A 72,089-nucleotide genomic window follows, 5' to 3' on the forward strand; every position below is an offset into this window, starting at 1 on the left:
GAAGTTCGATTTTGTAAAAGCAATATGATGTACACACATTGTTTATCAAATAATTACAAACACAGTAGCATTTAGATTTAGATTAAGATTTGTTCATATTAGTTTACATTCTGGTAGTAGAAGGAACCGTCACTATTCTGAAGATTCAGCGAGAAGATTTAGTAGAGGATTCGACCCAGGAGTCTGACAAACTCTAATCGAGGTTCAAGGAAAGGATTGACAACCCGTTCACTTGAAAGTCGACGAAAGCTTCCATGCTTCTTTTTCTCTGTAAACTTGTATCAAATTCATACTTCATCTAATAAAGTTTATTCAATTCAATAGATTTTTATGTAGCATTTATGTAATTGATCCGAAGTGAGTTCTGGTGTTTTCATTAAAACGTAGTTGAATTCAAAATCTTTACAAGGAAACTTTGTTGAACACTTAGACAAATTAATTCTTGGATTAAAGTATTAATTTGGTTAAGGAAGCAATCTAAACCCGATTAGGAGGACTGTCTGCGTTCAAAGCCTATCAATTGAAGGAGTTTACGTTATTACATTTATATAATTTATACAAAGTTTAAAGTTGTTTTCTTTGCTTAATGCAAACGAATACATTTATTCCCTTTTCTAAAGCACTAAACGTTTCTGTCTTGTAAATTCATACTCAAAACAGAATTGATTTCTAACATTCTACATACTCTAATCTAATTCTTATTCTATCAATTTCAAAACCAAATCCAATTAAACGATTTTCCATATTATAAACCTTGAAAGTAAATCAAACCGATTTAAAATAAGTTTTCGTAAAAAAAGCATTCCCTATGGGATCGATATCTTTTTATTACTACAAGCGAAGCCGTGCACTTGCGGAAATCGCTCACCTTTTATCTTACTATGTTTGTACCCTTTGATACAGTCTTTGAATCCTAGGCTAGTTGTATCCCGTGACAATATTCTTCGCCTTTAATAATATCTTAGCTCTTATTTTGTTCTATGATTATTTGTTTAATCTTTGTCTTACGCTTTATTCAATTGGTTTAACTCATTCAAAAGCCCCAAAATCTAGTAGGCACATATTGCGAGCTGAATCTGACCTAGTTAGAGCCTAGGAGATTGACAACCTCTTAGTTGATTAAGCCCAAATTGTTGAGCCTTAGACCTAGTTTCGGCCTTACAAGGGAATCACGCACTAGGGACTTCAGGAGGGTAAGTAGGGTTAATCGCCTTGAATACAAGTGACTTAGATTAGGTGTTTAATCAATTGACCTAATAATCTATCTTCATTATTATCGTTCATACCATGTTCCTTCGGGTAATTGCATTAGTGAAAGATCACCTAGGAGTAGTTTAACTTAATTAGGAGTAGAATAACTTAATTAGGAGTAGAATAACGTAATTAGAATTAGATAACTTAGCTAGGAGTAGCATAATTCAACTAGGAGTAGATTAACTTAAACAAAACCAACTCAAAACCCACACAGCCTATAGATAACACCTGAGACCAAGTAGCTCGATACTTATAGTAAATAAATCCTGGGGATTCGATACCTGGACTTTCTAGATTTTATTACTTGATGACGACAGGGTCCACTTATCCCTTAGTGAGCATTCTTAACGGAGGCGCATCAGCGCGCGCCCAATCCGCAGTTGGGCGTCCGCCCAACCTCGGGATCCGTGCCTATAAAAGGCACGGATCCCCATGCATTTGAGGAGGATTTTTGGGGAGCTTCTCTTTCTAAAAAAATTATTTTAGAGAGAGAGAGTAAATTTTTGGGGAAAAACATTTTTTTTCCTAAAAATTGAAAATTTCCAAAAAGTTAAATATTTTATAAAAACACCAAAAATTACAACTCGTGGAATCAACCGACTTCGACTGTCAATACCGATCTTGAGATATTATCTAAGGACTAGACTCGTTTAATTTATTTATTTTGTTTATTTATTTTATTTTTAGTTTTGTTTATTTATTTATTTTATCACATTTATTTATTTTCCCGTATTTATTTAATTCCCGTCTCGTATTAAATAAACGTTTTGGTTTTAAATAAAAACCTCGGTTTAAAGTCCCAACACGAACCGTGACCCGATTTAAGGGTAGTTCGAGATTAAAACGTTGTAAATATAGAATTTAAAAAGCTTTTTAAATTAACGTTTTGAAATAAAACATCGTTTTGGGAGGCTCCGCTATAGACTATGACCCGATTTGGGTAGTTCGGGGACCAAAATAATTGAATAGAGTAGATCTAAAGTTTTTTTGATAAATCCGGGAACTGTTGAGGGCTGTTTCTGTAATTCACCCTTTTCTGTCACTGAAAGCTGTTTAGCGACAGATTTTCCGTCGCTAAAGCTTCTGGAACTTTAAAAAGCCCATTTTTGAACATTTTTCTTAACCTTTTGGCATTTGTTTTTGTATATACCTGTATGTAGCTATGTAATATATTTATTAAAATCATTTTTGGGATATATGGGTAATAATTATGTATTATATATTTATCTATTTCTCATTTAAACTTCATTTATATTAATCTATTTTTTGTAAAATCATATGTATATATATATATATATATATATATATATACTTGGATCATTTTGCTAAGTAGCAAGGATGAAACATTTGAGATGTTTACCACATTGATTAAAAAGCTTGAAATTGACAAAGACCTAAGAGTAGCTCATATTAGAAGCGACAATGGTGGAGAATTCAAAAACCAACAGTTTGATGAATTCTGTGAAACCAGTGGTATTGACCACAATTTCTCTGCTCCTAGAACACCTCAACAGAATGGGGTTGTTGAAAGAAAGAACAGAACAATTGTCGAAATTGCTAGAACCATGCTGAGTGAAAATAGGCTTCTAAAGTATTTCTGGGGTGAAGTTGTCCACACAGCGTGTTATATTCTCAATAGGGCTTTAGTTAGACCTATTCTTAAGAAAACTCCATATGAACTTTGGAAAGGACGAAAGCCCAACATTGGCTACTTTCGTGCCTTTGGGTGTAAGTGTTTTATACTCAATACAAAGGATAACCTTGCAAAATTTGATGCTAAAGCTGACGAAGCGATCTTTTTAGGGTACTCAACAAACAGTAAAGCATATAGAGTATATAATAAACGAACTCAAATAGTAGAAGAGTCTGTCCATATTGAGTTCGATGAAGCTGACCCTGCAGGGAAGTCAACCCAGCTCGAAGAAGAAGAACTGAGCTCAGCTTCCGCTGACCAAAATGGTGCTCCTGAGTCATCAATACAGGGGCTGACCAAAGGTAAACAAGAAGTTGAAATTACCTTTACTGACCAATCTACTCCTGCAGAAACTGTAGAAACACATGTTCCAAATAACTCAGCATTGCCCAAGGAAATAAGAATTCCAAGAGGACATTCAGAAAAATCCATTCTTGATGCTGCTGAAAACAAGGTAATGACAAGAGATCAGCTTCGGAAATACCTAAGCAATGTGGCTTTTGTATCAGTACATGAACCAAAGAACTTTGCTGATGCTGAGCACGATGAATATTGGATCAATGCTATGCAAGAAGAGCTTGACCAATTCACAAGAAATGAGGTATGGGATTTAGTACCTAAGCCTAGAAATCAAAAGTCCATAGGAACTAAGTGGGCCTTTAGAAACAAATTAGATGAGCATGGAAATGTAGTCAGAAACAAGGCTAGACTTGTAGCTCAAGGCTATAGTCAGCAAGAGGGTATTGACTACGGTGAAACTTTTGCACCAGTTGCTAGACTAGAAGCTATACGTATATTATGTGCCTATGCTAGTTTTATGAACTTTAAATTATATCAAATGGATGTTAAAAGTGCATTTTTTTATGGCTTTATAAACGAAGAGGTATATGTTAACCAACCTCCTGGGTTTGAAGATCCAAAATTCCCAAACCACGTTTATAAACTCAAGAAGGCCCTGTATGGCCTGAAGCAAGCTCCAAGAGCTTGGTATGAGAGGTTGACCAACTTCCTGCTGACCAGGAACTATGTCAGAGGAAAAGCTGACACAACCTTGTGTTGGTCCCTGGTAATTAGTTCCAAGGGGGGGGTTAGGAACTAATATAACTTTTTCGCGTTTTAATTAAGCTGACTGGAAGTTATTTTGAGAGTTTATTAACTCAGCTTTTGGTCAACTTGGTGAGATATATTTCAAGACAGCTTTAGTCAGATGTTGACTAAAGTTGTTTTCTTGTGAGTTAAGAATTGACACTATTGGAGGTCAGCTTCTAACTCAGCACCACTTATTTACTCAAGGTCAGCTTAGGCAATTTATATGCTGAGTAAATATAGCAAACAACACATACAATATAAGAGAGAGAGTTCAGAGATTACTCAGTATCACTTATCCTGGTTCGGCCTCTCTGCCTACGTCCAGTCCCCAGAGTCCTCCGGGCTTTTTGAATCCAATACTGAGCTCTTTAAAGGTAGAGCACAAACCGATTACAAGGCAGTTAAATATGCAAGAGTACCTTCCTCTATTCGTCTACTCAACTCCTACTAAGTGCTACAACCCAGCACCTAGATTTCTCTACCACTGAAATGCTTACAACCAAGCACTCAGCTTAACACTCTCAATATTCCTATTGATCACAAACTTGTTCTTTTTATGCTAAAGAACACTTTAGATGATTATACAACAATCAATCTAGCATTTACACAGAGAATGAAAAGTTGGTGTAAGATCTTTTTGTATTTGAGTGCTTTCAAGATTTTCTCTCTTTGTATTTTTCTCTTGATGCTTCAGTGATGAACCAAGGTTCTTCATTGTCCTTTTATAGAAGGAAATTACAGATTTGGATCTTGAATTGTTGTTATCGTTAACACCAAAACGGCTCTTTTGGGGAACAATTTCTGGCCAGCTTCAGACTGCTCCGCCATTCCCTTTCTCTGTTTTCTTCAGGCGTCAGATTTGTCTTCTTGCGTCTGGCTTGTCTGTTTGTGCCAGTTGTCTTTTACCAATAATCCAATGACCCATGACTCTTGGAATTAGTCTTTTATGTGTCTTCGAGGTTCTAATTATTGGTGCAGAAGATTTGCAGACTTTGTCTTTTAGTGAACAGATCCTTCATGATGTCCTGACAGTCATTCAGCTTTCTTCGTAATCTTCGGATGTTCAACTTCTAAGCTGAGTTCATTCTTGGTCAGCTCTGCTCTGTGTAACCGCTTCTGAAGAAATCTTTAACTTTAGTCAGCTTCGTTTTGCTTCTAAGTTCTACTCCACTCCGCTTACATTCTGTCATGCTGAGTTCCGTTCTACTCAGCTTTGCTTGTGCTGACTTTTGTCCTGTCTTTACTCTATATATATTTTTGCACTCAATATTGAACAAACACATTAGTACAATTAAATCAAAGCATTTAAATTTAATTGCCTCTTAATCATGGATGATTTTGTCAAATCAAAATCTTGTGGAAAGGTGTTTCAACACCTTGTTCATTAAGAAAAAGGGGAAACATACCCTACTTGCACAAATATATGTAGATGATATAATATTTGGTGCTACTGACGAATCCTTGTGTAAAGAGTTTAACAAACAGATGCAAACTGAGTTCGAGATGTCCATGATGGGTGAACTCAACTTCTTCCTTGGACTTCAAATTAAGCAAGGTAAGAATGAGATCTTCATAAGTCAGTCCAAGTACACCAAAGAGATGTTAAAGAAATTCGATATGAAAGATTGCAAACCCATATCAACCCCTATGGGTACTGATACTGTCCTATGCAAAGATGAGAAAAGTAAGTCAATAGATAGTAAACTTTATCGAGGTATGATAGGCTCCTTACTTTATCTCATGGCTAGTAGACCTGATATACAGTACTCAGTATGTTATTGTGCAAGATATCAAGCTGACCCCAGGGAATCTCACTTAATTGCTGTAAAAAGAATTTTTAGATATTTGCAGAGCTCAGTTGATGCAGGTTTATGGTATCCAACCTCAAATGACTTCACACTCATTGGATATACTGATGTTGATTATGGACGAGATAAACTAGAACGTAAAAGTACTTCAGGAGGATGTCATTTCCTTGGAAGCTGTCTAGTATCTTGGTTCAGTAAGAAACAGTCATCAGTTGCCTTGTCTACAACTGAAGCTGAGTACGTAGCTGCTGGAAGCTGTGTTGCCCAAGTTCTATGGATTAAGCAACAGCTTGAGGATTATGGAGTAAAAACAGAAACAATAGAGATCAAGTGTGACAACAAGAGTGCCATTGATCTATCCAAGAATCCAATCCAACACAGCAGGATGAAGCATGTCAGCATAAGGCATCATTTCATCAAAGATCACGTACTAAAGGGAGAAATCAAGCTGACCTATGTACCAACAGATGAACAGCTTGCAGATATCTTCACCAAGCCATTGGCTCGTGAACAATTCAACATACTAAGGGGAGCTATCGGTATGTCTAATCCTCTTCAATAACTCTATGTGAAAAATTGAATGTTGAGTGATTGCCATGCTGAGTGAATCCAAAATTAGTAACTACTACTTACTGGGCTTGAAATGTAGAAGATCACTCTACGCTAAGTAGATATACATGCTGAGTGATTATCCTATGCTAAGTTACTAAGAGATAAGAAACTCATCTACGTAGAACTAGGAACTCAGTATCCCAAACGCTTCACATTCTAGCAAAACTGAGTTAAAAGGCCACCTGCACCATTTAATGCAAACACATGTAATAAAAAGGGCACCTGGGATAACGTAAGCAATAAAGGCAAAGCCCATGCGCCGAACGCGTCATAAGTGACAGAATCTCTGTCGATTGAATATCCCAAGGAAAAACGGCTAGTCCAATGAATAGGATCGAATTAAATCTCTATAAATAAGTGGAAGATTTCCCATCTTACCTAGCAACCTTACTCAACCTGCCAGAAAAAGGGAAAGAGTTTAGGACAACCAAAGAAACGCTTGACCATGTCAAAGGATTCTGCAAACCAGAGAATCACAAAGGAGAGATACCCAGCACCTGTATGGGGCAAAATCAGAAGATGGCTCATTACATATTGACCAACTTCATCTTCCCAAAACTCAACTCAGTATCGTCGGCCTCCAACTTCGAGCAGTGCTTCATATGGCACATGCTAACCTACAACCCACTCAATATGTCGGTATTTCTAGTCAGTGCATTTCAACGAGGAGGTAAGAAACTCAGACTGGGCTCCCTAATCACTAAAATCCTCGAAGATCAGAAAATAGAAACAATCAATGAAACTCAGAGTTTGGGAAATGAAATTACAGCGACTCTGCTGTTTGGGTTAAGATTCAACCAGCCTTTGAAGGGGACTGAAGATATTGAGGAAGATGAAGAAGAAAATGATGCTGAACATGAAGTGGAACCAAAGAAAGGAAAGAAAGTTGTTGATGAGTCTGTTGCGCTAGCAAAGACAAAGAAGAAGAGAAAAGCACTTGAAACGTGCTCAAAGGATATTGATGTTGTCCCAAGGAAGATACGAGGTGTATCTAAAGGGAAGAAAGTTGATACTGACCAAACACCTAGGTCAGCAAAGAAACGAAAAGGGCAAGATGAGCCCGAAGAGGAGAGTGAAGAAACTCCAGAACAACCTCTGCAGAAGAAAAGAAGAAGCTCTGCATTGAAAATTGTTGAAGCTGACCCCCTCGACTGGGTTGTCCCTCCAAAGTCGCACTTCGTCAAAAGTCTCGGGATTGATCTTGAGCAAACCCCTATTGAGCAAGAAGAGGAAGAACAGATAAATGATGACGCTCAGCCTGATATTGAGGAAGAAGAGCATGCTGAGCAAACACAGACTAAGGATAATGCTGAGCAAGAAGAGAATACAAATATGGCACTTCAAACAGTGGATGTTGAGCTCACCGAACATGACATTGCAGAAGATGAGATCAATGCTGAGCTTAGAGACAACTCCTCTTCCGACTCAAGTGAGGATATTCAAGCTGACCTTTCACCTCCTAAAGCCAAGACACTCAAAAGGCTAAAGAAGAAAGCTTACAAAGCACCTGTCATCGATCTGTTAGGAGACTCTCCGCTTTGGGACCTAATTATCGATCTGTCTGACATCCAGTTCAGATACTTTTCTAATGATACTGAGTCTCCTCCTATAGAACCTGCGGAAAATCAAGCCTCTGCTACTCATACTGAGGAACAAGCCAAGACTCTGGAAAATCCAAATACTGCCGAGCAAGAGCTCGAAGTCCAAGATGCTCAAGATGGGGAGCAAACTATGGAACAACCTACTCAACTTCCACATCATATTGAGCAGGTCAACATCTTTGTAAGTCCTTCACCGCAAACTCGGAATACACAAGATGTTGAGCACCCAGTTCCTCGTACTGAGCTACCACAAGGCCCAACCATTATACAACCCAACCAATCTGATAAGCATCCAACTCCACAACCATCAAGTTCAACTTCAATTCCTGCCTCTGAGTCAAATCCTGCTGGCACATTGGCCTATCTGAGTGCTACTGAGTCTGGGCGCAGAATCATTGCCTCTGCTCAGTCTCTTCTTCAGGATTTGAATCCTATTCATACAGATGCTGCTAGGTCTGCAAATCTTGAGTCCTCCCAAATTACATCCATCACTCCACTTCTGAACGAAATTCGGAGCCTCAAAGATCTCATCAGTGTTATGACCATGGTCCAGACACAGCAACCCAAGTAAGACCAGATTACCAAGATAACTGAACTATTGCTCATGATGGTCAACCACATGAATGCACTTGAAGGAAAAGTCCAGAGTCTATCTGACGTAAATCCAGGGTATGCTACTTCTACTGAGCTCAAAGACTATTTTGCTAAGCTGACCACAGACCTAGCCAACATTGGATCTACGGGTCATCCTGAGTATGCCACTTCTGCTGAGTTGAACCAACACTTCTCAAAGTTGACCTCTGATCTGAACTACACACGTGAATTGATTTCCTCCACTTCTCAGTGTACCATTGATCAACTGAGTGAAGCTGTGCGTCTACTCAATGTCAATAAGGAAAAGATGGATGTTGACCCCATCAATACTGATGCACTTCTGACCTTTTCACAAGCCATCCTTAAATTAGTCCATGATCAACGCAAATTCTTTGACTCAGCTGTGCTCAAAATGTACCACCAATCCTATGCTCAACTCACTGAGTCCGTCTCCTAGATTAGCAAATCTCATGAGTTTCTCATCAGCATACTAAGTAGCTCCCTACGGGTTCCTAGATCCATTCAAGATGATGGTGTTCCTGTTATAGATGGCCTAAGAGAGAGTACCAAGAGGTTGAAGCGTTATTCCAACGCTTTGTCTGCTGCTGCTAGAAATGATACTTTCATTCCTCCTCCTCCCGATGATGGCAAAACGGGGGAGAAAAGACAAGATGGAACTCAGCATGCAGGTGGTGCATCAGGCAGCAAAGACAAAGGAAAAGACAAGTGTCAAGCTGAGCATCAAGCTCAAGCCACCTTAAAGAAGAAAAAGTAGCTTCAAGAATCTTCAGGAATTAGCATGTATTTTGTGCTTGATATGTTGTTTTGCTTTTTGTGCTTGCTATTTTGTATGCTTAATAGGTTAAGCTATGATAAGTACCATTCTCTTTGAATTATCTAAATACCATGCCTAATGTTATGTACTAAAAGCTGATCGATCAAAATTGAACAAACAAGTAAAAGTAAACATACTCAGTATATGTTAAACATCAAAACAATTTGTGTATCAAACTGAGTATTTAACCATTTCTGAAAACTGACCTAGACTCATCTAAATTAGAATTGAACTAAGTCAATGCAAGCAATGTCTTAAGTATATTCGATTAAATCTTGGAAGGTTTAGAATTAAGTTAGGACAATAGATGCAACCCTTACGGGGGAGAAATTTCAGAAATATAAAAAATAAATCAATCATGGGGAATTTCAAAACTGAGTTCCATAACTATGTATTTTGCCAACATCAAAATGGGGGAGTTTGTTGAAACACCTTTCCACAAGATTTTGATTTGACAAAATCATCCATAATTAAGAGACAATTAAATTTAAGTGCTTTAATTTAATTGTACTAATCCGTTTGTTCAATATTGAGTATAAACTTAAATACAAAAAGATACAGAAAGTAAGACAGGACGAAGCCAGCATGAAATCAAAGAACAAAATGAGTAGAATTGAACTCAGTATCAAAGAATAGAAGCCTGAAGTTCAACCAAGCTAAGTAGGAATGGAACTCAGCATCAGAAGTCCTCTCACTAGTTGTCGTGCAAAACAAAACTGACTAAAAGAGAACTCAGCATAGAAGTTGACAACAAACAAAGACAACGAATAACAACGAATAAAGTAGAAGCTGAGCAAATCTTTAGGACAGCATGAGAGATCTGTTCACTAGAAGACAAGTTTTGCAAACCTTCTGCACCAATAATTGAATCCTCGGAATTACGCAGAAGACACATTCCGAGATACATGGGCCAACAGATTATTGCTAAAAGACAACTGCCACAAAAAGACAACGACTGCAGGAAGAAGACAAGCCTGACGTCTGAAGAAATCAGAGGATAGGATTGGCCTGCAAAACCTGAAGCTGACCAGACGTTGTCTCCTAAAAGAGCCGTTTTGGACTTAACGGCTAAATCATTTCAAATGATCCTCCTCCAGGTCTTCATCTATATAAAGACAATCAAACTCCTTGGATCATTACCGAAGTACAGAAAGAAAAATACAAGAGAGAAAAATACAAGTTCAAAGCACTCAAAAACAATAAAGAGATCTTACACCCATTCTCTATTCCTGTGTAAATGTTAGATCGATTGTTTGTAATCATCTAAAGTGTTCTTCTTCATTTGAAAAAGAACAACTTGTATCAATCGTGATATTGAGAGTGTTGTGCTGAGTGTTTGGTTGTAAACATTCAGTGGTAGAAAAATCTAAGTACTGGGTTGTGGTGCTTAGTAGGAGTTGAGTAGAAGAATAGAGGACGGTACTCTTGCATATTCAACTACCTTGTAAACGGTTTGTGCTCTACCTTTAAAGAGCTCAGTATTGGATTCCAAAAGCCCGGAGGACTCTGGGGACTGGACGTAGGCAGAGAGGCCGAACCAGGATAAGTCGTACTGAGTAATTTCTAACTCTCTCAATATATATATATATATATGCATGTGTTGTCTATTGAATTTACTCAGCTTATAAATCATTTAAACTGATACTGAGTGAATCAGAGTGCTGAGTTGGAAGCTGACCACAAAAAGTGTCAATTCCCAACTCACGAGTAAAACAGCCTTAGTCAACATCTGACCAAAGCCGTCTTAGATTAAGATCGGCCGTGCTGACCAAAAGTTGAGTTAACAAACTCATCAAAATTATCAAGTCAGTATAATTAAATTCGCGAAAAAAATTATATTAGTTCCTAACCCCCCCTTGGAACTAATCACACGGGACCAACAGTCGTCAAGACAGCGCCAATGATCCGTTGACTAGAAGACAAAATTCGACACAGGTCTGCAACAATTCAGAAGCCTCGGAAATCCACCTAGAGACCTTTTCAAGATGCATGGATCATCTAGCATTTGGCAAGAAGACAAAACTGGCGCTAGAAGACGAACTTGGCGAAAGAAGATGAAACTGGTAAGCCTGACGCCTGCTAAAATCAGACGACAGGATTGGCCTGCGATTCTGGAAGCTGACCAATGAATGACGATAGAAGGCCGTTACTCCTAACGGATATGTCGAAATTCAAATGATTTGAAGCTTCAGAATTCACTATAAAAGGACAAGTTCATCACTTGGATCCTCACGACACATACAAGCAAATACAGACAGAAACGCAAATCTTCACAAGAGTGAAAATCCAAAATAGAAGCTGTCTAAAAAGAAAGCAAGCTCTTACACCAAATTTCCAATCATTGTGTAAAAGTCTAGAGTGAATTTGTATTCATCTAAAGTGTTCTTCATTTAGAGAGAACAATCTTGTATCAATTGTAAAGGTTAGAAGAGTGAAGCTGAGTACTCGGTTTTAGTACTCAGCGGTAAAGAAAATCTTAGTGTTCGGTTATATCGCTCAGTAGGATTGAGTAGACGAATAGAGGATGGTACTCTTGCATACTCAATTGCTTTGTAAACGGTTTGTGCTCTACCTTTAAAGAGCTCAGTAGTGGATTGAAAAAGCCCGGAAGGATTCTGGGGACTGGACGTATGTGGTGAGACCGAACCAGGATAAGTCTGCTGAGTAATATCTAACCCTTTCTCTTGATATATATGTATGTGTTTCTTTCTTAAATTACTCAGTATATAATTTGTATAAGCCGACGCTGAGTAATCAGAGTGTTGAGTTGGAAGCTGACCTAAAGTGTTATCTCTCAATTCACAATTGAAACAGCTCTAGTCAGTGTCTGATTAAAGCTGTCTCACACTTCACTCAGCCTTGCTGACCTAAAGCTGAGTTAAATTATCAAACATTTAATTAAGTCAGCATTATTAAGCGAAAAAGTTATATTAGTTCCTAACCCCCCCCCTTGGAACTAATCATATTAAGTTACACAGGACCAATATTAGTTTGTCGGTTTATTCCCCCTTATGTAATGGGAAATAGACCAAAACTGCCAGAAAACTGATTAAAACTGCTTGAAAACCGTCAAAGGTCACTGGTCGGTGACCAAGGTACCTGATCGGGGACTCGGTAGCCGATCGAAGACCTACGTAGGAGACAAATATTTTTAAATCTCATAGAAGATAAATTTGAAAATATTTTGATAATAATAAAGTAAAACAAGCTAAACAACTCAGAAAACGGGGTCCAAGTCTTAGCTCGTATCTCGCACAACACGTTGTGTGAAGCCCACCTACACAAACTGTTAGCTAGAGTGTAATATAGACCCATCACTAGAGCCGAAAAAAGTCCATACTCATAGCTGGGTCCCGTGGCTTATGAGCCATATCGGACTGCCGAGCTGCTCTAGGCGGGGCGTCATGCTCTAGGAGTTTGTCAATCTCTTTTATGCAGCTGGTTGCAGTTCTTCATTGAATATCCCGGGGGCTTGTGGTATTTGCAATATTGTTCCTTATCAGTTTGGGGCCTGGATCCCCTTTCTAGTGGGAGCTGTATAATTGTCCGACCTTATGTGATGGTTGGGGAGCTCTGCGTTCAGGATATTGTACTTCTCTTGCTGAGGATCGGTCTGGTTTACTCACGTGATTTTCCTCCTTTCATGGTTGAGAGAACATTGATGCTTTATCCCTCTTGCTTCTTCTCTCTCTAGGTTCTGCGGGTTGTTTACCTTTTTTCCTCACACTTAGAATTAGCCTTGGCCTTGTCCTTCTCAGATTCTTCATATCCTGGCAGTTGGTCACAGTTGTCATATCGAACGAATGTTTGTGCCATGGATATGAGCTCTTCGAAAGACCTTGGTAGCTTTTGAAAAACACTTCTACTTGAGGAGCTCGCATGAGGTACCTTTTTTCCAAAGCATCGTGCACAACCTCCAAGTTGAGGCTCTTGACCTGAGAGGCCAGATGATAGAATCTTGAGAGGAAGTTTCTAAATGGTTCTGTGGGCCTTTGTTAGAGGCCATTAAGATTTGAACTGATTTTTTTTTATTTTGGCTGCCGCTGCGAATCTAGATAGGAAGAGATCCTTCAATAGATCGAAGGAATCAATCGACTCGGGTGCGAGGCCAAGATAACACTCTCGAGCGTTGCCTGAGAGGGTTGTGGGGAAAACTTTGCACATTATATCCTCATTTTTTAATTAGAGATTGACCGTGCTTATGAAGGAAGCCACATGGTCATTAGGGTCTTCAGTGCCTGAGTAAAAGGCTAGTCGGGGAGTCTTCCAATCTCTCGGGAAGCGAGTGTCAATGGTTCGATGAACTAGGAGTGTTTTGTTAGAGGTGACGTTCCCTCCCATCACTCTGCCCAAGGCGCGCTTGTTGAGGAATAGTTGGATTTTGGATTCCAACTAGTCTTCGACCTCCTAAGGTGCTAAAGTCAGAGCTGCTGGGTTGCCCGAAGTTGTAGTCTGAAGATAAGGGGGATCGATGGAGGTCTTGTGTAGGGCTAGTGGGCGTGATAAGGAAGGTTCCCCTACGCTAAAGGAGATTGTGTGTGGAACTCGCTCTCCTGTTGCAGTCTGATTTTTGAGGAAATCTCAAATCTTTGCATTCTCCTCCTGCAGCCTTGTTGTTACTTGATTATCTTTATTTGTGTTGTGGTTTGGACAACATGGGTTGTCTGGAAACTGCAGATCTTGACCAGTTGTGCGGTAATGCTGGCTTCCTCTTCTTTGAGCTCTACCTTCACGAACAGAGGGGTTAGGTTTAGTGGCTCCACCACAGGGCTCCATGCGGGCTCCTCTCGACTAGGATTAGAGGTCCTAGTATAAGTCATGAGCATCTCCTCAATGGGGGGGTCAGTGCTTGCTGGTCAGCCATTTTTTTATAGACTTGATCTCCACGCTCACCGCACAAAATAATGGAGATGTGGAGATTCGAGGTGATCTCTAGAGTCCTGGAAGTACTGCGAAGGGAATGCTCCCTAGGGACACTCCGACGCACAAGTTAGTATATTGCTTAAGAGAGATAGAGTCTTAGTGTAGAGAGAGAAGTAGACAAACCTTTCTCTTGGGCAGTGAGGGTTCCTTTTATAGATTGTGTTTGTGAGATTGTGGGACGCTGCATGAGTTTGTGATTGCTGGTCCGTGGCCTATGGAGTTATGTGGTTTGTGCATAGTGGGCTTGGCCCCATACTCCTCATTAAGGGTGAGCAAAACCAAACTGAAAACCCAAAAACCGATAAAACTGAATCGAAAAAACCCGAACCAAATTGTATTTCGGTTTGGTTCGATTCTTATTTTTCAGACAATTTAGTTTTCGATTTGGTTCGGTTTAAAACCGAACAAAACCAAAAACCGAATCAAAATTTATTTATTTTAGTATTAAACTTAACTAAACTAGAATACTCTTTGAAAAAAACTAAAATACAACTAAAAACACAGTTTGCTAATTTTCTAAAATTGTTACCGTGGCTCTCTAGAATTAATTAAACCTATATTTCTTACATGGATACAAAACGTATGACTGTAATGAATTTTGATAATATATATATATATATATATATATATATATATATATATATATATATATATATATACTTTTGCAATATTTAAGTTCCATCCTATTAATTTATATATTAAAATCAATACAAAAATAAAATAAATAATTTTTGAAATATAGGAATTAAAGCACCTGGCAATGAGTGATAAATTTTTTGGAATAATAATAATAATAAATACCCTATGAATTGTTTATATATGTTCATCAGTGATGGGAGCTTGCTTTTTGGAATAATATACCTTATTAATAATTGTTTATATATTGTAATCAGTACAAAGTTTATAAAGTTTGTTGGCGTTTAACAAAATCCATTACTGTTCGGTCCAAACATGAACCAAACTGGACCGAATTGAAATATATCGATTCGGTTTTAAACTGAACTAAATTACAATTTAGTTCGGTTTGGTTCTAAAAAATACTAATAATTTGGTTTGGTTTTATTCGGTTCGGTTTGGTTTTTGAACGGAACCAGACCATGCTCACCCCTACCTCATCACTTTATATTTAGGTTAATTTTATATTTGTGTAAAAAAATGTATAGGTTTATTTGTGACTTTTGAATTTTTTTCGGATTATGTTTTTTCATCTTCCTATAACTCTTAATTTCTTTTATTACTTTATTTTTTTTTTGGTAAGAATGGAAGGCTAACAAGCCCGGGCAAGCAAACAGAAAACAAAAGCAAAAGCAAGAAAGCGAGGAGAGAAAACTGAGCTAGATACTGATCATTCTAGCCGAAGCTCGGCCAGTCCGATCAGCATAAAGAATATCCCGGAGGCCTGCAGGAGGCGCACCACACTCGTGATGTCCCAAGGCGAAAGAGCCTGCGAAATTTGCCATCCAGTCAGCTGCTTTGTTTCCTTCCCTGTAAGTATGAGTGAAACGAACAAGCCAATTACGATCCCGAATCTCCTGACATCCGCAGATTATTATTATTATTAAGATAGTAATTAACAACTTATTATTATTATGAAATTATATATATATATATATATATATATATATATATATATATATTGCCTTTTATGGTTACTTTGTTTTTTACAAAGTAAGCTTTACTTTGTTTTTTCTATCATTGGATAAGCTTACTTTGTCAAAGTTCATTATCATCCAATGGTGGAAAAAACAAAGTAAGAATTACTCTGTTTACTTTATCAAAAACAAAATAAGGCTTTCTTTATTAATAAATACCTGGTTTAGGGTTGTGGGTGCGGTCAGTTTGTCCTCCCTTCTATGGATTTGTTGGTTTGAAATGTTAGAGGAGCGGCTAGCAAGGCTACCCGTATCCATGTTAAGGGGGCGTTTGGTTCAAACTTCGGAATCGGAATTGGAATCGGAATCGGAATGTTACGGAATCAGAATCGGAATAACTATTTGTTTATTTTGTTTGGTTTAATCCGGAATCGAAATCGATTACTTTTAAGAATGTTTGGTTCAAATTTCGGAATTGGAATCAAAATCAAAATCGAAATTGGACAAAATCAAATTTTTTAAATTTTAATAAATTAATAAAATATGAAAACTAATAGAAAAAAAATTATAAAAATATTTATAGACTAAATTAATATATAAATAAATATACTATATATTATATTATAATATAGTATAGAAATTATTTGAAAACACAAAGGATTATATTATAAATATATTATATAAATAAATATGATATATTATATTATATATAGAGAGCAGTTACTTTTTTATTTTATTTTATCTAGTATATGGGTATTGGGTAGTTACAAAATCGTGATTCATATTTTTTCATCAAAAAAATTTACAAAATCGTGGGTTAATTTTCTTTTTTTTTTTGTTTTTTTTCTTATTAACTTTATAAGGAATGGGAATCAAATTTGATTAAAGGGGAGGGAAGAGGGAATGGTTGATTCCCATAGTGGGGGTGAATGTGATTCCATTCCAATGCCAAAATTGTAAAACCAAACAATAACAAAGGTAATCAATTACTTTCATTCCCGTTCCTTACTATAAATATGTCTAACCAAACACACCCTAAAGATTTAATTAAACAATTTAATCCTTCTTGTTTTGTTTTAATGGAAACTAAGATTAGTGGAGTTAAAGCAGATGAGGTGGTTAAAAAGTTTAGGAATTAGAATTGTGTTAGATCGGAGGCTACTGGCCGGGCTGGTAGGATTTGGCTTTTCTGGAAGCCAGATCGAGTTCATTTCGATATTGTTAGTATGGATAAACAGTTTATTCATAGTAAGGTGAGATTTTCTGGTGATAAACCTTTCTTTATTACCCTGGTGTATGCTGATCCTGTCCTGGCTAATCGGAAACGGCTTTGGGAGGTTCTTTACTCTATGAGTGTTAGTATGACTGAAGCTTGGTTTGTGGCTGGTGACTTTAATGATATTGCCCTTATGAGTGATCGGAGAGGGGGTGTGCATCACTATGTTAATCGTTGCCTCAATCATAAGAATGGTATGGATTTATGTGGGCTTTTTTATCTGGGTGCCGCTGGTCATAAGTTCACTTGGAAGCGCAACAGTACCTTTGTTCGTTTGGACAAAGTTTATGCTAATGTTTCAGCTCAAACTAGATTTCCTGAAGTATCTGTGTTAAATCTTCCCTTCCGGCATTCGGATCACTGTCCTATCTTAGTCAGGCTGGTGAGAGGCAATCGGCCTAGGGGGGAGAGACCGTTTAGGTATCAGGTGGCTTGGGAATCTCATCTTGAGTTTAAAGACTTCGTTCAAGACAATTGGACGCCTCACTCTAATGTCCTACAAGCTGCTGAGGGCTTCAGAAAGAATGTTTTAGGGTGGAATAAAAACGTCTTTGGTCATATTATTAGGAGAAAGAATAAATTATTGAGTAGAATTGAGGGCATTTATCGTAGTTTGGAGGTTAGTTTCGATCACAGTTTGGATGGTCTCCTCAGAACCCTTCATAAGGAGTTGGAAGCTGTGCTTAGACAGGAAGAGCTTCTTTGGTTTCAGAAATCTAGGAAAGCCTAGATCAAAGATGGGGATCGGAATACCAGGTATTTTCATCTCTATACTGTTATTAGAAGACAGAACAATATGATTGATGCTATTAAAGACTCTAATGGAGATTGGGTCTATGAGGATGAAGATATTCGTCACTTGGCCCTTAACTTCTATAAAGACCTTTTTAAAGAGGACCCTGTTGATCTGGATAAGGCTCAGACTGTTGCTACCTTCCCCATGGTGGGAGAGGATAGAATTCTGGAAGCCTTCCACCCTATTTCCCAAAAGAAATTGATCAAGCCATTTTTAGTATTGGGGCTACTAAAGCTCCTGGGGTTGATGGTCTGCCTGCTGGTTTTTATCATAAACACTGGGAGGTTGTGAAGGAAGGCATTTACAACTTTATTAAAGGTGTTTTTAATGGCGCTCAGGATATTGGGCTTGTGAACAGAACTCTTCTAGTTCTGATTCCTAAAGTTGAGAAGCCTTCTTCTTTCTTACAAATGAGGCCTATTAGTCTTTGTAATGTTCTCTATAAAGCTATTACTAAAATTGTGGCCAATAGACTCCGTTGTATTCTTCCTGATATCATTAGCCAGAATCAGGGAAGCTTTGTTCCTGGTAGACAAATGATGGATAATGTGGTCATTGCCCAAGAGATGGTCCACTCTATGAGAATCAAAAAGGGGAAGAGAGGTATTGTGGCCCTTAAGTTAGATATGGAGAAAGCCTATGATCGCATAAACTGAAATTTCCTTCTTGAGAGTCTGGAGAGAGCAAGGATCCCAGACAATTGGAGGAGTTTAATTAAGGTTTGTATCTCTTCTCCTGTTTTTCAAGTTTTGATCAATGGGGATATGTCGAAGGAATTTTCTCCTTACCGGGGTATCCGTCAAGGGGACCCAATGAGCCCTTTCTTATTTGTTATTGCAATAGAAAGATTGACTCACCTAATCCATGATGCTGTTGACAATGGGAAATTCCACCCGGTGGCCATCAATAAATTCTGTCCCCAGGTTACTCACTTATTCTTTGCAGATGATGTTTTGATCTTTCTGGAAGGTAATGAGGAGCAGTTAAGTGTGATTATGGATATTCTTGATTGTTTCTGTACTGCCTCTGGTAAGAAGCTTAATATCCAGAAGTCCAGGATGATGTGTTCTAAGAATATGAACCAGAGAGCCTGCAAAAGGTTGAGTGATTTGTCTGGAATTCCTCTGACTAATTCTCTGGGGAAGTATCTGGGAATTCCCCTCCATAGTGAAAGAGTTTCGAAAGCGTCTTTTAAGGATACTTTGGATAAAACCAATAAGAAGTGTGCCATTTGGAAAGTTAAGACTCTCTCTCTCTCGCAGGCCGCCTTACTTTGGTTCAGTCTGTCAATTGTGCGACTCCTAATCACATTATGCAGGCTTGTCATCTTCCTGAGCCTGTTCTCAAGGATCTTGATAAAATTAATCGTCGGTTCTTGTGGGGATAAGCTGAGGAGGGGAGGAAGATTCACCTAGTTCCTTGGAATGAGGTTTGTCAACCTAAGGATATGGGAGGTCTGGGCATTAGAAAAGCCAGAGATAATAATAAAGTTTGATTAATGAAACTTCTGTGGCGAATGTGGCAACTTCCTTCAGCTCTTTGGGTCTAATTATTATGCGGTAAATATAGAAAGGATAAGGTTTTTGGGGGTCCTAAAGATAGAGTGGTTAATTGTTCCTTTCTTTGGAAAGGCCTTAATGCGGTTTTTGCTGAATTTTGCTCAGGGATTAGGTGGAATGTGGGGAATGGTAGATCCATCAGCTTCTGGAATGATATTTGGATTGGTAAAAAGCCTTTATTGGAGGTTTGTGAGTCTTTACCGCCTTTAGAAATTCAGAACTGGAGGATTGCAGATGTGGTGGATTCTAAGGGTGATTGGATTTGGTCTAAGTTTGATTCTTACCTCAGTCTGGAATCGCTCCTGAGAATTAGAGGAGTTCAGATTAGTAGTAAGGAGGAAGACAGGGATAGTTACTGTTGGTCTTTGACGAACAACGGGGCTTTTTCTTGTAAATCGGCTTTTCAGGCGTTCTATCAGGAGTTGGATACTTCGCACCCAGAGGTGTGGAAGACGATTTGGGCCTTAAAAGTGCCTTACCGTATTAGAAGCTTCCTGTGGCTAGGGGTTAAAAATAGGTTGCTTACTAATTCTGATAGGAAAATGAGGCATTTGGTGGAGTCTGGAGCTTGTGGCAGATGCAGAGGTCATGAAGAAACTTTGTGCCATGCTCTCAGAGATTGTGCGAAAAGTAAAGTGGTTTGGAGGAAAGTTCTCCCTATAAAGGTGTTGTCTACGTTTTTAGCCCACTCTGAGCTTGATTGGTTTGTGGATGGGATTAATGGGAAACTTTTGGCGGATTTGAAGCATGGAGTTCTCGTATTTGTTGTGGTTTGCCATCAGATTTGGAAATGGAGAAATGAGGAGATTTTTGGAGGAGAAACGGTTGTTTTGCCTAATGTTTTTTATTTCTTTTCCAAAAAGATTTGCACCTTGGTTGATAGCTTCATTGAGGATCCCTTGGCTAGGGCTATTCAGAGGAAAGAGGTCCATCTCTTAGGCTGGTGTAGGCCTAGTGAAGGTGTGATGAAGCTAAACACTGATGGCTCTTGTCTAAAGGATAGGAGAATTGCCGTGGGAGGGGTTCTGAGAGATGATGGTGCTGGTTGGGTTTCTGGTTTCTCTCAGAATCTAGGTATGGGATCGTCCTTTTCTGCAGAGCTTTGGGGGATTTTTTCTGGCCTTAGGCTAGTGGAAAATCTGGGGGTGAAGAAGCTTCTGGTGGAGTCTGATAACCTTGAAGCGGTCAAAATGATATCAGAGAATAATGCTATTTGCTTGAATAGCCAAAATTTAATCAAATGTATTAGAAGGATTGGCTCTTCCTTTGATTTTCTTAGCTTCGGCCATATTTATAGGAAGCAAAATCGAGTAGCGGACCGTCTTGCGGCTGAAGGTCATTCAAGGATGTTGGGTCTCTCAACCTTTTCTTCTCCTCCGTTGTTCATTTCGTCCCTGATCTTGGATGATTTGGTGGGGGTCAGCTTTCCCAGGCTGATCCCGGGTTAAGCGGCTTTGTTTTTTTTTTCTCTTTCCTTTCCTACAAAAAAAAATGATTTTTCAATTTTAATTTGTTAATGTTTTGACAACTCATCAAAAATACTTTTAAATCTCTTTTTGTTCATTTATCTTGCTTTTATATATATATATATATATATATATATATATATATATATATAATTCATTGTACACCCTATAAGCATCCATCGTAATTAATAAGTAATGCATCAATTTATGAAATATATAAATAAATAAAAATAATTCGAATATAAAAAAATATTTTAAAAAAACCAAATAAACTACTCTCTCCGTTTCCTTATATAGGTCATTCTAGGATGTTTTACATAAATTAAGAAATATATTGGTTAATTAAAAAAAAAATTCTTTCACGTCACTACTGAATAAATATTGGAATATTAAAAAACACAATTACCAATTAAAAAACACAATTACCAATATAAAAAATTTAAAAACTAAATTAAAAGGTTAGAATGACTTAATATTTGGTTAAAAAAAAAACTAACTTGATAGGAGGAGGGTATACTATTTAGTTTTAGTGGTGGCTGGATTCATAAAAATTGGAATCATGAACATGGTTGCGTTGGATATGGTGGGTAGGGATGGGGATGATGGGATTCCCTGCGCCCGAGTTGCAATGTTAATTTTTTGAACTAAAACGCGCAGTGCCATTTTCTGAATTTCTTTCTGACCCCAATAATAAGAGCCACACAATACATGAGTTTGCCCAGTTATTTTGGCGGCACGGCTTTGCAAGCCCTAAGAATGGCTGCATTTCCTGCTTCTTGCTTCATTGGAATTTCCAAAAGCCACTTCTTCAAAACGCTAACCCTAAATTGCTTTTCCTGCCATTATAATAACAATAAAAGGCCATTCCTTTCGCTTCTGACCAGAGCCCTTTCTGCAACTGCTCCTACCACAGACAGTAAAGGTGCTGAGTCCATTCCCTTTCTGTATATTCCTTCATTTTCCCGGGAGTAAAAGACACATATTTTATTTTTATCTACTTTTTCTTGTTTTGCTTTTTATGGTGTAGTAGTGAAGCCGCATCAATGGAAGGCAGCGATTGATTTCAAGTGGATAAGAGACAATAAGGATGCTGTTTCTTTGAACATTAAGAACAGAAACTCCAATGCTAATTTGGAGCTTGTACTTGAACTCTACGACAAAATGTTAGCTGTTCAAAAGGTCGGATTTTTCAATCTTTTTTTTTTTTTTTACTTTTTAATGCATTTATTGTAATTTGGAGAAAACTCATTGTGCTGTCTATGATGTTAAAGAGATGTCACCTTTAATTTAATTAAATTCATTAGGTCCGAAGCCCTTCTTTTTGGGATAAAATTTAGACGCGTTAAACTTGGAAATTTAAACAATATCATAAAATCCCATTTGCTTCTCTGTTTTTATCTAATTGTCACTGACAGAGAGCAGGAAGTTGATGAACTTCGTCGGGAGAGAAATGCAGTGGCAAACAAGATGAAAGGAAAACTAGAGCCATCAGAGCGTCAAAAACTCGTAGAGGAAGGTATGTTTGGCATGAATTCTTCAGCTTATTTTTTGTTCTTTTTTGTTGGCTGCATTATGCTTAAGTTGTGTCCTGTGCTCTCTCTAATTATCTTCTTTTCGTGCTTTAAGGAAAGAATCTGAAGGAAGGACTTGTGACATTGGAAGAAGACCTGATCAGACTCACAGATGAACTTCAGCAGGAGGCACAATGTATACCTAACATGACTCATCCAGATGTTCCGATTGGAGTAGAGGATTCTTCAGTAGTGAGAAAGATGGTATACGTATATTATTCTTTGAACTTCTTCCTTAAACTGATATTTCTGTTCATATTTCTTCCTTAAACTGATATGAGTTTATTGGGAATTGAGGAAAATATGGTAGTGGATAGGACGGAGTGGAGGGAGCGAATCTGTGTCGCTGACACGACTTGATTTTCACGGTTTTATATGATGGTTCATGTTAGCCGACCCCGAATCATTTCGGGACTAAGGCTTTGTTGTTGTTGTTGTTGTTGTTGTTTGTTAGTTAATGTTTTCCCCCTCAGTGAGGTTGTTACTACTAGCTTCTTTACATTTTTTTATCTGGTTTTAGGTTGGTAGTCCGCCAGAATTCAGTTTTCCTGTAAAGGACCATCTTCAGCTTGGTAAAGAGCTTGATCTCTTTGATTTTGATGCTGCTGCAGAGGTATTAAAGCATTTCCAATGTCCATTGGCTATTAGGTATTAGATTCCTTTGCATTGAAAACCAACTTCTCTACCACAATAGGGATATGAGACATTTAATTGAATCTGGAATTGTTAAATATGCTATTGCTATGCCCATAGTTGTTAAAGGCGCGCCTCAGTCAAGGCTCAGGGTCTTGAGCCTTGAACCTAGAAAATGAGGCTTTGTACAAAAGGCTCTCGTCTTGTGCGCCTTGCTCGCGCCTGGGAGCCTGGAGCTCGCTGTGTCTGGCGGTTTTTACTTGGGTTTTTTATTTTTGTTCTTACAATTTTCTCTAAAATAACTGTTTGATTAATCTCAATAACTAATCTAACTTAAATAAGATTAATCTTAACCCTTAATTTAAATAAGAATATCAAGAGTGTCAATCATAATTAAATATGTAAGAAATAGAGAAAGATTAGGAGAAGAAGTCACCTAAAGAAAGAAGTATCCTCCACTCCAGGCAAAAACAAACTTCCGCAGACACAGGGTGAAAAGAAACAGAGTGATGCTCTTGATGATTATGATTATTAGTTTTTGTTTTTTGTGTTCTTTTTGATTGACAATGAATGGTTATTAGTTTAGTAGCATTTGTTAATGTTAAGTATTTTAGGTTAAGACGTTAAGTATATGTTAGTGTCTCCATGAAGTATGAACTTAATTTGGTGTTTTTGTCATTTATGGTTTAGTATTATGTTTTTATGTGGTTTTGTTTTGTTTGTGTGGTTATAAATGTTTTTTTTTTGTTTATGCTTAACTAGTAAAAGAGTATATATTTTATTTTATGCGCCTCATGTTTCTAAGGCGTGCGCCTCGCCTTACATTGGAGCCTTAGCGCGCCTTGCACCTTTAACAACTATGGCTATGCCTCATTCCGTTTATTGCTTGCACAATTGCTCACAGACCAAATTTTGTTAGTTTCTTTTCAATCACAATAAACTTCTGCAGGTCTAATCTGCTAGGGGTTTTTGGTGTTAAAATATGACTGGGAACAACTTCTGTTTAGCTTGCATTGACTCTCTTGCCTGCACAGGTTAGTGGATCAAAATTCTACTATCTGAAGAATGAAGCAGTTTTGTTAGAGATGGCCCTCATCAACTGGACACTATCTGAAGTCATGAAAAGAGGCTTTACACCATTAACAACTCCAGAGCTTGTAAGATCTTCTGTTGTTGAAAAATGTGGCTTCCAGCCTCGTGGAGATAATACCCAGGTTTATACCCTTCATCCTAATGGTGTTAAATATTTCTCTGGTCAGTCTCGGTACATGTCATTAAGCATAAATAGGCAATGTGGAAGGTTCAAACATTTTTGACATAAAGTGGAAAGAATTAAAGCCCTAGTTAACCATTAGATTTTGACCGTGCCCATAAAAAGTGCCAATCAACAGATAGATCTTACTTTTAGTACTGGACTGCACAAAATAATTGCAATATAATGGTTTAGTGATACTTATTCCAGATGCTTAACAGGTTTACTCTGTTGAGGGCAGTGATCAATGCCTGATTGGCACTGCAGAGATTCCTGTGGGAGGAATTCATATGGATTCCATCCTTGCTGATTCTATGTTGCCTCTGAAATATGTAGCATTCTCGCATTGCTTCCGCACTGAAGCAGGTGCTGCAGGCACAGCAACAAGGTATTTGTCTGAGGATAATGCATTTTCCTCATAATAACCTAATTTGGATTAAATAGCCTTCTGTCAATCTATTCTCTTAAATCTCTAGTATTTTAAGTTTTGATTGTCACTTGTAAAGTATAAATATGATTGAAACCCTTCCCTTTTATGCTAAACTTGAACGAATGCTATTTTAAGAGATTTTTGACATGGATTTCTGGACAGGGGCCTTTATCGAGTCCACCAGTTCAGCAAAATTGAGATGTTCATTCTCTGCCAATCTGAAGAGAGTGACTCCTACCATGAAGAACTTATCCGAATTGAAGAAGATCTCTACTCTTCGTTAGGGCTACACTATAAGTGAGAATGTCTACCAGTTATCACTAGTTTGTGACAATTTATCTTCTGCATATTTGTGATAACATATAGTTTTGGGGCAGAACTTTGGATATGGCCTCTGGAGATTTAGGTGCACCTGCTTACCGCAAATTTGATGTGGAGGCATGGATGCCTGGCTTAGGTCGGTATGGTGAGGTATGGAATCCTGTTTCTCGATTTCTTCCTTCTCCACTGAATTATATATTTGTCTTCCATTTCTGATTAGACAGTTGTTGCTGCAGTTGAGTGAGTTTGAAATATTTTTACTTTCATACATAGTTGATTAATTGTTCTTAACAGATATCCAGTGCATCAAATTGTACAGACTATCAAAGCCGACGACTGGGAATTCGGTATCGACCAACAGAATCAACTGCAGCAAATCCAAAAAAGAGTAAAGGCAACCTTCCCCCAACAAAGTTCGTACATACGTTGAATGCTACAGCTTGTGCAGTTCCACGGATGATAATATGTTTGTTGGAGAACTACCAACAGGAAGATGGTTCTATCATTATCCCTGAGCCATTGAGGCCGTTCATGGGCGGGCTGCAATTCATAGCTCCCAAGTTCTTGTTACACAAATAGGTTATAACATTCAATGAGTAGCTGAATTAAGTTTTTTATATTTTATTTTAATTTATGTGTCTCGAAAAGAAAACAATTGAAAGACAACAGAAATTCTGAAACCTATCCAAAAAAATGAAAAAATAATTTCAATGATGTTTTGTATGGTTCTGCAAGTATTTCATTCTTAATCTGGGATAGAAAATCATATTCAGTGGTTTTCTAGGGAATATCAGGAATTTTCTGACTCCCATGCTGTAATTTACCATTATGAATGTCCCTGCTGGCTATGTCTCGAGTTTTTTTTTTTTGTATCTGTTTTAAAAACCGAAACTCTCGGAGATTCTTACAAAATGTTTCGGGTCATGTTTCTGTAATTTTAAAAAAAATGGAAACTTGTTTTCTAGGATTTAATGTGTTTTTGAAATGGATCAATGGTATTACATGTTCACTAAATCTCCAATATTTTCTAGATTATCTTTTTTAAGCTTTCGAAATGAAAAAAATATATATATATACACATTTTCCCTCTATGTTGTCACTTTATTACATTTATGGCAGCTGTTATAATTTGCAAAGTATTAATAAGGTTTTCAATAGGTTTCAGTGCAACTTAAATGTCACTGATTAGAAAGTGGCACTTAGAATGATAGTATTATTTAGGACTAGCTATGCTTACTTTTGTTTTTAATAAAGTAAGCATTACTTTGTTTTTACCAATATTAGATGAACTTACTTTGTTAAAATCCACCATTGGATGATGTTGAAAAAAACAAAGTAAACTTTTTGTAACACTCTGGTCCAATACTATGTAGATATTGTCCGCTCTGGCCTAATTCCAACACATTGGGCCTCACGGCTTTAAAACGCGTCTGCATGTATTGGAGTCACATCTTACTAATAAGTCCCAATCACTCCCTCTCCATTTCCGATGTGAGATTCAGTTCATTCCTGTCCCCATCGCCATCCCTTAGGGCCGCTCCTTGCTCAGGCCTTCTACCCCGACGCCACCCACTCCGGACCGGGTCGTTACAGGCCCACCAGCTTCTGCCTGGTTCGTCCTCGAACCACACATCGTACGTGGAGAGTCGGCTCTGATACCAATTGTAACACTCTGATCCAATACCATGTAGATATTGTCCGCTCTGGCCCAATTCCAGTAAAAAACAAAGTAACCATATAAGACACCATTTATGAAAATAAGATGTGTTACATCTCAAAACAAGATCTTCCAATATATATTTGTAACATTTCAAAACAAGATCTTTCAATACATTGAAATTATATAATTCGCGGAGATTGGATTTGTTATTTGTATATTTTTTGCTTACATATATTTTTCAAGTTTCAATGAATGTTATTTCCCGAGTTCCCTCTAGAAAAGTTAAAATTTAATTGTCAATTTGACAGGTTGCCAGATTACAAAATGTAAGCACTAAGCTCTTAATGTAACATCGCTGTTGCAAACTGATGAAACGTCATGGATAAACACCCACTTATTCATTTATGCTAATATAGTATTTTTTGTCTACGACAAGACATGCTTCATTTATGCTAATAGATAAACGCCAAGCTTCTAGACTGATGCTCTGCTAATATACTGTAAGAAATTGCTGCTGTCTCTTGGATAATGACAATGTTTTTCTACAATTTGAGCTTGGTCACATCAATTTTCCGGGCAGGGTATGTGTATGCTTCATAGTTGATTTGTTGGCCCAAGCAACTTAATTTGGTGAGGATGGTTATCAGATCAACCTGAATTAAAATCAATGACTCAGAATCTAAATATGCAACTGGAGAAATCCGTCAAGAAAATGCAGACCTCATAATCCGTCTGAGATACAGTTTCCCGGCTTCGTTGGTATTTCTGAACCCATGGTAAAACCTCCGGATCAGTGGCTAGTAAGGCTTCCGTAGCCGCCTGATCAGGACCTAGGAACCCTGACATAACAGCTAACTGGGAACCATAAAAAGAGGCAGTAGACATGGATTAGTTGATATTGATTCATGACAACTGAAAGAGAATAATAGGTGGTTGTGACAGAGTCATCAATGAATTTACAAAATATTGCATTTCAGAGATTCATCCTTCATTTTTGTGACTGTTTTCTTATCAAAGGTACAATGCAGATCACCGGTAGACAAGTCAAAGTAAGAGCAACACATTGGAAGAGTTATCTCATTTGAATTTTAGAGGTAGTATACTAATCAAAGTTGGTTTATATTATCATTTATGCTTATGAGGCCAAGACTAGTAAGTTGCAGTTAACATGATTCATGTAAGCAACAATAGTCATTTTCTAATAAAACTGAGAAAGATGACTTTCTAACTTTCAGTCTGGGAGTTTTAAGCAGTGGTCAAATGGGGAACAAATATACCTGTCGAGGACCAAAACCTATAGCCTTGAATTTGTCTTTCATTTCTTGCACAGTTGCTTTCTGCCACAGGGGAATTCTTCCCTCTGGGTCGGGCTCTTCGGTATCAGCCCTTCCAAATTGTCTATCAAACAAGCCCCACTGTTTCAACAAGAAGTTTAACTTGATAAATAAGCAAATATCTTGCCATTTCATATTGTTGTAAAGGTGATCTATTTTGTGAAATAAATTTAGTACAGCATGCATCTTCAGGTTTTCAACCTTATAAAAGAGAGAATTACGCAATTATTTCACAACACAACAACCTGTCCATTGGATCCATATGCACTGTATAATAAGGACCCTTTCTCTTCATTACCACCACACTTGCGGATGGCAGAAGCCAGAAATGTAGACTTAACTGCACTTTGTGCTGCACAGCATGAAAATTGAGTCAGTCACCCTTTGAGAAATAATATTTTGTCCTCTGTAAATATTAGTTCGAACAAGATGGAAACCAAATGTATCAGAGTTCAAACGTTGTGATGTTTAACCTGCAAGTTGAATAACATCTGCATATGTGATGGGCCCCCCTTTGGAATATGAATCTATCTCCTTCTTTGCATTTTCTAACAATACCAGAGCTGCAGAAAGTCCACTATTTTCAGGTCTGCTTATCTCTGAACTTCAAGCAGAAAAGAATAGAAAAGATAATTTAGACTCAGCTAATTGAGGTGAAATAACATTAGTACAAAATGCAAAAACTTACATGTAATGCAAAAACTTACATGTTATACTAATATGTTATATCACACAACAGCTGAAACTTACATGCAGGTGTTGTTGAGTTTCAAAAAACTAGAAAGTAGGCAAGACTTAAAATCCCACATCATATGTAGGAGCTGTTTCATCAATGACTGTAATTAAGCTAATTTAACAGTATGCATAAGCTCAAAAAGGTATCATAGTCCACCTAAAGGGCAAAGAATAAACTTTTATACTTCAACTCATGTAGTGCTTTGTGTAGTGAATACCTGAAACGTATAGATCCATTTGGTCCCCCAGATTTTGTAGCCTACAAATTTAATAAATAAGAGATGTATATACGTTTTCTCAACAACAAAGTGAAGGCATTCAATGAGATTACCACAAATTTATAACGGGTAAGTTTTTGGTTCTGACCTTATCGTAAGTCATAGCATCATTTAGTGCAAGGGTCAGCATGGATGGAACAAGCTCAGGCTTTTCCTGCGAAGAAAGTGGAAGCATGAAAAAAGAACACAAGGAAGGATTCACTACATAATGTATATCATTGCCACTCTCATAAAAAGAATTTTATTTTTTGATGGAATAACGCATCAGAATTTGAATTACCTTTACTGCAGTGTAAAGGGTCCCCTTAATGCTTGCTGTGACAAAAAGAAGAAAGAACTTTACTTGAGCAGATACAAGATGGTTTTAGCAGGGAAGGGTACTCAAGGAGGGAAACAGCTCTTAGAGGAGGACTCACATTGAAACTCAGAACGCTGTCTGCGCTGGATCAGATCTGCAGCATTAGTCATTTCAACAAATGGTCCGGAGCTTGATATTAATTCCTAAGGTGACATCACAACTGGTAGAAATTCATCATCACATCGTTCTAAATCACAGATTTTCTAAATTTTGGAATGACTTATATTTTCTCTCCTAAATCAAACAATTTACATTACTTTTGAACACATTTTGGATGGGCAAATTATCATGTGTATATTACTCAACAAGTTAAAAAAAAAATCCCATTTTACTTGAGAATGCAATTAGAAGAATAAATTTTGAATACCCTATTATTTTAATCGAACATAAATACAAATAAACTGCTAATACTGCTGCCTTGCTAAAATTGGAAGCATCATTGAAGTAAGAAAACAAAACAAGAAGGGGAAGGTGTTGTACCATGCCAATTACGGTAGTCCCAAAGTATTTGAGAACGTCTCTACGTCGAATTCCATCTTCAACGGTAATATCAGTTTCGATTTTATTGCAACGAATAGCACCCTGTTCAGTTAAGCTTAAATTTGTAATTGGAAAAATAACAATGGAAAAGATTACATAGCAGCAAGCATTTCCTTAGAATGAAAAGAGAAGCATGTTTAGAAAGAGAGACAAAGATAACTTACAGGACGAGATGGGTAAGCATGATTAACAGGAGTGGCATTGTTAGCGTAGCTTAGAGATGAGAGATGAACAAGAGAAGGGAGATTGGAAGCCCCCATAATTGCCGTTGAAAACAGAAAGGGTGGATAGAGTAGATTGAAAAACAGAAAGAAGATATGAGAAAGGAGATTATGGAGGGCCCAATGCGGATTGTGCATGGCCATATCTGTCTTCTTAATTATATCTATCTATCTATCTATCTATATTTCTTTCAAATGGACCCGCTTGCCCGGTTCAACTATCCATTTTGGAACTTGGCGATTTGAGTCTTCACAATGTTTTTTTTTTCTTTTCCCTTAAATGCAGATTTGAAGCACAAAACAACTCATATTTTTCAACAGATAAAACTATTTTTTGACATATAAGTTGTTAATTAGTGCTAGAAGTCCTGCTTGGTTCCTTTTCCTATTTAGTCTCTTGTATAGCTATCCTACCACATATAAGAATCTGTTCTGTACAACGCTTCTACTTCACATAGGATTCTGTAATGTGTATAAATATTCTTCAAAGGTTAATAGAACATTAATTCCGCCTAATTATTTTCTACTCTATTTACTAGGCATTTTTACATTGACGTGGAAGTAAATCCTTAATCTCAAATCTATTCGAGCTACATAATAGTATAAATGATAATGGCGAAACTTTCAATAATTATATCATTTTATTGAATTGAATGAGCTTGAATAGAATAATTACACCAAGAAAAGAAAAGATGAGTGGAAGAACTTGAAACATTATTTCATGAATACACATCTTATATCTACTCAAAACCTCATGTATGTTGTTCAGCAAGATGATTTCTCCAAACAATTCCAATTTTCCTTGTTTACATAACATGTTTCAGTTATTCTATTTCACCCCCCCAACCCGTTTCTTTTCTTTTCTTGTCCTTGCAGTTGCAGTCATGGTGTATCAGCGTGTGGCTTCAATCTAAACTCAACATGTACAGAATCCGCAAATTAATTCTGACTATGGCAAACCAGTTTTTTTAAACCTTCAAGTGATAGAGATACTGAATGACAAATATGATGTTCGGTATCCTGCCATCAAGGGAATTTTTCTCAAGGAAAGAAGTAATCGTCCATCATCTCTACTACCTGATCGCAACAGATGTACTCGTGAGAGAGGCATTCAGTCTTGGTGATTGCCTCTGACACAAACAATCTGGCAAAGGATTTACATAAAAGGCTTCTTCAGATCGAAACCTATCCATACCCTTCGTTCCTGATATGGGGCCCTTTCGCTTCCTTGGGGATCCTTGCCTGTTCAATTGACATGGAAAAAGAAAAAATAAATTTACTGACTGTGAATCTTTAAATGTGAGAAGTTGATAAAATGGAACCACTAGTTTTTCACTTTTTTTTTTATTGCTGCCACACTAGGTATTAATCAAAACAAGGGCCCAAAAATGAGCAAAACTCTCTCAAAGTCTGCCCTTGGCAAAACTTAACAAGCCATCCAGAAAGGAAGGGCAGCAACACAATTATTTAGGAGGTCAAGATGAGGGAGAAATCAGTAAAATTTCTCAGATGAGTCGTCTTAGTAATCAGCAACAACAGGCCAAACACAAGATGAACTTAGCCAGCAAATTGCTAAGGGAATACTGGAACCACAGTAAAAAAAAAAAAAAAGGGCGGCCCGGTCGCACTACGTGTCCCGCTGAGCGAGGGTCCGGGGAGGGGTCCCACCACAAGGGTGTACTTGGGGCAAGCCTTCCCCTGCTAATTTATTTGGCAAGAGGCCGCTCCTAAGACTCGAACCCGTGACCTCTTGGTCACACGACAACAACGTTTACCGTTGGAACCACAGTATTTATCAAAATCAAAGCAACCAATAAGTTACTTTCAATTCAACATGTGCAATTTATTCATTGAGTAGCTACTTTTCAGGAAAAACAATTTTATGCACATTGTTATCGTAATGAATAGATTGGCCCAAAATCACATACCGTCTTTTGTGAATCTCAATGATCCGATTTGAAAAAAATTCACCTTCTTTCATTTTTCCTCGCTCAAGTTTGTCAAACAAACGAACAAGTGCTTTCCTAGTGAACCAAAAAAATATACATGTAATCAGAAATAACTTCAATTGGTAGAGTGCTTACCTTCCTTTTCAAGGTCGAGTTTGTTTAACTGAAGCTAATGCTATGCTGTCCTTCCCTTGTTCAAACTCTAAAAAAAATGTAATCGAGGAAAAAAAGATTACCATCTTCCAATTGTTTTTTATACCTGTCTGGAGAAATTGTTTTTCTGTGTCCCAAAAAACGGCGATGACCTTCAACTGCCCTTGCCATGTTTCCAGAGTATGATGGAATGAAAACATCGCTCTCAATAGACACAATATAGTCTAGCGCAGCCATCTGGGATGCATGATCAGTAAATGGTTCAAGCTCCTCCACAGATGCCAATTTTTCCTGCAAAATGATCAGAGGATACATGATAGTCTCCCCACATAAAAATGTTTCTTCCTTGGAATGTAATAGCTAAAAGGAAAGGAACTGATATAGGGGGTGAAACTAGCTTAAGATAAAGTTACAGCATGCCCTAGCTATTTGCTCATTTTCCATCTGAAGCTAAACAATATGCTCACACCTGATGGGACGAAAATTTGATATCTTTAAGCAAACTACTGAGGAAAAAACAGGCTCAATTTGAACTTACAAATTCATAAGTGAGTACTACCTTCTGAACAGCTCTGGTTCAAAAGACCACATTTCAGAACTTGAGATTACTTTCAGAATTATGCTAGCTTCTGCTCCATAAAATCTATTAAGTGTTCCTAAGAACATCTTGTTCTTTTAGATCCATCATAAGATTAAGTTTTAAATTACAAGCAACTATATATATTCTCTCCGACCCAACAGGATAATCCAGTATTACATTTTGGTCCATCCTGAACTAAAATCCACTAATATGCACCTGCTAAAATCCACTATCCTCATAAAGAGTATAGTTGTTTTCTAGTTCTCTAATATGCACCTATTTAACATGCTTCATTATCACTATGTATGAACTAACAATACTTAATCATAGTTAAAATAATGAACGAATGTTGTATTTGGGAAAACATACGTAAAATTGTCTTCTCCAACAACATTCATTGTATTTCCTTAATTTGTGTGAAAATAGAGTAAACTATTCGTTTCAAACAGAGGGCTAAATCACAGCCCTTAGGCTTCAATTTCATGTGGCTGGTGCTCACGGTACTGTCATTTTTCCAACCCACGAGTCATATAAGGGTTAGGCCTTTTGATTGCAAGAGATAGCCAAGAATTTTTTCTTACAGAGAAGTTATACGCTACGCCCTGTTTATCTTTATATTTGATACTTATAAACACTAATATAGGTATTGGTAAATGTCGATAGAGCATCATTCAGTACTGGGAACAAACAAGTCATACCTTGCTCATTAAGATGGGATAGCGGGATTGCAGATCACCCAGGCGTGCATCACCGCCATATATCTCTCCTGAGGCAATATATATGGGGGTATTTGAGGGGTATCCAAGAGCAGCAAGAAAAAGTGCAACCTCCTTAGGAGTCAAAGGGCAATAACCTTTAAGTCTTTGCTCCTCTGACTCAATGTCTTTCACTTTCCAGTACACAGTATCTTCTCTGGAAATAACAGATTATATTATATTATATCATCTTATTATATAGCAAGAAGAACATATACTGCATTCACTACAATAGAAAACTATAAATCACAGTACCTAATCTTCTTCAGTTCATCAGCTTCAGCACTAGATAAGCCATGAGTGCATCCACTAAATGCAAGCATGTCCTTCTCATATCGCAAATGCAAAGCAATATATGGACCATAAGACCTCATTCGCGCCACCAATAACTAAAACACAATGCAACCAAAAGTTTCAATCACTATTATCTCATCATAAGCTATGAAAAGTTGTCAGTCAACATATCAAATAAGCAAATTATTATGGTTTCCTACTTTTCCCATTGATTCAATTCGAGGTGCAAATTGGAGAGCTTCATAACAAGCACGGCAACGTAGCTTCTGAATATCTGAAGGGAGATTGTTATTTGCCAGGCGTGAGTCAGATTTGGCAGCTCGAATAACCTTCATAAAAAGTTCAACTTATTGCATCAAGATTGCCTTACAACAAAGAAAGCAAAGGAACATAAACATCTCAATTGTTCTACCTGAAAATCTTTCCACAGGCTAGCTATCTCCCCCTGGTAGTATTCCATACCAGACCAGCTTCTGAAATGTTTTACAATTTTGGAAGCAGCAGCCATTTCCTTGGGAAGTTTTTTTATCACATTTACATCATTGGCCAGTGAATTGATGAAATGTTCTTCATCAAAAACGTCTGAAAAGTTGCTGTTGTAGATCAAAGAAAAATAATTATGGCACCACAATTACATGAAATAAGTTGACTACATATATTATTTAACAAAATATAAATTACCTAGAATCTTGCCAAAATGACCTTTTATCCAGTTCTGGAACCACAAGAGTAGCATTTATTATTCGAGCAACAGCTACCATATCACAGATCTGCAATTCAATATGATATTGCTCTTATGCCAAGACAAATACAAGAGAATACATTAACATTTTCAATAAGCGCTCGCTAATCAACAATAAATACAATTCAAGCAGATGTGGAGAGTATACTTTAATTTAATGGGTCTTGAGAGTACTTCAATATGATGACAATTACAACTCATATGATTCTATGTTTATTTTGTTAAACTTAAATTTCTAATTGTACACATTTTACCCCTTTATGTTGAACTAAAGAAACTATAGTACAAACTAAATTAACAGGTCCAGACTAAGATGAAAATGTGTACACCTTGGCGCAACGGTAAAACGTTGTTGCCGTGTGACCAGAGGTCACGGGTTCGAGTCTTAGGAGCGGCCTCTTGCCAATTAAATTGGCAAGGGAAGGCTTGCCCCCAATACACCCTTGTGGTGGGACCCCTCCCCGGACCCTCGCTCAGCGGGGACGCGTAATGCGACCGGGCCGCCCTTTTTTTATTAAGTAGGGCTTCACTTCACTCAAGTGAACGCTTAGGGTGACACCTAGTGCGTCAAGCTATTTGAGAGGTCTCACGCCTTAAGGGCTGCCTAAGGCTATTAACAACACATCAGCCATTCATAGTAAAAGCATATTAAGAGATCAATGGTTGACAAATATTAAGACTTGAAACATTACTGAGAATCTGAAATGTGTACTACAATTGGCAGCATCAAATTCACTGCAGAAACCTTTCCCATAAGAAGAGTCTTTAAACAATACAAAGCTACATAATCAACACAAAAATGATCAAGAAGAATTTGCAACCAAGACTCATGAAAATGCTGCATGCATGTGACAAAAGGACTGCCAAACTCCTTGTGCAATCATGTTGAACTAAAGAAACTATAGTACAAACTAAATTAACAGGTCCAGACTAAGATGAACCTTCAGAAACTACAAACAACTAAATTCAATGCTGTATAATTAGTCAATCCAGTAGAAGAAGGAAATACAGAGAATTGAAAAACTCCACAGTGAAATCCCACTCAATTAGTTTTCTGGACATCTCTACATGTGTATGCGGCTGGGCAATAGTCGGAGAAATAAAGTTGCACATGTTGTTTTATTGGGGGAGTGGGGAACTATGAGTTCTGTTGCACATATTGGTGGACGATGACCACTTCCATCTAGTCAAATAATAATAGAAAGGACTTAGCAAGCGTCTAAATTTACAGCATCTCCTTCATACTGTTCCCCGATTTCGTAGGAAAAGAAATTGCAATGAAGTAAGGACTAAGTAGACAATGTGATGATTAAGCAATAGCATGATATATCAACTGAAGAAACATATGAATTATGTATTTGAACAGACAGACAGATAGATTAGCCTTGGAATAACTTAAAAAATCAGTTTGATAAAAGAAGTAGGTGGAAGAGATTCTAAAGCCATGTAGATATGCATGAGAGGGAAATAGGTACTGACCCCAGCTCTCATCTGGTTGAGCCCACCATTTGTATGAACTAGAAGGTAACCTCTTGATTCTACAGGGACTGAAAGGCAATAGAAAATTGCAGCTATCAGAACACATAGATTGCATAGGTAGAAAAGAAACTAAGTCTGTTAAGTGAACCTACATGTATAATAATAACTAGAATCCACACAAGGCCTATAATCACGATTTGGCGGAGGCTTCCATAGCTTGGCGAAGTCCACCTTTCCACTAGCACCATCCAACTGTCAAGTCTAAAGGAGTGAAAACATGAAAGATGCATGACTTGTTTGCATCAACACATAAAATTATATCTAAGTGACTCTGTTCGCAGGTCTCCAGAACTATTTGATATAAAGCGAAAGCAAAAAGAAGGTAAGAACAAATAGAAAACATTTCATATATCTTGTGTGATATCGAACTAGTAATCATCAAGAGAATAAAGAAACAGGTGAATGAATTGAAGGGTAGAATGATATAAAGACCTTGCGAGAAGGGAGAGGAGGCTTGGACAAATGAGGCGGAGTGATCTCTATGCTCAAGCTTTGTTCTTGCTCAGACTCCAATCTGGAGAATTTAGTGATATCATGCAGCTACAGAAATTGGGCAAAAGGAGTTAGAAATCAAGAAAAACAGCGATATAATCGAAGCAAGTGTAAAAAGAAAGAAGATGGTAGAAATGTAATGTGTGTGGGGGAAGAAACCCTAAGAGAAGAACCTGAGTAGTAGCAGTAGTAGTGGGGAGGTTGTAAAGGTCAGGTAAATCAGGAAGTTTAGAAGAAGGAAAAAATTGAACATGTACAGAAAAGAGAGCGAGTGTCCCAATTGTGCATATAGCGAAAGTTAGCATCTTTCTCATGAGCGGCACCGGCCTCCATCTCCGCTTGTGCATCTTGGTCTGTCTGTCTGTCTGTCTGTCTCTCTCTCGAGGAAGAAGAAGAAAGAGTAATAAATAACACAATGGCAAGTGATGATCAAAGTAGCAGTCCTTGAAACGGGTGGGTGGGTCGGGTATTCGGTTCTTTATGGCAGAAGAGAAGAGAAGAGAGGAGGAGAATGATAACCGACGACGAGATTAGTTTTTATTTAAATCTACTACTTTAAGATGAAGTGGGTCCTAATCTACTGCTTAACTCCACTTGACACTTTCACAATTTAATTTTGGGAAAATTACAAAACTGGGTCAACTGAGAGGCTCATTTACATATTTAACTCATTTACTCATCCTACTACATATCTAGACTGATTTTATGTGACTTTCTCATAATACCTCTAACCTTCCCACTTCCCACCACTCGCGAACGGCCGCTCCCCCTATCTCCTTGGTTACGCGAAAAGTTGCTCATGCATTAATGATTTGAAGACTTTTGATCTTCCTTTCTTCCTTTAAATTACACGAAATCTGCACCATTTCGTCAAAATTATAATGAATTTCTCTTTTTCCTCTCTTCATCTCTTGATTCTGCAACTTCCTAACCCTAGAAAACGAATCCATGGTTTTTCATCTTCCTGTTCGTTGCTTGGTTTCTTTCTTCTTGTTACCATCAAAGAAATGGTTTTTCTACGATATTTGCTTCGTTCTTCCCATGTTATCATATTGTTATTGTCGTTTTTGGGGGTGAAAGAGGCGAAAAATGTAAGTATCTGTTGTTTTTCTTTTTTGCGTTTTTTCATGAATACACTTCGTGAATCGATGATTTCGCGAAGCTTTGTGAAGAAAAAGAGTGTGGAAAGTGACGATCTACTTCGTTAATCGATGATTTTGCGAAGATATGCGAAGAGAAAGAGTCTGAAACGTATGGATCTACCTCATGAATCGATTAGTTCGCGAAGTCTGCGAATAGATCCTCACGTTTCAGACCTCGCAGACTTCGCGAAAGCATCGATATGCGACGTAGATAGTCACGTTTCAGACCCCGCAGACTTCGCGAAACAATCGATTAGCGAAGTAAAATCACCTCTTTCCCTGCACATTTACATTCGCATGCTTCGCTAATCTTCATTTCGCGAAGCCAAAATCGTCTTTTTTCCTGCCTAACACGATTAATTTTTTCTGAAGGTGGTTGAATACGTAACATCCCTTCTGGAAGGCGACGTACTAGGCTGCTGGGGAGATGATTTTTCTTCCTGTATAGGGATTAACTTCCCTCAAGATTGACACATTCACTCCTAAAATGGTTGGTTAGGAGAGATTGTGTCAATCTTGGGGTGCACCATGGGACACGTCTATCCCATGGTGCCAATCTTCAAAGTGAACCTAACTAATCTGGTACCAATTTTAAATCGGATGAGTAATCTTGGTGTGCACCGTGGGACGCGTCCATCCCAAAAGGTCTGGAAGTCCCGACCTTTTGGGATGAGAAATGGAAGTCCTGACCTTTTGGGATGGATGTGTCTCATGGTGCACACCAAGATTACTCATCCGCTTCAAAATTGGTACCGGATTAGTTAGGTTCACTTTGAAGTGATTTGTTAGGAGTTTATTGTTGCAATCTTGTTGTAAATTTTGATAATGTTATGATTTGAATGTTGTTATTGTGGCAATCTTGTTGTAAATTTTGATAATGTTATGATTTTAATGTTAGAATCCGTTGTTGTTTGCCATTTTTTATTATATACCACTTCGCGAATTAGCTTCAAAACATATACAGCTTTCGCATATGCGAACTAAATTCATCAAGCAAAACAAACTCCAGCTTCGCAGGCTTCGCATATGCGAACTAAATTCATTAAGTAAATCCAAACATTAGCTTCGCAGGCTTCGCATATGGTCGAATCTGCGAAGTCAGACGGGAGGGAGACAGACGCGTGTAAATATTGAGGGTATTATGGAAAAGTCACACAAAATCAGTCTAGATATGTAGTAGGATGAGTAAATGAGTTAAATATGTAAATGGACCTCCCATTTGACCCAGTTTTGTAATTTTCCCTTTAATTTTTTTAGTTTTTTTCCTTCTACTTTTACCCTTTACTTTCCTAATTCCATATTCAACCTTCTAATCTTCACAATCTTTTTCCTTTAACATTCTTGCAAATTCTTAATTTCAATATGTTCCCCAAACACATTCTGTCGAATTAATCGGATTTTTAATAAAATTATTATATAAATTCAATTAAAATATATACTATACTATCTAAAAACACGTATATATATATATATATATATCAACATTTCACAATATTATAATTAAAACAAATAATATAATTCATCAAAACATATTAAACAATATCTCTAAAATCTTAAATCATATCATAAAAATATGTAGATAACACAACTAAATCAAAATATTAAAAAATAATAAATACAATTCACAAATAATCATACGATAACGTTCAAAATTGAATTACTATAAAATACTCTTTTGTTCATTGTTGCTTAGACGGATGAGCGGCTAAAAATCGACTATGAGCAAAAAAAGCCAAGAGGAACTAATTAGAGAAAACTGAGGTGGATTTTTGATTTCAAGCTCCTATGTAGCCTTGATTTTGAACAGTGGAAAAACCCCCAAAAGTTGTTAAATCTGACTTCTTAAACCAAATCAATTGTGTTAAAACCGAATGGATGAAAAAGTTTAAAGGTTTCACAATTAGTTCTAAGGAACAAGATTAATTGAAATAGCAATGCATCAAAAGAAATTAAATCGATTAGAAATAAGTTAAAAAATATATATTGGAACTCAATAAAACTTATAAGGATTTAAAATAGGACCAAAAGAGAATTTTGAGAAATAAAAGAAAATAAACATTGTAAATTTAAGAGTTGAGTCTGATTTTGTGTGTTGTTGTGTGTAGGTATCTCTAATGTCAATTCCTCTATTTATATTGCAGTTGCATGACTAAATAATTGTTTCCATCTCCACAATCCACGTACTTAAGAATGCTTCCATATAATAAACTGCTCTCTCAGCTGCATCTTTCCACGTCCAAAAACTTCCTCCTTCCAAATTCCCAAATATCCAACTTCCAACTACATCCTTACATGTCCTTACATGTGGTAATCTAATTAAATTAATTAACCCCATAAAAAATATAATTAAGTAACTTAATTAATCATTAATTATTATAATTAATAAAAAACCAATTAATTAATCATAAGTTAATAAATTTAACTTAATTATTTAATTAGGCCCAAAAAAATAAATAATTTCAAAATTGGCCCAATTAAACTTCGGATGTAACAATTATTTCCTTGTGTATTTAATTAATGTAATTAATAAACACATGTTGAACAAATGAAAAAAATACTTGCGGAACAATTGACATTTTTTCTATAAATGACATAAATATTAGAATGGATAGGTAGTAGTCTTCACATAATTTCACTTTTTTTCTTTTTTTTTTCATCTCTTTCTTTGAATTGTGATCGAATTCAAGCTCTACAATTCAAATCCTTTCAATCCAAGTTCAACTTATACCACAAGAAAAGGGAAGCAATCTTTTGTTATCTCTTCAATTCCCCAAGTAAGTTTTCACTCTCTAATTTCACAATTGAAGAACTTTCAATTTTATCAACTTGACCCATACAACCCATACAACAGTGGATGGTGGCAAAGTTGAATTTTCCTTTCAATTGGCATGGGTTATTGATGTGATCGTAGATAAATTACAACCATAGTGCCTAAACTTTATTTCTTTACACTTTGGTACATAGACTTTATTTTTGCATAAAAAATACATGAACTTAAGTTGACTAAACAATATAATACACATCACCTGCTACAACCGGTTAACCTTAAAAATATAGATAAATTACAACTATAGTACCTAAACTTTATATTCTTTCATATTTTGGTACCCAGACTTCATTTTTGTAGGAAGTTTCCTCTCATTACATGAATCATGTAGGAAGTTTCAGAATCATTTTTTTTGTACAAAATAGCATCCTATGGCCGAGACATTTGGTGTTAGAGCCAATTTAACTTTCCATGCTTCAAGCAAGCTTTAATACACTCATTCTTGCTAATTAAGAACTTTAAAGGCAACAAAAATAGTCTTAACTCTAAATTGTTGCTAATTAATGTGTGTATTTGTTTTATGGGTGTCTGTTTACTTGTTTTTCCTATCATTTTGCATAAATTGTTATTTTTTGTGATTTTTTCTTCTAGTTTTTAATATCTTGGCAACACAACCCCGACCAAAGTAATAGTGTCCTAAAGTATAATTAACTCCAAAAACAAACTTCAAAACTTAGTCTTGAATGATATTAACTCTTGATAGGGTAAACTTTCAATAATTCTACAAATGCTAAAATTGAACTGTCGAGTCATAGAGTAAAAACTCGAATAACTCTTTCTGAATTAATACTCATTTTTAGACATTTACCAATAGTTGAAGTACTTGAACTTGTTAGCACATAATAAGCCCATTAGGAGCTATTTTTGAGACACGAGCACGCTAAAACGGCTCATTTTTTTTTAATGTGGTGTCCACATTCATTTGTAACTATAGGGCTTGCATCAAATACTAACCAAAACCACACGCACCAAACTAGGAATTTGACATGATTTAGGCCTTCTTTCATTCACCACCACACAAACCATTAGCCTACCTAAAATCAATTTCCGTTATTCACATCGTTTGAGCCTTACCCTTTTTTTCTCTACCATAATACAAATCGACACCATTACTTCCAACCCAAAAGTCCCGGAATCTACGAGTTTCTAAACCAACTTCTTTCAAGGTACTATGAGTCTAGAAATAAAAAGAGCACCAAGGCAAAACGAATACATATTTGGCTCATATACATCACCCCTTAGGAATACATTTTTCATATTCCGTAAAAATTTATATACAAAAAAGGGGGAGAAAAGAAAAAGAAAAAAATATACATGAAAAAAAAGAGAAAAATAAAGCAATTTACTCAAGTACCTAATAGTTACTTAAATTTTAGAAACTCGATATGATTCTTGAACCTCATTCCCCCCACATTAACACCCGTCCTTAACCCTTCACTACAACCCAAAATAAGTCCTTCTGATCAAGTCCTAGTAAGGTAGCATAGTGGTAGAGGTTGGATGACCGTGCAAGCCCACGGTAGTTACTACTTGTGTTGGAAATTGAGAGAAAAACACCTGACCCTAAACAATTAAGCGTAAAGAGCGAATCCTATGTGAGGTGTTTTAACAGGTTCATTAAACAGCGACTGTTAGAAAAATTTCTAATTGATGATCAAAGTGTGAATTGTCTTACTATTCAAGGTGTTTATTATGATTCATACGATTCAAAATTAAGATCTTCTATATTGTTGCTTGAAATAAATCATGTCTCCTTATCGATCTATTTAAGCATTTGGTCTTCTAGCTTTGTTGTCAGGTTTAATTTGCTTGAGGACAAGCAAAAACTTAAAGTTTGGAAGTTGTTGCCATCTACTTTTACCGTATTTCTTAGTTGTGTTTTCATTCCCTTTTGTGAGACCTATGCTGGTAAGCTTATATCTGCCCCTTATTCTTAAACTTTTTGTTCGAAATTAAGGAGGTCTCACCGAGACCTATGGAGGTCTCGCCGAGACCACCCCCTAGAACTCAAGTTCCACTTCTCATTTATTGAGGTCTCATCGAGACCTATAGAGTCCTCGTTGAGACCTATGTAAATAGCCAATTGTATTGTTTTTGCTGAATATGTCCCTGTTTTTGTCCTATAGCTCACTAAAACAACTTGTCAACTTGTGGGGTGTGCGAAAGTGTAAAAAAAATTCTCACTAAGTTGTCCTGAAATGAGACAAGACTATTAGGTGAATGTTACCCGACAATTGACTACCTATACAACTTCAAGACTATGTGACACTTGACAAGCTTTTATAGGTATTAAATACACCGTATGATGGACTTGATAGGGAATGTTTGTACATAGAGGAGACAAGACAACTATACAGACCTGTAATGTTTATGGACAACAATGACATTTGGACCACTGGATTTTGAGAAGATCAACTAACACAATAAGATTAGACTCGGATTCATTTTGTATATTGCACCATACGATGTAGACAAAATTCATGGAATTCTGTCAACAAAAGATCCTAGCTTGGATTCGATGAGACAACGAGTCATACAACTAGAATACACAACATATTCTGGATGTCTTTACACGGCTGACTCAAGAATTACAAGCCATTAATAGCATATAGGGTGTGCCTTAATGACTTGATGGAACTTAACTCATAGGCGTTTTGGTAAAGACACATTAATATGTCACGACATATTTGATATGCTTTCAGACTCGAGAATGACTCCAACCAAAATTGATTTTAGTTCTCGATCATGAAAAGTATGGACTGAACCTATGACATTGTCTTAGAACGGTTGCCACAAAATCGTTAGCATGGACACTCTAAACGGACTTTTGTGTTATGACATGACACGACATGAATTTACAAGTGAAAAGGAAAATACTTTACATCGAGAAAGGAAATGAAATTACACATACAAATTACAAATGAGGCAAAAAGAATAACGGGACAACAAGCACATTTAAAACAACACTCCCTTCCAACCTTATTCCTCCCAAACCGATATGGTCAATTCATATTTCCTAGGAATTGGCTTAATCTATTTATCAACAGGGGGATAAATAAATTCATTCTCTCAAAGTAACCAAATGCATGTTTTGGTATCCTAAGGGGAAATTACTAGGGCTGCTTATATGAGCTTCAGACTGGCCTGGCCGGGGGTACTTTCAAAGGCTCACATAGCACGATATACTTGCCCACGCCTCTTCTCGTTCAGGAGTTCTAGCGATTTATAGAGGTACAACTATGAGTGTTTTGCAAACATGTACACCTAAGGCTTCTATGAACGTATGGAATGTACACATTGACAAAACGGGGCTGATATGGTAATGGTGCAAAACTGTGCAAGTGTAGTGAAGTGATCAACAGACATATTTTAATGAAAGGCAATTTTAGGTTCATTAATCATCAGACCCTTATATTGTTTAAGTCATTTACTTATCCCCAGCAGAGTCGCCACTGTGAGCGGTCATGGAACCCGATTACCCTACTCTCGGGAAGGATTTCGGCAAATGGGATTCCGTTTTTACATACCACCGTCACTTACCGTTTTTAAGGACGACGCTTAGTGTGTCCCTTCCGATGTATGCATTCTTTTGACTATTTCTCTAACCCATTTTATCATGTTTTAAGGTTAGATTCATTATTTCAGAGTCACCACACGAGTTTTGGGAACATGTCAAAAGTTTAGATGGCGCACGGACTCACAACATGCCGCCTCTTCAGAGTTAGGTTCGTGACTTAAATGGTTTAAGGGTCTCATTAATAAATGCGTAGATTTGTCTTTATTAAAATCCCATAATATTTCTAATCTAGCTTCAATTAAATATCGTTTAACGTTCGAAAGCGATAAATAAATATTGGAAATATAAAATTATTACATCAATTTCAAAAATGGCACTGATAGCTCCCATTTATATAGGGTTTTTAGGATTGTTTTAGTTCGTTTTTGTTTTATTTCCTTTTAATTTTAGTATCGTTTTCTTAGCTTTTAGTTAAAATCAGTAATTTCTATTATTTATGGCATTTTTTGTGTTTTCAGGTGTTTTTAGGCCTATTTGAGCATTCCCGAACCAGACCCGAGCCTTTTGGAGCAATTCTGGACAATTCGGGGACCATTGGAGCACTTTTGGGATTCATCAGGGACCATTAGAGCAGATTTCAGAAACCCAGGGATCCAAACGAAGAAAACTCGACCTTTTTGCCCCTTTTGGACGCCTGTCTCGTCGAGACACAGGGCTGTCTCGCCGAGACAAGCACTGTCTCGTCGAGACACTATACTGTCTCGACGAGACAAGCACTCGTCTCGACGAGACAGCCTCTGTCTCGACGAGACGAGGCGGGAGAGGCGCAAAAATGCCTCTCCCCTGTTGGAATATCGAATTTTAACCTCTGGAACACCTATTTTAGCACGGGAAAGGACATTTGTACCCCCGGGAGACCTAGGTTTTCTGCCTATGTCTATAAATAGGCAGATTAACTCAGTTCTTCGGGAGATTAGACAGTTTTATTTTCTGATAGCCACTTTAAATACATTTTAGCTTTAGATTTAACCTCTGGAACACCTATTTTAGCACGGGAAAGGACATTTGTACCCCCGAGAGACCTAGGTTTTCTGCCTATGTCTATAAATAGGCAGATTAACTCAGTTCTTCAGGAGATTAGACAGTTTTATTTTCTGATAGCCACTTTAAATACATTTTAGCTTTAGATTTGAGTTTAAGTTTGTAGTTAGATTTGATTTCTTTGAAGAACAGCTCAAAGGGTGGAGGATCGACCTGCCTTGTTTATACTGTAATCAGACAATGGGTTTTAGAAATTCTTTCTCTTTCCCTTTATCTTTATTTACATATTAATCAAAGTATGCCTATGTTTATTCCCTTTTGCATAAGTATTGTGATTAGTTTGTCTATGAGCTAATCCCCATCCAATCTAGGATGGGGATGAAATTGGTTGCATGATTATGTATGTTTAGGGTTTAGGGTTTAAGGTATTCGCTTTTGATTCGATCAGATTATGCATGCTTAATGCCTAGATGATGTTAGGAACATGATTTATGCTAGAATGAGAATTGATAATGATCAACTAGCCTGTTTATGTAAATAATGTGCTTAATGCCTGTGACCCTGACCTAGATAGGATTATAGATAGATGAAATCCTGACCACAGAATTGTCTATACCGAATCTGTATTAACCTGAATTTGCTAAAGACCACTAGGAATGAGGCTTTGTGACTGGGCTATGGCTTTAGTCTTATTTGTCAATAGACCTAATGCTTTGCATGACCTAGGGTATATGCCTAATCAAGCCGTCACCCGAATGCATGTGAATAGGATAGACGAATACTGATCACATTTGTCTTTCACTTAGGACAATTACCTTCAATCATTAGTTGAGCTTAAACCTGAAACCCTATAAACCCATACTTAGGAATTAACCAATGGATTCCCCATTCTAGGTTGTAACTACCATTCATCACAATCCACCCTGCGGCTCGTTCTGTTTACTGCTTTCTTCAGTTTAGTTGTTTAATTTAATTGTTTACAACCCAATTGCTTTTCACCCTTGCTAAATAAATAGATTTACCAATTGAATATACTAATTAGGATAATAGTCTTTGTGGTTCGTTCTTGTGCTTAAGCACTATATTACTTGTTGCGATAGGATACACTTGTTCTATTTATTGCTATATATTTTACGAGCATCAAGTTTTTCGCGCCGTTGTTGGGGACTATTGTAATTTTGATTAGTTTAATTTGATTGGTGTATTTGTTTGTTTAGCTTACTATTAACCGACATTCTTGGAGTCATTCTCCATTACGGTTTGATCCTGATATTGATTGTCTTTCTCGCAGGTTAAGGAAAGAACGTTAGGCAGCTTTGCTTAGGTAGAGAACCACCGAGGATTTCAACACAGAAATCCCCGAGGAAAGTTGTGAAGAGGAACCGATGGCAGACAAGTCTATTATGGAGTTGCTCAAGGCAAAGAGGCCTACTGCGACCTCAAGCATCCTTGATCCCGAGATCGCGACGACTTCGTTTGAGATCAAACCGGCAATGATACAGATGATCCAGAATTCGGGTCAGTTTGGTGGGGATTACCATGAGGATCCCAATGCACACCTCAATAAATTTATGGAGTACTGCGACACCTTCAAGTACAAGGACGTGACACCAGAACAGGCTTTCTTGAAGCTGTTCAGATTTTTTCTGAAGGATGATGCTGCGGACTGGCTGAGTTCACTTACACTAGGTTCTCTCATGGATTGAGACATCACAATGGCGGCATTCTTGGCCAAGTTTTTCCCTCCATAAAAAACTGCACAGTTCAAAAGCGACATCACATCGTTCCGGTAGTTTGAGAGTGAGAACCTGCATCTGGCCTGGGAGAGATTTCAGAAGTTGTTGAGGAAGTGCCCCCACCACGGTTTCGAGGTGCACCATCTTGTTGACTTGTTCTATTCGGGCATCACTTCTGCTAGCAGAGCTTCACTAGATGCAGCAGCGGGAGGTAATCTGTTCAACAAGACGGCAGCTCAAGCTTACAGTCTGGTAAAGGAGCTGGCCGAGAGGAGTGCACATTGGCAGATAGAGAAGCCAAGTCAGAGAAGGGGAGTGTTTGCAGTCGCTGCCTCGAGTACATCTGTAGAACCTGATCCACAGATTACAGCACTGACTGAGAAGATGGACCTACGAGTAACTCAGTTTCAGAAACCTAAAGTAGTGGCAAAGTGCGAGCTTTGTAGTGGCGGGCACAAGAACACAGAGTGCCCAATGGTCATCAAGTCTGTGAATTATATCAAGCAATTTGGACCGTACAACACTCCTTGGAGGTAAAACCATTCGGGATTCAGTTGGTCTAACAAACAAGTAGCTTTGGGACCACCAGGATTTGCAGCTCCACCACCTTAGCAGAACCAAAACCAGAATCAGGGGCAGAGGCCCAAGAGTGGAATGGATGAGAAGATAGATGCTATGGTGAAGATCCTCGGGACCATGGAAGGCATGTCAGCCAATAATGAGGCCTTCTGCAAAGGCCTGGAAACTCAGATAAGCCAACTGGCTAAGATAAATTCTGAGCGAGCAACCGGGCAGCTGCCTCCTAACAATGAACCAAATCCAAGGGAGAGACAACCACCAGCACCCTGAGGGGGAAGGACAGTCTAAAGCTCTACAGACTTTAAAATTGAGCGCTGTTGGGAGGCACCCCAAATATGAGTACAATTTTTGAACAATCCTTTTGTTTGTTTTATGTTAATTTCTTATCAAACTATCTAATTAATTAACTTCTTGTTCTTTTCTTAAGTTTTATTAGGATTTCATTAGGAATTGTTTCTTTTTAAGTTTTATTGAAATTTAGTTTTGATTAGTTGGTTATGTGAATTAGAATAGAATAGATTAGATAGAACTAGAATAGATTAGAATAAGTATAAAAAAATAAATAAATATATATAATTCGTACCTTGTCTCGGCGAGACAAAGTTTGTCTCATCGAGACAAGGGAACGTCTTGATGTCTCGACGAGACGCCCTTGGGGGACCGTGGCGGCAATTCTGCCAACCGCGGTGTCTCGTCGAGACACATAGTGTCTCGACGAGACGAGCCGCCCAAGGCTTATCATGGGCGACTCATTTAAGGGGGTTGGCCGAAACCAACCCCCAAATACCCCCAAATATCAAATCCCTAACCCATTTTAACCCTTTTTACCCTACCCTTTCTTCTCCCTACCGCCATAACTCTCTTTTTGCTCTCTCTCTCCTCCAAATTTCCATTGCTCTCTCTCTCTCAACCCTAACTCTCTTCTTCCATCTCCTCATCTCCCAACCTTTCAAATACCAAACATTACTTCTACTTTCAACTATTTGCGGCTTTCACCCCTTCAAGACCTTCTCCACCTCTCCTCATCTCCTTTTTCTTCATTCCATTTCCATTTTCTTCAAGGTTTTTAGGTGGTAAGTGATGCGCCTCATGGCGTCGGTACCGCAAGGCTCACTAAGGGATAAGTGTACCCCGTCGTTATCAAGTAATAATCTGGACAAGTCCAGGTATCGAATCCACAGGATTTATTCCTGCAAGTATCGAGCTACTGGGTCTCAAGTGTTATCTAGGCTTTGGGGGGTTTTGAGTTTGGTTTTGATTAAGTTAATCTACTCCTAGTTCAATTACTCTACTCCTAGCTAAGTTATTCTAATTCTAATTAAGTTATTCTACTCCTAATTAAGTTAAACTACGCCTAGTTAAGTTAAACTACTCCTAGGTGATCTTTCACTAATGCAATTACCTGAAGGAACATGGTATGAACGATAATAATGAAGATAGATTATTGGGTCAATTGATTAAAAACCTAATCTAAGTCACTTGTATTCAAGGCGGTTAACCCTACTTACCCTTCTGAAGTCCCTAGTGCGTGATTCCCTTGTAAGGCCGAAACTAGGTCTAAGGCTCAGCAATTTGGGCTTAATCAACTAAGAGGTCGTCAATCTCCTAGGCTCTGACTAGGTCAGATTCAGCTCACAATATGTGCCAACTAGATTTTTGAGCTTTTGAATGAGTTAAACCAATTAAATAAAGCGTAAGACAAAGATTAAATAAATAAATCATTGAATAAAACAAGAGCTAAAATATTATTAAAGATGAAGAACATTGTCATGGGGATACAATTAGCCTAGGATTCATAGACTATATCAAGGGATAAAAACATAATTAGATGAAAGAGATGAGAAAATCCCTTTCAGGGAACCTGTCTGCCCTGCAACCGGCTTCCTAGGACTTAAGGACGGACCTTGAATAATCCTCGGTGAATGGAGCTTCGAAGGTGTCGAAACACCTTTCCATATGATTTTGATTTGACAAAATTATTTAAGTTAATCCATGATTAAGACAATGAAATTTATGTGCTTTGATTTAATTGTACTAATGTGTTTGTTCAATGTTGAGTATAATTATAAATAAGAACAGAAATAAAAAGTAAAACAGGACGAAGTCAGCATGAGACACAGCACAAGCTGAGTACAAGTATAACTCAGCATTATAGAAGATAAGTCTTCCTCAGAACAAATGCTTGAAAGACGAAGCTGCCAGAAGACGCTGAGTGAAACGTTACTCAGTCTCCGATATAAATAAAGAACAAAGGCAACGTCAATAAAGTCAAGCTGAGTGCTCGTCAGGACAGCGCGAATGATCCGTTTGCAAAAAGACAAGATCCGACAACTGTCTGCACCAATACAAAAGCTTTGGAATTACGCACGGAGACAGTTTCGAGATGCATGGGTCAACTGGCTGTTGGCTAAAAGACGAAACTGGTGCTAGAAGACGAACCTGGCAGAAGAAGACAAGCCTGACGCCTGCTAATTTCAGACGACAGGATTGGCCTGAAAAATCTGTATGCTGACCAGTGAATGATGCAAGAAGCCGTTTGAATTCAACGGATACATCCGAATTCAAATGATTGAGGCATCAGGAATTCACTATAAAAGGACAAGTCCAACTCTTGGATCCTTAGACGAAGTACAAAAGAAAAGAGCATACATACAAAGCACATTCAAACAAGAAAAGAAAATCTTACACCAAATTCTTATCTCTGTGTAAAAGTCTAGATTGAATTTGTATTCATCTAAAGTGTTCTTCATCTAGAAAGAACAAATTTGTATCAATTGTAAAGATTGAGAGAGTGGTGCTGAGTACTCGGTTTTTAGTACCCAGCGGTAGAGAAAATCTAAGTGTTCGGTTATAGCGCTTAGTGAGGTTGAGTAGACGAATAGAGGACGATACTCTTACATACTCAACTTCTTTGTAAACGGTTTGTGCTCTATCTTTAAAGAGCTCAGTATTGGATTGAAAAAGCCCGGAAGGATTATGGGGACTGGACGTAGGCGGTGAGGTCGAACCAGGATAAGTCTGCTGAGTAATTTATAACTCTTTCTCTCAATATATATATGTATGTGTTGCTTGCTTAAATTACTCAGGATATAAATTGTATAAGCTGACACTAAGTAATCTGAGTGCTGAGTTGGAAGCTGACCTAAGTGTTAATTCCCAACTCACAAGTAAAACGGTTCTAGTTAGCCTCTGACTAAAGCTGTCTTACATCTCTCTCGGCCGTGCTGACCAAAACTGAGTTAAGTAATTTAAAGAATTGATTAAGTCGACATAATTAAGCGAAAAAGTTACATTAGTTCCTAACCCCCCCCCCCCTTGGAACTAATTACACGGGACCAACAGAAGGTTCTTCAATGGAGGTTGAAGGAGACGGAGGAGGTGAAGAGGATTCTTCAAGGGTGAAGGCTAAGGTAAATTACAATAAATGAAAGATGTCTAATTTACAATTGAAAAGTCCTATTTATAGTCGCGGTTCGGGCCCTCTTTCTGACCTAATTCGTTTCCTTTTGCAGGTGGGAAAACATGGGGTCGATCATGGCGTCGTGGTACCGGGAATCAGTCTTTTGATTGATTCCCACAGCGCAGCTCACCGAGCTAGGCGAGCCAGCTCAGCGAGTTGGCCTTTACAAGCCAGCTCGCCCGAGCAGGCCCCTAAGGGCCAGCTCAGACGAGCTGTCATAGCCTGCTCATCAGGCTGGCAGTGCCAACTCACCGATCTGGCTCCAAAAAGGCCATTTCGACGAGCGGGAATGCCTAGAACGCCTTGCGCGACTGTTGGATGTCCCAAAATGAAATTTTCACCCGAACTCGTTCATGTTTTAACTTGCACATGCACTTAAACTCCAAATAACATCAGTTCCGAGGCTAAATTGACCCGCCAATCGCTCGTTTTGAGTAAACACTCTGTTTGGTGCGACTTTTGGCGGACCAATCAGCCATAAAAGATAATGGAAATTTAACGTACATGCTAATTTGGCCATATTTGCCTAAAATAATAAGAAAACGAGCCTAAACAACGAAAAGTAAATAGAACATATACAATTTCTAACTAACTCACACAAAAGCATATAAATGCGAGAATTGCTCGCTTATTCATAAAATAACGCTAAAAACCGTCCTAAAACCGTACCCAGAGATATGGGTTTTTGACCCCTATCAAACCTCCTCGCACTTAAAACTTTACTTGTCCCCAAGTAAACTAAAAAACTAAACCCGCAATCACAAGCAAGCTAGGAAACCTCCTGGTTTTACTAAGTGCTTGACACAATTTCGAGCATCTGTAGTTACATGCATTCAGAATTACAAAGTAGAGACACGAAATCCAAAAGCCGCATTTCAATTATCACAGGTCATATGTTTAAGAAAAGGACACATGTTCAATTAAACGAGCTTAAGGGGATAGCTAAGTAAAACACCTCACCATAGGTCGTTCACTCAATTCACACAATTTTAGTGGCTAAAGTGTTTACTCTCGGCTTATGTTATTACTTAGGATTACGTTGATTTTGTACGTTCATCCGAGTTCCTCTACTATGCCATATGACTCCGATGATATCAAAAACAGCTTCAAATTGGGGTTGTAATATGGTTAGAGGGTTAAAGGTACAACAAAGGTTAGGAGTTCTAGCGCTAGAAAAACAAAGTTCAAAATGGCTTTAGCAAAATGTGAAGTGATTGAGCTTTTTATCCATTTTTTTTCCTGAGACGTTCTAATTTTAAGAACTGGGGGATGGAGTTCTCCCCTTTTTGTTCGTCTCTTTTTCTTTTTTCTTTTCTGTTTTTCTTTTTCTTTTGGATAGTGATGCTCATTCACTCATTAGCCTTTTGGCTTGCTACTATAATGCCATAAACAAATGGAAAGCGCTAGAAGAAAACAAAGACTCAATATGAGCTTTGCAAAAACTCGGGTTAGGTAACAAACTAAGTGATAGTTTGCAAAAAAAATTGGGTTAGAACGAAAGAAAATCTACAAGATACAAAATATAGGCTCAAAGGGGCTTCCTAGAGTGGATGAAAAAGAAAAAATAAGGTAAAGAAAAAGGTTAGTTCTAATGAGGCTGATTCATCGTTTAACATCTCAAATCATTGCATGTAGGTTCTGTTGGTCCCGTGTAATGTGACAATATTAGTTCCAAAGGGGGGGGGGGTTAGGAACTATTTAAAATTTTCACGTATGGCTGACTATTAATTTCGAACTTAGACTTTCTCGAAGTCTTTTAGCACGGTGAGACTGAGTAAGTTTTAGATACAAGCTTAGTCAACAGGTGACTAAGACTGAATCTATCCTTGAGTCAGGAGATAGCACTTAAGTCTATTCCTGAACTCAGCTTCTCAGTTCACTCAACTCAGCTTATGTTCTTTTTAGCGTTTAACTAGGCAGTGTTATAGCAAGCAATAATTTAAGGAGATAAGGGTTAGAAAGATGTTACTCACTCCTATTTCTACCGCTGAGTACTATAACCGAGTACTCAGCTTCTCCTTTCTATTCTTCTAGAAATGATAAGTGTTTGTTTGTCCTAAACAACAATTGCTAAGACACTTTAGATGATTTAGATCACTATAGAATTTTACACAGAATTGGAATTGGTGTAAGATTTGCTTTGCTTTTCTCACAGAACTTCGAGTAACAATTTGGTCAGCGTTTCGACTTGATTGAAGATCTGCATCGAGTGAAGCGTTTGAGTGGCCTATTTATAGTGACACTTGATGCACTGGTTATTTCGAATTTCGAAATAACTGTTGGAGGGAAACGGCTTCCTGTCGCTTTCACTCAGTATGTGCTCAGCGTCTTCGGCCAATCAAAACCTTGTATCTTCTGTCTTCGGTAGTGCTCAGCAGCTTTTCATCAGACAGAACAGAATGTTTCCACATTTATGGTAAAGTCTTCTAGACAACTTTCTGCGTCTTCTGAACTTTACCCGAAGTAGAAATACTTTGTCTCCAAGTTTATTCAGGCCAGCTGTTGACCTGACTATCTTGTCGCTCAACTCAGCAGCTTCGTCTTGAAGCTTTTGGTTGAAGGTTTCTCGATCCTTCTCAATGCTGGGCTTGCGTTTTACTCAGTGCGACCTGCGTTTTGATCTGCTTGGGCCGTGAGGCATTGACACGTTGACTTGGGCTTGACTTTCTCTTGTGGGCCTTTGGGCCATACAACTTGATGTTAGTACAAATAAATCAAAGCATTTAAATTTAATGTGTTGGAATATTTTTATCATGGAAATTTAATTCTTGTTAAATAATTTTGTCAAATCAAAATCATGTGGAAAGGTGTTTCAACAAACTCCCCCATTTTGATGTTGGCAAAAATATTCAATAAGGAACTCAGTGTTGAGCTCCCCCATGATGATTGACCTTTTCTTAACTTCTTAAGATTCTCCCCCATAAGGGTTGAACTACTGACTCAGTTTTAGCTTAAACATTTCAAGGTTTAATCAAGTAAGTCTAAAGTCAGTTTTCAGAGTTAGGCCAGTACTTGGATCAGTCTCACTTTACTCAGTTTTGATATTAAGTTAAGCGGAAGATTAAGTTCAGATATCAGAGTAGGCTGAGTGAGTTAGTTGAGGCTGAGTAGTTTTACTCAGTGCCCAAGTACTTAATTAATTTCTATGTTTTCAAGCTGTAGTTACTTTGTTCAATTTGAATAAGAAGACATGTGAGACAAGTCATGAATCTAGATCAACACAGCAGATAAGCATAAAGCGATAAACAGATAACACAGATGTTTAATAGAAGATACGATAATATATTAACTCAGCTACGTAAGAAACATGTAGTCAGTAAAAACTAAGTTTACACAAGTGAAAACATTTATAGTCTAATGTTGACAGAAACTTGGTTCGATTTGGATTTGGTTTGCTGACTGATCTTTGTTGCATCTTGTTGCTGAGGTTGAGTGTTGGGAGGGACAGCAGAGGTGGAACCAGGATGATTATTCTTTTGAGTTCCTTCTGCCGGTTGTTTGTTTTTCTCCCCCATTTTTCCAGCATCAATGGGCTGAGGGACAGCTGCATAAAACTTCCCTTGATCAACAGTACGAGTCAGCAGAGTTGAATACTGTTGGATTTGAGTTGTACTGTGCTTAAGCCCATCAAAGACTTTGATTCCTCCAGCCATGTTTGACGCCGGAATGTCCATATGAGAACTAATGACGCTGAGTATAAATTGAAGGGACTTGCCCATCCAGCTCATGGTGTCGATCATCGTGGCGTAAGACTGATGGTACATCTTGAGCAATGCAGCATCATAGTGATGGCGCTGATTGGATTGATGTGTGACGTGTTGATAGGTGGCCTTGGAGAGTTGGAAGATTTCAGATGACTTTGCCTGGTCGGTTTTCATTTCTTCACGGGATAAGCTTGAAGGAAAATAGGCAAACATTTAGCAGTGGAAATATAAATTTTTTAACCTATTTCCATTAACCCAAGATCCGTTAATTGTTATTTCATATAAAGAAGGATAGAAGGAAATACCTTTTGGAGTTCTATCTACCGTTGCAATCGTAGTGCCCACAAATCTTACTCCGAGTTCCCGAGCACAAAACAAAACACAATTCAAAATCAAGTTAGAACTCAACCGTATAAAACAACCAAAGTAGATTGTCTCTAATTAATCAACACAAGATCAAGGAAAAAGAGAAAAAAATGAAACAATTGAATCGGGAGGAAGCGGTGGATAATCTCGTCCTCAACAAGGGGTGTCGAAATTCTCTCTCCCAGGATTATCTGTGTTGTTCGAAATTTACCAATAGGGGGGTTATAAATACTCTCTTGTATCTAAACCCTAGTTAGATAGAATTAGGTTACTGAATAAGAATTTAATTCTTATTTATTATTTACAATTATATCTTAAATATAAAGATAATAATAATAACCTTATAGGATAATAATAGGAGCAATTTAATCTCATTAAACTTCCTAACTTATTTATCCTTTAATTAATTTAATTCATAATTATAATCTAATTAGAATTGTTTAAAAATCAAATTAATTATTTATGTATTTTACTACATAAAAATCACCCCCCTCATTTACTGGGCCTTAGTGGACTCAGTTGGGCTTCCATCAATTAATTAACATCTGTTTCTCTTTTGGGCTCCAAGTCTTATGTGTGACCCATTAGGTTCTTATTGCTTCTAGCCGTATGCAACTATTAAATTAATTTTCTCATAATTATATTTAATCTTTGCATAACGGAATGAGTACGCGAAATGTGATTAGCAAATCCGAAACATTCCCCCAGAGCTATAAGAAGACAGGTTGATTCTGTCGTTGACCTTTCCGTATTAGTTACAGTATAATTCGATCCTTTATCAACTACATCTTTGAACTGAATCTTATGACTATGGATAATGTCAAGTCACATATAGCGAGACGTTCGTTTTACTTGTACAGGCCGAGTCAACTCCAATTAGATAGGTTAAGTGAAATCTGTATTTCAAGTATTAAGCTATCACCTTGCAAGGATTTAGAGTCAAGTCTTCCACAAGCGATCCTTAGACGTATCTCCCATTTATCGGGAGTGAAAAATGCTCAATCCAATGTATAACTATTGTTGTCTTGTAAACAGACTCTAGCAAGTGCACTAGATACAAGTAATAAAGTGATAAGTGAGTATCGTCTCCACAGGGATTGTGATACAAATAAATATGGGAAATCATTGCTAAACAGTGTGTGTTATAAAAGTGCCTTCCTTTATGGTTGTTTGTTTGATATTGGTTGTTTAATGACTCAGGCAGAATACTCAATCAAGGAAATAAGGTTACTTTTCAAAGATTAAGGGAAGAGAACAGGCTTTACATGACCGAACACGGTGTGCTACATCTTACAACATTCGATGAATAAAAGATAATGCCAACGAAGCCAAAGTATCAGTTTTTAAGTGAGTTTGAGTCAACTGTCGTGTGTTCTCAAACTCCTAAGATTTACTAACATCTTTAGCGTCCTAAAGATACGTTCTTTCTAGCATTAAGAACAAAACTGCATTTCTAGATGAGAAAACCCTCGACACAACCTTCTAACTTGTCAGCTTCGAAGTTGGGAGATCAATAGAGATATCGGTGAAGATGAAAGCAGTGTCCTAACATTCATCTAACACATACATACATGCTTACACAAGAAAGTTAAATCCTCATTGATCACAACATTGGTAAAATACTAAATATTCATAAAAACGTTGTAAAACTTACATCACCGGGCCGGCCATGCCATGCCCGTTCAAAATGTCTACTCACTCATATCGAGCAGTGAGCAGAAGAAGGTTCTTGTTACAGCTTGAGACTCCATGAGAGCTCTCTTCTCCTTCTATTCTACTTGTTAAAAACTAAAACTAAGAAAATATCTGATCCTAAAATCTTCTCTGCTTTTCCTATTTAAAGGGAAAAGACCGAGCAGAAATGGCCCGTTCGTCGAGCGTTTTCGCCCGGCATGTCCTCGATGCTTGCCGAATGTCGTCGATGTCCTTTCTCGCCCGAACTTACACCTGCGCACGTACAGAAACTCCAGATAACATTAGTCCAAAAGCTAAATTGATCCGTCAATCGCTTATTTTGAGCAAACGCTTCATTTGGTGCGACTTTTGACGGACCAATTAGCTTCAAAAGATAACGGAATTATACTATGCATGCTATTTTGGCCGTAATTGCCTAGATTGGTCATAAAACGAGCCTAAACAACGAAAAATAAATAAAAGGTTTCCAATTCCTAACTAACTCACACAAAAGCATTTAAATGCGAGAAATGCTCGCTTATTAACTGAATAATGCTAAAACCCGTCCTAAAACCGTACCCAAAATAGGGGTTTTTGACCCCTATCAGTAAGCTGTTCTACTTGGCTTGTTAGTTTTGAAATGACATCCTCGTTTCCTGTCCTTTTTCCTTCACTTCGTGATGAATGCCAGTTGTAACTTGTGCTGACCACTTTCTCTATTAGGTCATATAAAGCTTGTGGCTCTAGATCTTCCGGGTTACCATTCGCGATAGATTCGATCTGGATTTTGTAAACGTTGGTCGCGCCATTGTAAAAATTTTGCATTTCCATCCACATGAGGATACCATGATTTGGCACCCTTCTGAGCAGCTCCTTGTATCTTTCCCATGCTTCTGCCAACGACTCATCTTCGTCCTGTATGAAGCGTGACACTTTATTTCGTAGCTTAATGGCTTGTCGAGGCGGAAAATACTTCATTAGAAAAGCTCGTGCCATTTCTTCCCAACTCGTGATCGTTCCAGGCTGTAAATTCCGCAGCCATGTTTTTGCTTTATCCCTTAGTGAAAAAGGGAACAGCTTTAATCTAATCACATCATCAGAGACACCTCTGTTCGACCTGAATGTGTTGCACAAGGTAATGAATTCTTGAAGATGCCCATTAGGATCTTCAGATTGAAACCCATTAAATTGCACCGAGGCTTGGATCATTTGTATTATGGACCCTTTTACTTCGAACATGTTGTTTCCCTCGTTGGGCAATACGATACACGATGAGTGTCCCTCGGTAGTTGGCCTAGAGTAGTCTCTGATTCTCATAACAGGAGGGTTATTATTTTCTCCTTCATCTTCTTGGTTTGGTGGAACTTGTTGTTCTGGTCCTTCCCTTCCAGCCATTCTTCTCTCTCTTTGCCTTTCTCTTTGTCTAGCACGTCGAGCTCCCGCTCTGTTTCGTCTACACGTTCTCTCTAATTCGAGATCGATAGGAAAAACAGGAGGTGCAGCTCTACGCATAAACGGAAAAATGACCTTTTTGTTCCTGCACGCCTTAACACACAGATTAAAAACACCCTGTTTTACAGAAATTTCAGCTATAAATTTGTTGCTCTCAATCCCCGGCAATGGCGCCAAAAACTTGTTGTCTTGTAAACAGACTCTAGCAAGTGCACTAGATACAAGTAATAAAGTGATAAGTGAGTATCGTCTCCACAGGGATTGTGATACAAATAAATATGGGAAATCATTGCTAAACAGTGTGTGTTATAAAAGTGCCTTCCTTTATGGTTGTTTGTTTGATATTGGTTGTTTAATGACTCAGGCAGAATACTCAATCAAGGAAATAAGGTTACTTTTCAAAGATTAAGGGAAGAGAACAGGCTTTACATGACCGAACACGGTGTGCTACATCTTACAACATTCGATGAATAAAAGATAATGCCAACGAAGCCAAAGTATCAGTTTTTAAGTGAGTTTGAGTCAACTGTCGTGTGTTCTCAAACTCCTAAGATTTACTAACATCTTTAGCATCCTAAAGATACGTTCTTTCTAGCATTAAGAACAAAACTGCATTTCTAGATGAGAAAACCCTCGACACAACCTTCTAACTTGTCAGCTTCGAAGTTGGGAGATCAATAGAGATATCGGTGAAGATGAAAGCAGTGTCCTAACATTCATCTAACACATACATACATGCTTACGCAAGAAAGTTAAATCCTCATTGATCACAACATTGGCAAAATACTAAATATACATAAAAACGTTGTAAAACTTACATCCCATGCCATGCCCATTCAAAATGTCTACTCACTCATATCGAGCAGTGAGCAGAAGAAGGTTCTTGTTACAGCTTGAGACTCCATGAGAGCTCTCTTCTCCTTCTATTCTACTTGTTAAAAACTAAAACTAAGAAAATATCTGATCCTAAAACCTTCTCTGCTTTTCCTATTTAAAGGGAAAAGACCGAGACTATCCAAAATTGGTACAACTTTCGTACCCTTTTTACAAACAAAGTCAACTACTTACTACAATTAAAATAAACTAAAAAATGATTAACTTTTAGATTAACCCTTGAACACTCAAGGGTGTGAGACTTCAAATCATCATGCTTCTTTGGGCAATCCCATCGCCACACACTTTCACCTGCTTTTCCTGCCGCTTTCCTTTCACTGCCACCAACGATCTGTCGCTGTCCGTCATTGGATAATCCGGCGTTTAACCGCTGGACACAAGTAAGGCTCCACTCCTCATTGGCATTAGCGAAACAAGCTGTTTCCAGCGAGTTTAGCATTTTTCTTTGCTTATCTGCACAAGGACATTAATTAGCCCTTATTCCTTACAAAATGATATAAAAAATACCTGAATTCCCTTATAAATTATCTGTTAAACTTAGTCAATTTCATGCCTAACAAATACCCCCAAATTGAACCTTTGCTTGTCCTCAAGCAACAAATTGTAAGAAGAGATCAGAAAAAAAGGGTTAGGAATGAAATTAGTTTAATGAATGAGAACGACGAGTAAAGAAACATAGAACGCTTGGCACTATTAGGAGATGAACAGATGTATGCTAAGGTTTCATCGAAGAGTAAAAGCTTGTTTTAAAAGTTGTGTCATTTTTGCTCAAGAAATTCCTCAAATCTTAAAATTTAGACTTCCTCTTTCACAAAGAGTTACCAACAGCCAGACATGCCTCACTAAGGAATGGAATAATTCACTCACTCTCGCATGGCATCTTTTTGCCATAGGAAAACAAATGCGATTTCACTCCTCAGCTCAGACACCACACCCTTAGGGTGCGAGTTTGCCTATTGATCCCGAGTCTATGGGTCAAAGTTCCTCCTGACATAGTCCAAAGGACTTTGTAAAGGTTGTAATGTTAGGCTTGGGCTCTGGTTTGACAGTGAAAAGCTATTTCAGTGTATGAATTCTGTCTTTTTGCACTTTATTTAACATGCGCAGCCTATAATGATTGCTGTTTACACATACTTTATCTACACAAACTGTTCCCTCATAACCCAGTACTCTTCTGACAATTGATAAAGGTTCCTTCCTCCCCACATTATATTCCCTAGTTCATTCAATCTTTTCCTTAAGTGATGTTTGCTCAATTGCTTATATTCGCATAACTTAAGCACGTGATTTTTATTTTAAACAATTGGCAATTCGAGGCATAAGACAGAACTCAAGGTATTTTTAGAGTTAAGTGAAGGGAGAGGGCTATTATTTGTGGTTATTCAGAAAGAGCAGGTTATGGCTCGACTTGGTTATCCTAATAATTGGGGTGCATAGCACAGGTGCCTTTTGTGTAGCGAGGGGAATAACTAAATGCCTTTTTCCTCCTATGAAAACAATGCATTATAAAGCTCAAATTCTCACTATTTTCGGGGAAAATTGCAGTAAGGCCATGATTACTAATTTTGACAGAGGAATTAAAGATTTCAAAATTTTTGGAACTTCCTGAATTAGAGAATACGAAGTACAAACAAGCAATTAACACAACCTAACACCAAATAGCATGCACAGTCTGCTCTATGATTCCTACATAACACCAAGCAATTCTCTAGATGGAACAAACATAAGCGGAAAGAAAACAATGGAAGCAGACAATAATTACCAAGGATATGCACAAGGATTCTCAAGGGATATTTGTTCTACATCAAATCACTAAATTAAACCAACCGATTTACAACATTTATCATGTTATTTCCGCATAAATTGTGATGCACACAACACAATCCCCACCCCCAAAAGAAAACAAAACATTGTCCTCAATGTTAATAATCACGGCAGCAGATTATACAAGATAGGCGGACCAAAACATGATAGAGTAAGGGTGTTAGAGGTTACCAGATGCTAGGACAATGAATATTTGGTCAGATCAGGCGTGATGGGAAAGAGAGGAGTTAACCTCTCTATCCACAGGGGCAGGAATACCCTCCTCCTTCGAGGAGGCGGCAGCGTTAGCCTTAACATTGGCACTGGCAGGTGTTTTGGGCACTTGTCCTACTAGACTTTTCACAGAGAAACTAGAGGGACTTTCTTTGGCATGCTCCTCAATGCAAAGGCTCTTGAGCATATCGATCTCGCCCTATTGCGATGCGTACTTTTGCTCCATGGCGAATATCATTTCGCGGTTTGCCAGATTCTGGGCAAACAGGGCATTGAATCGATCCATCACATCCTCGCAGGTCATCTTTGCACATTTCTTATAAAAGTCCAAGTCTTTCGGCTTCTCGACTTGCTCGGAATCTGACAACACTGATAGGGTAGGCTCACTTTTCCTTTTCCGGCTCTCAGTCTGCCGAGATGTAACAAAATCAGACATCCAGACCCACTTCCCGTTCACAATTTTTCCGAATAACATCTTTTGGAGGCTCTTGAGATCAATTGGGTCAGGGTGATTCACAATCGTGAGACGAGAGTGGTCTTCAAGTTTAAAAACCCCGATTGACTCCGCAATTCTGGTGACAATGCTTCCACAACAGATGACTGACGAGTTTTTCTTAGAAAAAGCGCTGATGTACTCTCCAAACCAGAATAGTAAATTCATTCTCGGTCCAACTACCATACTCCACAACGCGGTGAGATCTGCATGTGGCATGGTGGCTTGGTTTTCACGGGCGAAGATTGTACCAGAGATCAACTTGTGCAAATACCGAACAGCGTAATCATCGATATTGGACGCCTTGGTCGAACTGCCGTCATAATGTTTCTGTCCTGAAAGTGATTCCCAGAAGGCCACAGGGTCGAAAACATCAGGCGTTGTGGTGAATGCCTCTTTATAGCTCTCGGATTCTAGATCGTCATCGTCGGCAACACCAAGCATCTGATTGAACAAGTTAAGCGAAGGCCTTTGGGAGTGACCCATGAGCCTGAAGCTAAATTTTCCCTCTTCGTCAGGTTCGGTTATCTCAGCGTTGTGCTTAAAGGTTGCCAAGAACTCGAGTGTTAGTTCCCGATAGGCCGGTTCCGTCATTTCAAAGAAACATTCAAAATGACCAGACTTCATGAGGGTGCGTACACGATCCTCGAGCTTTAGCCTTTTTAGGGATTCCCAGCAAACTGTTCGGATGGGTCCGAACTGAAGTTTCGCTAGCTCATCATAGTACGCCTGAACAGAGGCGTCTTTGAACTGGGAGAGTTTCTTGACCAGTTTCTCATCTGGGACAAACGCCACAGTGCACGGTTCCGCCATTTTTGCCTTTGCTTTTTCTTTCTTGGAAGAACCTTCAATTTTCACGTTTTTGCCCGAGCCTCGGGTTCTCATTTCTCTTTCAAGTATAAGTAGGGTTTTCCAGTGGTATAGGGCACAGATCATGAACTGCCTTTGTGAAAAGAAATCTCAAAGAAAAGAAAGAAATATGGTGATAGACAGACTGAACTGAGATAAAGCATCTTTAAGTAGGGGAAACGAGGCGTCTTCTCACCAATCTGTCAGTTTGAGGCCGAATCAAAGTCGGCCACCTGGACAAATCGGCAGAAAGGTGCGTATTTTCGAATCCGAATGAGGGTAGATGAACGGTCAAGATTTTATTTTAGCATTTATATCCCCCCAACCGTTCAATCTTATCGAGGAGAAAAACAGGCGGTATGATTGCCTATTTGGCATAGGAGTGGACGTTCCACTTTTCCTAGCTTTAATAACAAATTCCTACCGCCCAAATTTCTACGATTTTCCCTTTCCCTACAACACAGGTACAATTGTACTACCTCACCCTTTGAAGGATTTTTAGGTTTTTACAATTGTGCCTAGGCAGAAATTACTCAAGATGAAGTCAACTTCAAACACACTTTACACAAGAGAAACAAAAAAAAAACAAAGATAAAAATAAAAAGTAGATAAAAATCAATAAAATGCAAAGTTACTTGTGCTACAATTGGTGTTTGTAGCGGACACCCTGTTCTCTTGCTTTTACTGTCCTGAGGGATCCTAGAAATGAACAGTATCGATCTTCCTTGTGTGATCGTTCTCTAAATATGGTTTTAATCTTTGTCCGTTCACCTTAAAAGGATCACCCCCATATTTGAAAATTTCAACAGCTCCATGTGCAAATACACGGTTCACAATGAATGGTCCTGACCATCTTGACTTGAGCTTTCCCGGAAAGAGCCTCAATCGTGAATTGAAAAGAAGGACGTTTTGTCCTTCATGGAACACCTTGTTCATGAGATTTTTGTCGTGCCACTGCTTGGTCTTGGCTTTGTAATTCACCGCATTTTCGTATGAGAACAGCCTGAATTCCTCCATTTCGCTCAGCTGTAAACTTCTCTGTTCACCAACAGCCTGTGTCTCAAAATTTAAAAATGTTAACGCCCAAAATGCGCGGTGTTCCATTTCCACTGGCAAGTGACAAGATTTCCCGTATAACAACCGAAAAGGAGACATTCCAATCGGTGTTTTATAAGCGGTACGATATGCCCATAGAGCATCATCGAGCTTGTTTGCCCAATCCTTTCGAGAGTTGCCAACGGTTTTCTCTAAGATTCTTTTTATTTCTCTATTGGAGATCTCCACCTGTCCACTAGTTTGTGGATGGTATGGTGTGGCAACCCTGTGTGAGACTCCAAGTTTTCCCATTAATTTTTCAAATTTCGCATTACAGAAGTGGGTCTCTTGATCACTGATGATCGCTCGCGGGACCCTGAATCTGGCGAACAGTCTTTTCAGAAATTTGACTACCACACGGGCGTCATTGGTGGGACTTGCTATTGCTTCGACCCATTTGCTCACATAATCCACAGCCACTAGGATGTATTTATTCCCTTGGGAAGTTGGGAATGGTCCCATAAAATCTATTCCCCAGATGTCAAAAATTTCGCACACAACTATGTTGTTTAGGGGCATAGCATTTCGAGCTGAAATGTTTCCCGTTCGTTGGCACTCATTGCAAATTCCAACGAATGCATTAGCATCCTTAAAAAGAGTGGGCCAGAAAAAACCTGATTGGAGAACCTTTGCCGCGGTACGGCTTGCACTATGGTGTCCTCCTGCTTCGCGGTTATGACAATGGCTGAGAACATCCTGTCCCTCTTCTTGCGATATGCATCTTCGAATGATTTGGTCCGCGCACAACCTGAAAAGGTAAGGGTCATCCCAAAAATAATATTTGATTTCGGAGAAAAACTTCCTTTTTTGATTTGTGGATAAGTTGTGTGGTTTGAGCGAAGTTGCAAGGTAATTAGCTATATCGGCGAACCATGGCGCAGACTGTGCCGCATACAGATGCTCGTCAGGAAACCTTTCCATGATTTCTATTTGTTCAACCCTGCCTTTGTGATCTATCCTTGACAAATGATCTGCAGCAACATTCTCCGTTCCCTTTTTATCCTTAATTTCCAAATCGAACTCCTGAAGTAATAGCAACCATCGGATCAACCTTGGCTTAGCATCTTGTTTCGCGAACAAGTATCGCAACGCTACGTGATCTGTGTGAACAATCACCCTGGATAAAACCAAGTAGGGCCTGAACTTGTCGAAAGCATACACAACCGCCAGAAGTTCCTTCTCGGTAGTTGTATAGTTTTGCTGGGCCACGTTCAATGTTTTGCTGGCATAGTAAATAGGTCGAAACCTCTTCTCAATCCTCTATCCAAGAACAGCTCCCACACAAGTGTCGCTTGTGTCGCACATTATTTCAAAAGGTTGCTCCCAATCTGGTCCTGCTAGTATATGTGAGTTGATCAGCTTAGTCTTTAAGAGCTCAAAGGCCTTCAAACAGTCTGCATTGAAAGAGAACTCAGCTTCCTTATGGAGTAGGGATGACAATGGGAGTGCTATCTTTGAAAAATCTTTTATAAACCGGCGATAAAACCCTGCGTGCCCCAAAAAACTTCTCACATCTTTGACGTTCGCAGGCACAGCCAGCTTCTCGATTACTTCCACTTTTGCCTTGTCCACTTCCATCCCTTTCTTAGAAATTTTATGCCCTAGGACAATTCCTCCATTGACCATGAAGTGGCACTTTTCCCAGTTCAAGACTAAATTAGTCTCCTTGCACCGTGCGAGCACTGGTTCAAGGTTGATTAGACAGCTATCGAATGAACTTTCATAGACCGAGAAGTCATCCATAAAAATTTCCACAGTCCGCTCCACCATGTCATGAAAAATTAACATCATACATCTCTGAAAAGTGGCAGGAGCATTGCACAGTCCGAAAGGCATCCTTCTGTAAGCATAAGTCCCATATGGACATGTGAATGTGGTTTTCTCTTGGTCATCGCAATGAATTGCGATTTGGTTGTATCCTGAATACCCATCAAGAAAACAATAGAATGCATAGCCCGCTAGTCGTTCTAACATCTGGTCAATGAAGGGTAAGGGGAAATGGTCCTTCCTTGTGGCTTCATTAAGCTTTCTGTAGTCGACGCAAACTCTCCACCCTGTTATTGTTCTTGTGGGTACTAGCTCGTCCTTTTCATTTAGGACTACGGTTGTTCCGCCTTTCTTTGGCACAATGTGGACAGGGCTTGTCCACACACTATCAGATATTGGGTAGATAATGCCAGAATCGAGAAGTTTGATCACCTCCTTTCTCACAACCTTCTTCATGTGGGGATTTAGCCTACGTTGCGGCTGAATAGTTGGTCGGTGGTCCTTTTCCATCAAGATTCTATGAACACAGACTGCCAGGCTAATTCCTTTTATGTCATCAATTTTCCATGCTATTGCAGCCTTGTTTCTTCGCAAGACCGCCATTAGTTGCGCCTTTTGGTCAGAAGTTAATTTTGATGATATGATGACAGGACTTTCGCTGGGTGGTTCCAGGAAAGCATACTCGAGATGTTCAGGCAACGGCTTCAATTCTGGCTTAGACACAGGCACAGTGGGTACCTCTGGTGGTTCTTGATGAGTTGGAACAGCAGGATCTAACGGAGGTGTCGGAAAGTTGCTTTCAATGGAACAGCCTGTTCCTTCGCATATGTTCACCTCTCTCCCCAATAAAGTTTCTAATGTGTCCTGTTCCTGCAAAGTAGTAAGACTCTGAAAATCATCTAAGAAACAGCAAGTGTCATCATTATTATTCGCACGCCTCATTGCTTCATTCATTTTAAATATCACTTCCTCACCATTTATCCTTAAGAATAACTTTCCCTCTCCTACATCTATCAATGCTTTTCCTGTTGCTAGAAATGGTCTTCCTAGGATAATAGGGACATGCAAATCTTCATCAATGTCCATTATAATGAAATCAACGGGCAAAATGAATTTTCCTACTTGGACTAACACATCTTCTACTACTCCCCTAGGATAGCATACAGAACGATCAGCTAATTGAATAGACATACGAGTGGGTTATGGTTCTCCTAACCCGAGTTGTGCATATACAGAATATGGCATTAGGTTTATGCTAGCTCCTAGGTCGCAAAGTGCATTTTCAATAGTCAGCTTCCCAATTGAACAAGGAATCGAAAAACTCCCTGGATCTTTTAGCTTCTTTGGAAGCTGCTGCTTGTTTTGGAGTATGGACGAACAGTCTCTGTTGAGTTGTATCATGGAAATGTTCTCCAGTTTCTTCTTGTTCGACAAGATATCTTTGAGGAATTTTGCGTATGTCGGCATCTGTGCCAGTGCTTCCATAAAAGGTATGTTGATGTGCAATTTCCTCAAAGTGTCCAACACTTTAGAATTCTGCTCCTCTAACTTCTTGTTGATCAGCCGTGTTGGATATGGCACCGGTGGGACATACGGCTGTGGTGGTTTACAAGCCCTTTCCTCCTCTTGATTTGGCTTACTTGCTTGGTTATCCTTCCTCGTTTCTTCATTACCAGGAACAACTTGTTCCAGTTCCCCTTCAGCCTCTTTGGATGTTTCTGCACGCTCAGCATCTTTGTTAGATAAAACAACTGGTTGAGTTTCCTTACCAGACCTCAAGGTGATTGCCATGACGTCGCCTTTAGGATTTGGCTCAGTATTGCTCGGCATTATTCCTTTTCCTTTTGAGAGGGACGCGGCGATCTGGTGGACTTGTGTTTCCAGATTCTTGATCGATGCCTGCGTCTGTTTCATGAACTGCATCATCATTGTTTTCATATCTGGTTCGACTTCTTCCTTTTGTGGCACAGGTTGCTTATAATGCTGCTGAGGTTGTCTTTGGTAATGTCCTCCTTGCTGTTGTTGATACCTCGACTGATCTTGATACTGTCCTTGCTGGTCCGGTTGGCCTTTCCATCCAAAATTTGGATGGTTCCTCGTTTCTGAGTTGTAAGTGTTAGAATAACGGTTGGGCTGATTCCTCTGATTGTACCCTGCGTAGTCGCATTCAGCCCGTGTGCCTTTTCCTTGCTTAACTCCAGGACAGTTGATATTGAAATGAGCTCCTTCGCAAAAACCACAACTTTCATTGAATGGTGGTTCACTAAATGGCGGTTCATTGTGAATGGACGAGACATTTATCTTTCCCAGCTGTCGGGTAAGTGATGCGCCCTCACCTAAGTTAGGTATGAGAACTCACTAAGGGATAAGTGTACCCCATCGTTATCAAGTAATAAATTTCTGGTTAAGTCCAGGTTATCGTCCACAGGATTTATTTCTGCAAGTATCGAGTTACTTGGTTTCAGGTGTTATCTAGGCTTAGGGGGTTTTGAGTTGGTTTTGCTAAGTTAATCTACTCCTAGGTTGAATTATACTATTCCTAGCTAAGTTATCTGATTCTAACTAAGTTATTCTACGCCTAATTAAGTTACTCTACCCCTAATTAAGTTAAACTACTCCTAAGTGATCTTTTACCAATGCAATTATCCGAAGGAACATGAAGGGATACGATGATAATGAAAATAGATTGTTTAAGCAATCGAATTAAAACCTAAGTCACTTGTGTCCGAGGCGATTAACCCGACCTATCCTCCTAAAGTTCCTAGTTTGTGATTCCCTTGTAAGGCCGAAACTAGCTCTAAGGCTCAGCAATTTGGGCTTAATCTTCTATAGGGTCGTCAATCCTATAGGCACTGACTAGGTCAGATTCAGCTCGCAATATGTGCCAACTTGATTTTGGGATTATCGAATGAGTTAAACCAATCAGACAAAGCGTAAGACAAAGATTAAAGCATTAAAACAATTGAATGAACAAGAACTATAATATATATCAAAGATGGAAAATATTGTCACGAAGTTACAATAAGCCTAGAATTCATAACATGTATCAGAGGCTAGACAGAATGTAAAAGAAGAAAAATCCCTTTCAGGGAACCTGTCTACCAATGCAGGCGTCTTTCTAGGACTTAAGGATGGAGCTTGAGCAATCCTCGGTGAACGGAGCTTCGGAGGTGTCTTCAATGGAGGTTTGAAGGATATGGAGGGGGTGGAGAGGATTTCTCAAGATGAAAAGCTAAGAAAATTACAAAGATAAAAGATGTCTAATTTACATTGGAAAAACTCTATTTATAGGCGTGGCTCTACCCTCTTTTTGACCTATTTTCGTGTCCTTATTGGTATAGGAAGTCGTGGGGTCCATCATGGCTTCGTGGGGGCGGAATTGGTCTTTTTGACCAATTCCCGCAGGTCTGCTCGCCGAGCAGGGCGAGCTGCTCGGCGAGCAGGGCTACTCGCGACGAGCAGCCCCCTACTCGCCGAGCAGGCGCCCGGCATGTCCTCGATGCTTGCCGAATGTCGTCGATGTCCTTTCTCGCCCGAACTTACACCTGCGCACGTACAAAAACTCCAGATAACATTAGTCCAAAAGCTAAATTGATCCGTCAATCGCTTATTTTGAGCAAACGCTTCGTTTGGTGTGACTTTTGACGGACCAATTAGCTTCAAAAGATAACGGAATTATACTATGCATGCTATTTTGGCCGTAATTGCCTAGATTGGTCATAAAACGAGCCTAAACAGCGAAAAATAAATAAAAGGTTTCCAATTCCTAACTAACTCACACAAAAGCATTTAAATGCGAGAAATGCTCGCTTATTAACTGAATAATGCTAAAACCTGTCCTAAAACCGTACCCAAAGATAGGGGTTTTTGACCCCTATCAAACCTCCTCGCACTTAAAACTTTACTTGTCCCCAAGTAAACTAAAAAACTAAACCCGCCATCACAAGCAAGCTAGAAAACCTCTCGGTTTGACTAGGTGCTTGACACAATTTCGAGCATCTGTAATTACATGCATTCGGAAATACAAAGTAGAGACACGATATCCAAAAGCCACATTTCAATTATCATAGGTCACAGTTTTAAGCAAAAGGACACATGTTCAATTAAACGAGCTTGAGGGGATCGCTAAGTAAAACACCTCACCATAGGTAGTTCACTTATTCACACAATTTTGGTGGCTAAAGTGTTTACTCTCGGCTTATGTTCTTGCTTAAGATTACGTTGATTTTGCACGTTCATCCGAGTTCCTCTACTATGCTATATGATTCTGATGATATCAAAAACAGCCTCTAATCGGGCTTGTAATGTGGTTAGAGGGTTAAAGGTACAACAAGGGTTAAAAGTTCTAGCGTTACAAAAGCAAAGTTAAAATGGCTTTAGCAAATATGAAGTGACTGAGCTTTTTATTCATCCCTTATTTTTTTCTTTTTGGGATGTTTTCTTGAGACGTTTTTTTTAAAGAACTGGGGAATGAAGTTCTTCCCTTTTATTCGTCTCTTTTCTTTTCTTTTCTTTTTCTGTTTTTTCTTTTTCTTTTTCTTTTTGGGATAGTGATGCTCATTCACTTCTTAGCCTTTTGGCTTGCTACTGTAATGCCATAAACAAAGATAAAGCGCTAGAAGAAAACAAAGGCTCAATTTGAGCTTTGCAAAAATTTTGGGTTAGGTAGCAAACCAAGTTGTGGTTTGAAAAAACAGGTTAGAATGAAAGAAAAATCTATAAACTATAAAATTATAGGCTCAAAGGGGCTTCCTAGAGTGGATGAAAAAGAGAAAATAAGGTAAAGAAAAAGGGTTAATTCTAATGAGGCTGATTTCATCGTTTATCATCTCAAATCATTGCATGTAGGTTCAACACAGTATTAGGTGCAAAATCTGTAATCTTTCCACAAGTCAAAGCATTCACACAAAAATGTCAAGAAAAAGAGCTTTTTGATGTTCGCTCTTGGGCTCAAATTCAACTCACAATTCTTTGGGTTTCAATTTTGTGTTTACTAGTTCTCCCCAAACTCAAGTTTAAAATCACATGCCTTCAATTCTTAAGTTATCTACCTAAGTAATGATTTTAGCATTTCTTCAAAAGTAGGGTCTAAATGCAAACTTTAGTTCATGCTCTTACAGATACAAGGATTGTGTCCTACACCTAAACTAGTTGTCATGCAATCTTAGATTCGGTTCTCAGCCCTCAAGGATAAATAACGAAGTTTAGATTCGAAGGAGGTTCACGGTTTTAGGTCCTAAACATGCAAAACCTAAATAATACAATTTTTGTAAGTTTGTCTACCCCTCCTCCTCACACTAAAAATATGCAATAAGTTCCAACATTGCATCACAAACCATAAAGTACAAGTGCAAAAAGTTAGGGTGGAGAAGAAAACTTACGGATTTTATCGCAATCGCCAAAAATTTGATGATTTGCGGTGCCAATTTTTTTTTATTTTATTTATTTATTATTATTATTTTTCAGCTCCGTTCGAGATTTAAAAAAAAATCTCGAATAGTTTGCTTATCGCGGCCGAGCAGCGGGCTGGGCGGCAGTGCCCAGCGGCGGGCTGGGCACAGTGCCCAGCGGCGGGCTGCGCGCAGTGCCCAGCGGCGTGCTGGGCGCAGTGCCCAGCGGCGGGCTGGGCGCCAGCGACCAGCTCACGGCGAGCAGGGCCCTGCTCGCCGAGCTGGGCGGCAGTGCCCAGCTCGGCGAGCTGGGCCTCCTGGGCCAAATTTTTTTTTTTTAAATTTTATTTTAAACCTGAAAACTTTAAAATAAAAATAAAATAAAATAAAATAAAAGAAAACTAAACAACTAAAATATATATATATATATTTATTTATTTATTATTATTTTTTTTAACGAACATTTTTTTAAAAAAACGTAAAAGAAAACTAAAAAGACTAAACTAAAAGATCAATGTATAATCTAAATAAAATAAACCTGAAAAGTTTTATTAAAACTTGGGTTGCCTCCCAAGAAGCGCTACGTTATAGTCGGTGAGCTCGACATAGAATTCCCGCCTAGGTGTATGCTTCTACTCGCGTTAGGAACTCGAACTCCTTAACAAATAACCCGTACCTACAAAACGGATTAAGAGCCTCAAATAAGTTTAATGAAAGTAGGAGGCCGAATTTAAACATATTATGAAAAAGTTTGGTTTGCTCCCTTTTGGATTCTCTTGGTAGGTCGAAGAGAATGAAAACTTCTGAACAAGGAGTAAATCCAAACTTTTTGAACTTTTGAGGAAAAGGTAGTTGATATACACAAGCTTCGATTTGATCGTTTATTTCTATCACATGATTTAGAATTTCAGATTTTGAACCGGGGTTGCTTAGCGCTTCCGGTTCTTCACTTACCTCGAGTGATGCATGTGATAGTGGACTTGGTTCTACCTTTTTGTCATTCCTCAAAGAGATGGTTTGAGCTGATTCCCTTTGTGGGATTTCTATGTTTTCCTTTATGCCTGGGAGAGCATCTCGGGATTGCTTTTGCATCTCTTGGTTTATTTGAGCCAATTGGTTGCTCAAGTCCTT

General features: G+C 38.3%; 3 protein-coding genes across 8 annotated transcripts; 1 reads left to right on the forward strand and 2 right to left on the reverse strand.

The window, feature by feature from the left end:
- Positions 1-21,642: 21,642 nt before the first annotated feature.
- LOC136201035 (serine--tRNA ligase, chloroplastic/mitochondrial) lies at positions 21,643-26,028 on the forward strand. 5 transcript variants are annotated; one of them, XM_065991579.1, is made up of 10 exons: positions 21,643-22,020; positions 22,126-22,277; positions 22,521-22,614; positions 22,725-22,873; positions 23,190-23,282; positions 24,337-24,516; positions 24,776-24,942; positions 25,147-25,281; positions 25,362-25,455; positions 25,625-25,882. In XM_065991579.1, the coding sequence occupies exons 1-10, from the start codon at positions 21,807-21,809 to the stop codon at positions 25,733-25,735; spliced, it is 1,389 nt and encodes a 462-aa protein (XP_065847651.1). In that variant the 5' UTR covers positions 21,643-21,806; the 3' UTR covers positions 25,736-25,882. The 5 variants fall into 5 exon arrangements, with proteins under 5 accessions (XP_065847651.1, XP_065847648.1, XP_065847649.1 ...); XM_065991576.1 differs by having other exon boundaries at positions 21,644-22,020; positions 25,600-26,028; XM_065991577.1 differs by having other exon boundaries at positions 21,644-22,020; positions 22,129-22,277; positions 25,600-26,028.
- A 1,211-nt stretch (positions 26,029-27,239) lies between these two features.
- On the reverse strand, positions 27,240-30,560 carry LOC136235162 (thylakoid lumenal 29 kDa protein, chloroplastic). Of its 2 annotated transcripts, none has more exons than XM_066024709.1 (11): positions 30,375-30,560; positions 30,151-30,252; positions 29,729-29,813; positions 29,593-29,627; positions 29,401-29,466; positions 29,253-29,293; positions 28,773-28,903; positions 28,545-28,651; positions 28,243-28,380; positions 27,686-27,820; positions 27,240-27,618 (listed from the first exon to the last, which is right to left on the reverse strand). In XM_066024709.1, the coding sequence occupies exons 1-11, from the start codon at positions 30,468-30,470 to the stop codon at positions 27,508-27,510; spliced, it is 1,047 nt and encodes a 348-aa protein (XP_065880781.1). In that variant the 5' UTR covers positions 30,471-30,560; the 3' UTR covers positions 27,240-27,507. The 2 variants fall into 2 exon arrangements, with proteins under 2 accessions (XP_065880781.1, XP_065880782.1); XM_066024710.1 differs by having other exon boundaries at positions 29,729-29,830; positions 30,375-30,558.
- A 494-nt stretch (positions 30,561-31,054) lies between these two features.
- On the reverse strand, positions 31,055-37,404 carry LOC136235161 (O-fucosyltransferase 7). The gene is made up of 12 exons (XM_066024708.1): positions 37,109-37,404; positions 36,876-36,983; positions 36,536-36,635; positions 36,384-36,451; positions 34,844-34,932; positions 34,575-34,755; positions 34,363-34,491; positions 34,124-34,257; positions 33,812-34,025; positions 32,640-32,824; positions 32,360-32,455; positions 31,055-31,673 (listed from the first exon to the last, which is right to left on the reverse strand). Exons 1-12 carry the CDS (start codon positions 37,280-37,282, stop codon positions 31,505-31,507), a joined length of 1,647 nt encoding a protein of 548 aa, XP_065880780.1. The 5' UTR covers positions 37,283-37,404; the 3' UTR covers positions 31,055-31,504.
- Between the last annotated feature and the right edge of the window lie 34,685 nt (positions 37,405-72,089).

This window comes from Euphorbia lathyris, chromosome 7 (assembly GCF_963576675.1).
Source record: "Euphorbia lathyris chromosome 7, ddEupLath1.1, whole genome shotgun sequence".
Lineage (NCBI taxonomy): Eukaryota > Viridiplantae > Streptophyta > Magnoliopsida > Malpighiales > Euphorbiaceae > Euphorbia > Euphorbia lathyris.

Coding starts and splice junctions, on each gene's coding strand:
- LOC136201035 (XM_065991576.1), top strand. CDS start 21,807: ATGAGTTTGCCCAGTTATTTTGGCGGCACGGCTTTGCAAGCCCTAAGA. Junction 22,615..22,724: donor TCAAAAACTCGTAGAGGAAG/GTATGTTTGGCA, acceptor TCGTGCTTTAAG/GAAAGAATCTGAAGGAAGGA. Junction 24,943..25,146: donor GCTGCAGGCACAGCAACAAG/GTATTTGTCTGA, acceptor ATTTCTGGACAG/GGGCCTTTATCGAGTCCACC.
- LOC136235162 (XM_066024709.1), bottom strand. CDS start 30,470: ATGGGGGCTTCCAATCTCCCTTCTCTTGTTCATCTCTCATCTCTAAGC. Junction 29,814..30,150: donor GGACTACCGTAATTGGCATG/GTACAACACCTT, acceptor ATGTCACCTTAG/GAATTAATATCAAGCTCCGG. Junction 28,381..28,544: donor CATATGGATCCAATGGACAG/GTTGTTGTGTTG, acceptor TTGTTGAAACAG/TGGGGCTTGTTTGATAGACA.
- LOC136235161 (XM_066024708.1), bottom strand. CDS start 37,282: ATGCACAAGCGGAGATGGAGGCCGGTGCCGCTCATGAGAAAGATGCTA. Junction 34,258..34,362: donor GAATTGAATCAATGGGAAAA/GTAGGAAACCAT, acceptor ATTGTGTTTTAG/TTATTGGTGGCGCGAATGAG. Junction 32,456..32,639: donor AAAACAATTTCTCCAGACAG/GTATAAAAAACA, acceptor TTGGTTCACTAG/GAAAGCACTTGTTCGTTTGT.